This window comes from Zingiber officinale, chromosome 1B (genome assembly GCF_018446385.1).
Source record: "Zingiber officinale cultivar Zhangliang chromosome 1B, Zo_v1.1, whole genome shotgun sequence".
In the NCBI taxonomy this organism is placed as follows: domain Eukaryota; kingdom Viridiplantae; phylum Streptophyta; class Magnoliopsida; order Zingiberales; family Zingiberaceae; genus Zingiber; species Zingiber officinale.
Window position 1 is genome coordinate 97,285,738 of NC_055986.1, and position 72,089 is coordinate 97,357,826.

Consider the following 72,089-nt stretch of genomic DNA (forward strand, 5'->3'; position numbering starts at 1 on the left):
ATTAAATTCCAATATCTCTAAGTCCATATTTAAGCTTCCGAATGATTTTTCTTTTATTTTTTAAATTTTTTTAAATCTGGGACGAATCTTGGATTCATCCCAGATTTTGGGATGAATTCCTGAATTCGTCCCAGATTTTGGGGCGAATCCAGGATTCGTCCCAGATTTAAAAAAATAAAAGAAAAATTTATCGGAGGCACTAAATATGAACCTAGAGATGCTGAAATTTCATGAAACAAGTTTCTATGGATTTCTAATTTTTTTCTAATCTTAAAAATATCTTCATCTATAATTTTAACATATTATATTGAGTGTAGTGAATTTTTTATTATGAGTTAGGTCATATTCATGTTAAAAAAATCACCACACTCGTTATATTAGGTTAAAATTCAGGATTAAGATATTTTTGTGATCAGGAGAAAAATACGAATACATAGAAACTTATATCATTAAATTTTGATATCTCTAGCTCCATATTTAGACCTTTCGAATGATTTTTCTTTTCTTTTTATTTTTTAAAATCTGGGATGAATCCAAGATTCGTCTCAGATTTAAAAAAATTAAAAAATAAAAGAAAATTTAATCGGAGGCACTAAATATGGGCCTAAAGATGTCGGAATTTCATGAAACAAGTTTCTATGATTTTCTAATTTTATACCGATCATAAATATGTCCTCATTCATAATTTTAACCTAATATATTTAGTGTGGTGATTTTTTAACCCGAATTTCATTAAATTAAAGTTAAAAAATCACGACACTCAAAATATTAGAGTAAAATTATAGATGAGGACATTTTTACGATCAGGAGAAAATTAGAAACTTATAGACTCTTGTTTCATGAAATTCTGACATCTGTAGGTCTATATTTTAAGTTTTAGACACATATTCAAACATGAATTAAACACTAACATACTTAATTAATACTAAACTATCTATGTTTCACTAAATATGGACCTAAAGATGTTGGAATTTCATAAAAGAAGTTTCTATGGGTTCCTAATTTTCTCGTGATCTTAAAAATATTTTTATCCATAATTTTAACATATTATATTAAGTGTGGTGATTTTTTTTATCATGAATTAGGTAATATTCGTGTTAAAAAAAATCACCACACTTAGTATATTAAGTTAAAATTCAGGATTAGGATATTTTTATTATCAGGAGAAAAATATAAATGCATACAAACTTGTTTTATTAAATTCTGACATCTTTAGGTCCATATTTAGGTCTTCCGAATGATTTTTATTTTATTTTTTAATTTTTTTAAATCTGGGATGAATTCTTGGATTCGTCCCAGATTTTGGGACGAATCCTGGATTCGTCCCAGATTTAAAAAAATTTAAAAATAAAAGAAAAATTATTCGGAGACACTAAATATGAACCTAGAGATGTCGAAATTTCATGTAATAAGTTTCTATAGGTTCCTAATTTTCTCATGATCTTAAAAATATCTTCATCCATAATTTTAACATATTATATTGAGTGTGATGATTTTTGATCATGAATTAGGTTATATTCGTGTTAAAAAAAATCACCACACTCAATATATTAAAATTAAGGATTAGGATATTTTACATCAAATTTGGGTTAAAAAATCACCACACCAAAAATTTTAGGTCAAAATTATAGATGATGATATTTTTACGATCAGGAGAATGATACGAACACATAGAAACTTATATTATGAAATTTTGATGTCTGTAGGTCCATATTTAAGGTTGCCGATTATTTTTTTTTTTAAAGAAATTTCTATTCTGGAACGAATCCAGGATTTGTCCCAGAATTGGGGACAAATCTTGGATTCGTTCCCAAATCTGGGACGAATCCTAGATTCGTTTTAGAATCTGGGACGAATCCTGGATTCGTTCCAGAATCTGGGACGAATCCAGAATTCATCCCAGAATCTGGGACGAATTTTGCGATGAAAATAATATTCGTTGGGAATTTGCGACGAAAATATTTTGTTGCAGATTTCGTTTCTAATTTGGGTCAAATTTTGTATTTGTCGCCAAAATTATTGCGATTTTGTGCCGAAAAATTTTCGTCCCAAACTTTCGTCCCTAAATTATTATTTTTTTGTAGTGTCCAAATATAATTTACTAGCTATAACGTATACATAATACATAAATATGCATAAATTAATATGGCTCATAAATTAGACTTGATAAGAATGTGTTAGATCCATACACTAGCGTTAGAGATGTCAATTTCACCTAAACACGATAGAAGATCCGATATCCGACCCGAATATCTGATTGAATAATATATATACATATCTGAAAGAAAATTTTCTTTATTAAAAATCTACTAATTATTTTTGTTGATATTAGAAGGTTATATAGACTTAATCTATTTTTTAATTATATATATATATACTCCTTTAATAGATATGGGTATACTTATAGATATCCTATACCCAATGGGTATAGGACGGATATAGAATCCGACTCAAACCCGACCCATTACCATCTCTAAGTAATACACTTGATTTTAGTTAAAAAGTCAAGAAAGATATGCTTTCTAACATCAGCCAAGAAAGATACCCATTGTCGCTAGTAATGTTGTGCTAAGATATAAAACTAAAGAGAAATATAATAATATATATTTTTTATATAAAAAATAATTTAAAAATTACTAATAAGTGTCAAAATTATTTTTACTACGAAAACAATAAAAAGTCCATCAACCTAATTTTACTTTGAGTTCCACCCAAATTAGTTATAAATAGTAAGAGATAATTAATTTTAAACTATATTTACTGAATTTTATTGGTTCACAAGTCAGTCAACTGTACCTAACAAGCATGAGAATAATGTCGGACTTTTCTTCGGTGGAAACGAGCGAATGCTTGACTATTGAAGATGAAGAATCGATGGTTGGAATTCCATGCGTATTGTTAATTAAAATTTCCTTCTTTTTTTTTCGCGCTTATGCATCCAATTATTCACAACGCGTTTAAGACTAAAATAAGGATATGACTGAACAGTCAATAAGGAAATTAACTTGTAAAGAATTGTGTTAATTTCTTTCATTGAAATGACAGTGATTGTACCATTTTCTGAAGTCAAGTCTACTACTAATAAACTATTATTATTCCAAAATGCATAATAATTATTATTCTGTGGTCTATGTTAATTTCACAGAGCACAACACTTTGTCTATATAAAGAATTCGATGATTGTATTTTTGTTAGACAAGCCGGAAGAGAAAGAGGACGTAATCAACCAAGTGAATTGGCTACCAAGTTTGATACCTAAAATTGGCAAAGGTACTTACTCCCTATTTAAATGAACAAATGTTTCGTGAGGAAAAGTTTTTCAATATTTATTTCATTAAATAGTAGGGATTATTTCTCTTGTTGGTTGTTTATCTGTTATAAAATAATAGCTAAACAAATTTAAGAATTCATCCATTACTTTCTTTGATATTTTGTATCCACTCAAATAGGATAGAATGATTTTCCCTTATTCATTTTTCTTTCCTTGAGACTGTGGGGCCCTGCGCGACAGCCTTGTGTAGGCCATCTCGTGCGGCCTTGCTTGGGCCATCTCACGCGGCCGTCGTGGGCGGCCATGTGTGACTGCCTTACTGCTAGGGTCCTATTGGCTTTGCACGATCGCCTCACACAGCTCTATGCGACGACCACGGGCAGTCCTCCGTAGCTGTGAATGTTTATCTAATAATTCCTACTTAGCATGCTTTTCTTTTCACTTTCTTTTTTCTAGAGATTTTTTTTTTTCTACTTTAGATTTCTTTTCTTACTCGATTCACCTCAGAGTAAACATGGCATAAGGATACATTTAATATGCATAATTTGAATGGAATGAGTGTGACTCATTTCATTCCACTATTAGAATAAATAAGTTGAGGGGAGATAGTTTATTTAAAGAATAATTAAATTTATTTTACTATTTTGAATGAGAAAAGTTTATTACACCTCTATGAAATATAATATTTATTTAAAATTGTACTTGAAGTAAATATATTAATTATCTCAACTGGCAGAGCGGGGCAAAAATCAAATGGATAGTCAAGATAGGTGATTAAGTCAAGTGGGACGTTATAGTCAAGTAAACTAAGTGACATAATTGAGTCGAGTGAGCCAGTCTGCAGGCTGCATAAGTTAGGTGTATTAATTGGGTCAGATGAATCAATCTAGTCAAACAAGCTAAGTGAACTGAATAGGTTGGGAGAGCCAATCTAATCTAATAAGCAAGGCAAATTGATTGATTGCAGATGATGGGTCGAGTAAACATGTTGGACTGATCAAATGAGATTGATTAGTCACCCTTAATGATGTAAGTCAAATTAGCATAAAAAATTAGAGAAATAAAAGAGTTAAATATCAATTAGAGCATTCCATTAGTCATATCATTCTATTATTACAACTAAATAAAAAGGGAATAGCACTACACAAAAAAATGTCACATTTTGCAATAAATTTTGGGACGAATTTGTAAAATATTTTCATCACAAAAATTTTTGGGACGAATTTAGGGGCGAAAACTTTTTCGTCCCAAAATTATCGTTGTCAAATTCTGTGACAAAAAATTTCAAATTCGTTGTCAAATTTTGGGACGAATTATATTTTCATTGACAAATTCGTCGATAATTTTACAAAAAAAAATTATTCATCACAAAATTGCTTGCGACGAAATTTGGATTTCGTCCCAAATTTAGTGACAAAAACTATTTTCTTCAAATCACGAAAATCTGCAAAGAATCATTTTCATCCCAGATTTTACCCCAGATTCTGGGACAAATCGTCCCAAATTCTGGGACAAATATCTGGATTCGTCCCAGAATTTCTGGGACGAATATGTGGATTCATCCCAGAATCTGAGACGAATTTGTAGATTCGTCCTTGATTTTGGGACAAAATTTGGGATGAAAAAAATTGTCGTAAAATTTTTTATATACAGTGAATTACTATAATTTGACGACGAATTACTTTTATCGCCAAATTTGTCCCTAAATAAAAAAAAACTAAAACCAATTCATTTATGTAATTTATCATGTTAATACAATCCAATCTAATACATTTATAAATATGTTTACAACAAATTTAATTAACACATCCTATTTAACATTATCACATCTTAATTAACATTATCACATATCTTATTACACATCCTATTTAACATATATAAACATCCTATTAAGATTCGAAATCAAATCTACAATAATACAAGTCCAAAGTTATTAATATATAACCATACAAAAAGTCAAGAGAAGCTTATACAATGCATGCAAGTTACGATATGTAAAAAATATCCAACACTCCAACAAGTTAAACAAGTTAATTTAAAAGAAACTATATATACATCAACTCATTTTCTTCTTCTTAAAAAACTTTCTTCTCCATCCAATCTTCTTTCCCTCCATCAAAACAAAGAACAAAACAATTCATTTATAACAAGAAAAATAATTACTTAAACTAACAAGAAAGAATGTTGCATAATAAAGATCATTAAAAAACGTACCATATTTGCTAAAAGCTCAGAGAATGCAAGGTAAAAATTATCAAATAGTTAGGACCAAAAGATATTTAGATATCTCCACAATGACATGATATTGTCCACTTTAAGCCTAAGTCCTCATGATTTTATTTTTGGAATCTACCCAAAAGGCCTCATACCAATGGAGATATCTTTCCTTTATAAACCCATAATCTTTTCTATGTGTTTTTAATGTGGGACTTTATTTGCAACCTTACAACCGAACAATCCCCCCTCAAACGAAGGGTCACAGGCTCCCTGACATTCGATCCTCGACCCACCAGGTCCTCCTGCCCCTCGGTCCACCCGACCTACTAGGACTTTACTCTTGAAGTTCACCCAGATGTCTAGCATCCTTTGGTTCAATGAGGATGTCCCGATCACGAAGTTCTAATCACTAAGTATCTTCCTTGACTCACTTGGACTTTACTCTTGTAATCAAGTATCCGATCAACCTTGATCTACTTGACTTTTTACTCACATATTGATCAAATATCAAAATGCAAACTTGAGAACCCGAGCTTGGTCAACTTGGTCAACCTTGACTTGAGGTTAATTGCAACAACAATTGTCGGGTTGATTTTCGTTCCTCAATCAATTGTCAACTCTCATCAGTCGATTGCTCCACTATGTATTTGATCGTTGCTCTAACTTGTCGGTCCAACAACTCATTTTTTATAGCATCAATTGATTGTCAAACACCATTAATCGATTGTTACCTCAGCAATCGAACCCCGTAGTTGAGTTTCAAATCTTTTGTTCACTTGAACAATGCCATCAGTTGATTGTTAAAACCTAGCAATCAAATGATGTGCCTAACAATCAAATCCATAGTTGAGTTCCAATCGATTTCTGAACTTTCTATTTGCTACTATAGTGTTATCAGTCGATTGCTTCATGCCATCAATGAATTGTTGCCACTTCAGATGGATTGATCAGTTGAGTTGAAACTTTCCTCTTGCCAAGTCCTTGTTAGACTTCCAACTACCAAGTATTCGATCAATCATAATTAACCCACTTGGACTTCTCGTCTTGACAATGTACTGTTGGACTTTTGACCACCAAGTATTCGGTTAATCCATTTGGACTTCTTACCTTGCCAATACCCTATTGGACTTCCGACCACCAAGTATCCAGTCGCCTAGGATCCACTTGAACTTCTTGCCTTATGCGAACTCTCAATTGAACTTTCGACTACTAAGTATTCGATTAACCGTGACCTACTTAGACTTCTCTATTGTTGACGTCTCACTTGATCAACTAACTTATTGATCAAAAATTGAAACTCAACTCGAGTCAACTCATGCTTTGGCGCTGGAACTTTCACTGGAAAAGTTGACCAAATTTAATCATTAAACTGCTTTCATTGGGAATGAATTACGATGCATGCCATATACCGTTGGGAAGCCTAAGAAGTCTAGTTTCTAACAAAATTTACAGATCTCAAAAATATTATGTCTAAAGAGAGTTATGGCTGATTTAGTGAAGTGGGGCAGACTGTGACGAAACTCGAGGAGTAACCTCTTTCTTAGAAACTGTGGTTATCCGTATTTAACTATCTTTATAATTATTAGTATCAAAGTTCCTATTTTCTAGGTATTGAGATCATGCAAGCTTATTTATTTCTTTTGACTCACTTGGAGGGTTGTTCCAAGACTTGTCTATATAATGGCCTCTTTTGAAAGCTTGTGAGGACAATTTGGAAAATAAGAATTATCTTGAGCTCTTAAGCTTGTTTAGAAGTTATTATCTTCTATTTATCTTGCTCTAAACTCTTTTGGTGGATTCCTAGAGTGGTGAGTGTTGAGTAGTTCCTTGTGTTTCCTCCTACTTCTCTAATTACTCGGTGTCAAATTGGTATCAAAGCCTTTGGTTTGCAATGGCTGGTCATAGAAGAAAGGGACCAGACGATGAGGATCATCAAGCTCATCAAAGGAACCTTCGTGATATCGAGTTAGAAGATTTAAGGAGACAAGTGCAACAACTCAAGCAACGCCTTGCGCGTGGCAAACATCGTGAATATGATGTTGATGGTCATGATTCAGATGGCGGTTCTACAAATAATGATGTGGATTTTAATCCATTTCATGATGATGACTCACGTGACCGTGCTTCTCGTGGTCCACAGTTCCAAAGAGACAATGTCCGCAACAAGTCTTTTGATTTTAAAGTTGATATTCCAGATTTTGAAGGAAGAAATAATCCCAATGAATTCATTGATTGGCTCAATTCCGTTGAGAGAGTCTTTGAGTTCAAAGATGTTCAAGAAGATAGCAAGGTGAAGCTGGTGGCTATCAAGTTAAGAAAATATGCATCCATTTGGTGGGAACACCTTAAGAAGCAACGTATGCGAGATGGCAAGCAAAAGATCAGAACATGGGACAAAATGAAGAAGGAGTTAAGGAGGAAATTTTTGACGGATAATTATCGGCAAGATACTTTTCTTAAATATCACAACTTCAAACAGAAGGATCTGTCCGTGGAAGACTAAGTGGCTGAATTTGAAAACCTCATGATGCGGTGCGATATTTTGGAGCCAGAAGAACAAATCATTGCTCGTTTTCTTGGAGGGCTGAGGTATGAGATTGGGAATGTGGTCCAATTGCAGCCATATTGGACATATAATGATGTATGCCAGTTGGCTCTCAAGGTTGAAAAACAACAAAAAGAATCAAGTCGTTTTGGGGGACGTTTCTCGTCGGGTGGTGGTGCTTCTTGTTAAGATCTTCGGATGGCTAGAGAGGGGGGGAGTGAATAGCCTCCTCTAAAACTTAACTAAATTCTTCAATCAAATCGTTAGAGCAGCGGAAATATGCACATGAAAATCTAATACAAGGAAAAGAAAGACACACACCACTAACACCAGTATGTACGAGGTTCGGGGATAACTTGCCCCTACTCCTCGGCGTGTCCGTAAGGTGGACGATCCCTTGATCTTTCGGTAGATCGCACCCCGGATAGATACCGGCTAAAGATTTCTCCTTCTCGGTGGAGTAACCTCTCCACAAAGTCTCAGAAGATATGTAAATAAAGCACAAGACTTACAGATCAGTGGCTAAAGAGAATGAAGAAAAACGCTCACAGCCACGCGAAGACAACAGTTAAACAGAGCACAAGAAGGAAGCACAACCAAGAACTCAAAGCTCAGCACCCTTGCTTGATCGACCGAGAGTTCTCTTTTTGAACCTCTCTTCATCCTTCTTCTTATGCCTCTGCTTCCACTGCGTTCAGCCTGTCCCGAATTGCTGTCAACCTGCACCGAATCCCTGCTGCAAGCTACGACGTCGCCAATCACTCTTCCTCCTCCTCTGGTTCTCTGAACTCACACCAATAGAACCCATGGTCTTCACTGGGGTCTCTGAGCTCGAACCAATAAGCAAGAGTCAAGCTGATTCCCAACTGATCGCAGCCAGATCACAGCCTGATCGTAGCCAGTAACCATTGATGCTCCAATTGCACCATTTGCAGCGAAACACAGTGGAAAGAACCCTTTGTCTTATTCTTCTGATGGAGCTTAATTTGAATTTAAGCATTGGCATGATACCTGCAACCTGCAACTTAAAAAGCTAACAGCAGATGGTTAAATCAGATGGATCAGAAGTTGCAGAGAAACAGCAGAAACTTCAGACAGTATTGTGGATCGGTCAACAGATCGATCCACAGCTTGTTGGACCGATCAGGCTATGGCCTGATCGGTCCAGGAGAGCTCTGATCGGTCTGTGGACCGATCAGGCTATAGGTGGATCGGTCCACAGACCGATCCCCTATATTCTCTCCCGAACTTCATTGCCTCCTGATCGGTCTCCAGACCGATCAGTAAATCTCACAGAGTGTTACTGATTGGTTACTGATTGGTCTACAGACCGATCAATAATTCTCACAGTGAGTTACTGATTGGTTACTGATCGGTCTGGTGACCGATCAGATAACCATAGTATCACTGGATCGGTCAACAGACCGATCCAATGCCTATGTAGGTAGGTTTAGAGCTTCCCAGCCCTAAACCCTAAAGCCTTCCTGGTCTAGAGAACGAGCTACCGAGCCCTTTCTGACCTAGTCTGGAGAACGAGCTACCGAGCCCTCTCCGACTTCGTCCGGTCCAGAGAACGAGCTACCGAGCCCTCTCTGACCTAGTCCGGAGAACGAGCTACCAAGCCCTCTCCGACTTCGTCCGGTCCAGAGAACGAGCTACCGAGCCCTCTCTGACCTAGTCCGGAGAATGAGCTACCGAGCCCTCTCCGACTTCGTCCGGTCCAGAGAACGAGCTACCGAGCCCTCTCTGACCTAGTCCGGAGAACGAGCTACCAAGCCCTCTCCGACTTCGCGTGTCAAGTTTCCATACTTGGACTTTTCCCTTCCACCTGATCAACATTGATCAGTAATCAATCTTAGTTTAATTAATATCTGATACAAACTTAAATCAGTGTCAACATCAAAACAACAGCCAGGTCAGACCGTATCAACAATCTCCCCCTTTTTGTTGTTTGACAACACGATTTAAGTTTAGATCAGAAATGCTCATATTTCCCTAATTTTAGGGGAATTAAGATCCTCCTCCTAAGACGAATACAACACTAAGGAAGTCAATAATCCTCAAGGTTATCCTCTCCCCTAAAATCAAAACTTCATTCATCTCTAAACTTAGTCATCTTCTCCCCCTTTGTCAAACACCGAAAAGGTGCGAATTAGGTAATAAGACTCAAAGGACTCCCCCTTAACCCATACTGTCCCTTTCTTAATCCACACAGAATTCCCTCTAAGTGTAATATCGGACAGTAAATAAGAGACAATCAAGATATGGCATATGAAAAGCATATAAATAGTCAATAAGAACTGAAAAATAAAGAGAAGCAAGTAATAGAAAAACGAGTAGCATAAACAGCTAATATCCAGGTCAGACACAGTATCTATCAAACAGTATCTGAAACATAGGCAGTCAAAATGACCAACATAAAACAAAGTGTATCAATCAACATCCTCAATATGAGGAGCATCATCATCATCTGCTGGAGGAATGAATCCCTGAGGCGGCATGCTCGAGGGTGGATAGCCCGAGTAATACTGCAGAGATGGGTAGCTGGCCATCCATCCCAGAAGCACCTGCTGCGTCGCTAACTGCTGACTGCGTAGACCATCGTAACGCTGGTCAATCCGAACGCGCAGCCCATGGAGCTCAGCAGCCAGTAGCTCATCGTGCTGATCAATGCGGCTCTCTAGCTCAGCAATCTGCCAGCGCAGATTAGGATCTGCCTCTCCATACTCAGCAGCAGGAGGAGGAGGAGCAGCAACGGGAGCAGCATCAACCTGTCATGGAGGTGCCCATGGTAACTCACCCAGTGCTCTCCCGTCCTTCCAACGAACCGCCCCATTCTGTCCTATGATGCCAGACTTGGAAAATGCACGTTTTCCAAGTCTGCAGTCCTGCCTCACCAACTTGACTATCCTTCCCTTGGAGACATCAATCTGTAGGATCTCGAGCCAATCCGTAATTATATGCCCATAAGGCATATAAACTATGAAGTTGTTAGGCTCACTATAGGAGATGATAGAAGAGTAAATGCTCGACATGATGTCAAAATCGAGATGCCGACGCAATCCATAAAGCATCAGGCAGTGATATGGTCAGATCTCTAACAAGGGCTTGGATGTGATTGGCAGAAGGTAATTTGTGACAATCTTAAAAAGAATGTAATCTGGGGCAGATAGTCTCAGGGCTGCAAAGGTAGGAAAATCAACATCTAACTCATCCTGTCCACCCGGTCTAGGATGTCCGAAGAAATACTCATAAATGGAGTCAGATGAGACATCAAATGGAGAAGGTAAATGGTCTGGTAAATCAGGATATATGGAAAAGATATTTCCTGAACACCTCCGGCAGGCTAGATAGTCAAAGAAGGCCGAGAAAGAGAAATCAACATTTTGCTTAGCAACTCTAGTTCTATAATTAACATCATTAGTTTGATGAAGATTATTATAAAACTCGGATACTAAGTCGTAATTGATGTCCCGTTCTAAGTAGACTAGAGAATCAAGTTTGTAATAGGCAATTATTTCTGAGACAGATGGACAGAATTCATCCATGAATTTTCGATCCACAGACCTACAAGGAAGCAGTTTGAAGGTTCTTTGTTTAAAGGCTTCTTCAAAGTGATGGTTTGGAAATCGTCCAGAAACGGATGGTTGAGGTCGGGAGGGAGCCTTAGATTTGGATTTCTCAGTTGACGACTTAGAGGTTCCCTCACCAGCTTGTTTCTTCCTAAAGGTTTAAAAAAGATGTGACATGGACGGGGCAAATAGGTGAGCACGGAAAGCACCAACAACCGAGAACCAAGCCAATAACACAGATACGATGAGAAATGAAAAATGAAGTGCTAAAATGAGTAGAGCTCGGGGAGAATGGAGTTACCTTGGTGCCATATCTCTCGGAGAACGAAGAGAAGAGTTGAGGCGTAGGAAGGTGTCGGCTAGGGCTTCGGCGTGCAATGGGAAGAGAAAGGATCGGGAAGAGTTAAGAGGGATGGGATCGATCCAAGTGTTGATTGATCGAACGGCTGTCCGATCAGGATCTCCCTTGGTCTCCTGAATACCCTGATCGGTCAGTGGACCGATCAGGATCCTCGCATGGTCTCCTGAATACCCTGATTGGTCGGTGGACCGATCAGGGAATCTCCTGATCGGTCCCTGGACCGATCAGGATCCTCGCGTACCAGAGTAATCTGATCGGTCCCTGGACCGATCAGGGAGAGTATCATCAAGCAAACAGAGAGTTCTGGATCGGTCGATACACCGATCCAGCCTCTTCTGATCGGGCTGTAGACCGATCAATGTCTGACAAATTGAAAATTCAGGAATTTCAGTAATCTGAGATTCGAAGAAGTTTTAGGGTTTCTAAAAACTGAAGATTCAGAACTCAATAAGTTCAGAAACTTCCAAATTCAGAACCTAGTACCTGAAGAATCTACAAACATGAATATTTCCGAAAGATAAGCTTTTACAATTTGAAATTGCTCAGAACCCGAAAGTTCCAAACCTTTAAAAACTTAGATCAACTCCAAACGCATAGAGTTCAAACGTTTTTGAATCTAAAAGTTTCAAAACCAGAAAAACTTCTGAAACTATGATCTATAGTGGACCAAGGTATTAATCAAGACTTAGGCTCTCTATTACCTGGTTCAAAACACATCCTTGCTATGATCAGTTTCGAGTTTGTCAAAATATATCCAAATTGCTATCATTACTTCAACAACTTGTCCTATTTTCAATCAAAATCATGAAAGGTATCGATCAAAGGTATCAATCAACACATCATCCATAGTTAGATAATTTCTAGGTAAAGGTCCAACCAAGTTTCCTTGGTTGGAATATATGAGTAAGATCTAGGAACCAAATACACATGAATTATGTAATGGTCTTCCCCATACTCAATTTATGTCTCTTCAACCTAATTATTCAAGAGATGCATGATACATTTTGAATAATTTGGCTGATCCTAGCATCTCACCCCATTTCTAGCAAACAAAAATAATTTGTTAAACCTTATAGTTTGTGTGAGATGTCCCCAAGTTGTCCAAATTAATTTCCCAATTTCTCTTGTCGTTTTAATTGTCCTTATTGATCATGATGAAGTCCTAATGGCCTATTGAGCCAAACACATTCCCAATTCTCTCCTTAAATGACTAAATTCATTTTCCGGAAGGGGTTTGGTGAAAATATCAGCTAGGTTTGATTTTGACTCAACATATGTGAGCGCAATGTCTCCCCTAGCTACGTGATCTCTAATGAAGTGATGCCGCACTTCAATGTGTTTGGTCCTTGAATGATGGACTGGATTTTTCGTTAGGTTTATTGTGCTGATGTTGTCACACAACACTTGCACTCCCTTATACGAAAGCCCATAATCTTCTAGGGTGTGGATCATCCACAACAATTGTGATACACTCTCTCCCATGGCAATGTATTCAGCCTCGGTCGTGGAGAGAGCAACGCAATGTTGCTTCCGACTTGACCAACTAACCAATGATGAACCTAAAAATTGGCAACCCCCACTAGTGCTTTTCTGATCCAATTTGCACCCAGCATAATCGGAGTCGGTATAACCTATCAAGTCAAAAGACTCCGTACGAGGGTACCATAGACCTACTCTAATTGTGCCCTTAAGGTATCTCAGGATTCTCTTAACTGCAATTAAATGAGATTCCTTGGCACAGACTTGATATCTAGCGCACATGCCCACAGCAAAAAGTATGTCCGGTCGACTAGCTGTGAGATATAGAAGACTACCGATCATGCTTCTATATTGCGTTAGATCAACTGGTTTTCCATTCTCATCATTGTCAAGGCGAGTGTTTGTCGCCATTGGAGTGGATACTTCCTTAGAGTCACTCATTTTGAATTTATTGAGCATCTCTTGAGTGTATTTCGTCTGATGGACATAAATGCCATCTCGAGTTTGTTTGATTTCAAGTCCAAGGAAGAATGTCAATTCTCCCACCAGACTCATCTCAAACTCACTTTCCATGTGAGTGATAAATTCATTCAAATAGCCCTTGTTATTTGAGCCACAAATTATGTCATCGACATACACCTGGGCTACAAATATGTTTTCACCATCTCTACGTAGAAATAGTGTTGGATCTATTTGACCTCTTACAAAACTCTTTTCTAGTAAGTAAGTTGACAACCTTTCGTACCAAGCTCGAGGTGCTTGTTTAAGCCCATAAAGAGCTTTCTTGAGCTTGTACACGTGGTTTGGAGCTTCGGTATTCACAAATCCCGGTGGTTGTTCAACATAGACCTCTTCTTTAATGAAACCGTTTAAGAAGGCCGATTTAACGTCCATTTGATAGAGCTTGAAGCCTCTATGTGCAGCAAAAGCTAGCATCAAACGAATGGACTCTAATCGGGCCACGGGAGCATAAGTCTCATCATAATCGAGGCCTTCGACTTGACTATAGCCCTTAGCTACAAGTCTTGCCTTGTTTCTTACGACTTCTCCCTTTTGGTTTAACTTATTTTTGAAGACCCATTTGGTTCCAATAATGGTGGTCTTCTTAGGTCTAGGAACTAAGTCTCACACTTGGCTCCTTTCAAATTGACCTAACTCATCTTGCATAGCTATGATCCAGTCAGGATCATGCAATGCCACATCAACTATTTTTGGTTCGATTTCTGAGATCAAGGCGACCTCATTAGACTCATTTCTAAAGAATGATCTAGTCCTAACCCCTTGTTGGATGTCTCCAACAATCTGGTCTTGGGGATGACTAGAGGCTATCCTGGATTGCCTTGGCGTCGGCGGTGCCTCATGAGTGGTCTCACTAGGCACAGGCAAAGACTTAATATCAGGCAAAGGATCAGCCTGAGCCCTTTGTTGCCTTTGCTCATCGTCATCGGAGTCAACTTCGACTCTTTCTATGTTTTGATCATTCAAACTTAGCCTTCTAAGTTCAAATTGAATTTCTCCTACATCCCTCGATTGATCATTTGATTTAGGGATTTCTTCAAATGCTACATCCGAGGACTCTTCAATCAATTTAGTCCTATTGTTGTAGACTCGATAGGCTTTGCTAATGAGAGAGTATCCGACCAGTATCCCTTCATCAGCCTTAGCCGTGAACTTTCCAAGATGATCCTTGGTGTTCAAGATAAACACCTTACAACCAAACACCCTAAGATGTTTAATTGTAGGAGGTTTTCCAAACCAAAGTTCATGGGGAGTCTTTCCTAAAAACCTATGTATCAAGACTCAGTTTTGCACATAGCAAGCTGTATTTACAGCTTTAGCCCATAAGTAGCTCGGTAGTGAGTACTCATTGAGCATGCTTCGTGCAGCCTCTTGCAAGACTCGATTCTTTCTCTCCACAACCCCATTTTACTGTGGGGTCCTTGGAGTAGAGAACTCGTGCCTATATCCTTTTTCTTGACAAAATTCTAAAAATCTATGATTTTGAAATTCTCCACCATGATCACTTCTAATTGTTTTAATTGTTGTTGATTTTTCATTTTCAGTTCTTCTACAAAAGGAAACAAAAATATCTATGGTTTGATCCTTATTTTTCAAAAAGAAAGTCCATGTATATCTAGTAAAGTCATCAATGATCACTAAGCAATATCTACTTCCATTCAATGAAATGACATTACTACAATCAAATAAGTCCATATGCAATAAATCTAAAGCGCTTTTACCTTTATGAGACGCTTTTGTTTGCTTACCCTTTTGACATGCATCACATAATTTTATCTTTTGGTACTTGATGCTTGGTAGGCCTCGCACTAATCCTTTGTTGGCCAGCTTTCGAATATTCTTCATGTTTACGTGGGCCAACCTCCTATGCCAAAGCCATGATTCTTCTTCTTTTGACATGAAGCACTTAGCAGAGGCATTAGTAGCACTTTTAAAAAATACTTGATAAATGTTATCTACCCTTGTGCCTACTAGTACCGTGTCAAGTGTGTCAATGTGTTTGACCAGACATTGACTTGAATGAAACTCAATTGTGTAACCTGTATCACACAATTGGCTGACACTTAGGAGATTAAAGGTCATCCCCTTGACTAGAAGGACATCCTTGATTTGGAGACATTCGGATATATGAATGTCTCCAACTCCTATAACCTTAAGGCTACCATTATTACCAAATGACACATTACCTCTATTTTTATTTTGAAGGGTGGTAAAGAGTGACTTGTCCCCGATCATGTGCTTGGAGCATCCACTATCAACAAACCAAGTTGATAGATGCTCCCCCTTGTCCAATGCCTACAAGACACGAAAATAGATGTTTTAGGTACCCAAATCTTGGGACCTAATGCATCTACAATGAAAGACATATGAACCCATGCCTTGGTCACAACCTTCCTAGTCTCATGAACCCTAGAAGCATGTGATCTATGAAATTGGGTTCTAGACACTAGTGAAATAAAACTAGACTCCTTAGGTTGATATCCTAACCCAGCCTTGTTGTAGACCGCCCTTTGGGCATTTAGAATCATATCTAAGGTCTTAGAGCTAGTTGAGAATTTTTCAAGCATTTTCTTGAGTTTCTCAACTTCACTCTTTAAGGCTTTGTTTTCATCCTCAAGGACCTCTAGATGTAGGTCATCAACCTCATCTTCCCTAAGGGCCCTCAAGTGCTCTACTTCATCTTTTAATGATTTAATTTGAGTTTTTGATTTCTTAAGCAAAGTAGATAAATGTGCAATGGTTTTATAACATTTCTCTAAATGAGGAGAGGTTACCTCTTCATCATCCAAAGATGATGAAGCCGCGGTTGTGGTGTCACTTGTGTCACCATCACTCCCGGAATACGGTTCCTCCCTTGCCATGAACGCTAATTGACGTGTGCTTTTCTCCTTCTTCTCTTCCTCCGATGAGCTTGAGGAGGATTCATCCCAAGTAGCCTTGAGAGCTTTCTTCTTCTTGGCCCTTTCCTCCTTCTTCTTGAGTTTTGGACACTCGCTCCGATAGTGTCCTTTCTTGCTACACTCATAACAAGTAACATTAGTTTTATCAACATTTTGATCGATAGGTTTACCTTTCCCTTTGTATCTCCGACTTCTTCTCATGATTCTCCTTACAAAGTTGGCCATCTCGCTTGATGATGATCCACCTTCATCATCGGACTCGGAGGAGGATGAGGGTGAAGGAATCTCTTTTTCCTTCTTTTTTTCTTTCTTCCTTCTTCCATCTTTGCTCTTTTCTCCTGCAACTAAGGCAATACCTTTCTCTTTTTGACCCTTGTTAGCAAACTCATGGAGTTCCATTTCACAAAAAAATTCATCTACTTTAACAATTGAAAGGTCCTTGGAGACTTTGTAGGCATCTATCATAGATGACCACAGGGCATTCCTAGGAAAGGCTTTGAGAGCATACCTTACGAGATCGCGATTCTCTACGCGTTCATCTACGGAATGAAGACCATTGATAATTTCTTTGAACCTTCCGTGTAGTTCACTTACCGTCTCGTTCTCCTTCATGGTGAGGTTTTGTAGTTGGTTTAAGAATAAATCTCTCTTGGCGATCCGAGAGTCTCGAGTTCCTTCTTGGAGCTCGATGAGCTTGTTCCACAAGTCTTTTGCGCTCGTGAATGGACCTACCTTGACGAGTTGATCCTTGGCTATCCCACATTGTAGAGTGACCACTGCCTTGGCATCAGCTTGTCCTTTGCGAGTTTGCTCGGTGGACCACCTTGATGAGTCAAGTTCCTTACCTTCTTCGTCCTTCGGAGGTGTAAACCCTTCCTTGACGGAGAACCACATTGAGATGTCGGTCTTGAGATAATATTCCATGCGGCTCTTCCAGTATTGAAAGTCTGCTCCGTCGAAGTAGGGTGGATGATTGGTGCGAAACCCTTCCTTCATAGCCATCTTCTTGCTCTTTAGGGTGTTAATCCGGATGAAGAGCACCTTGCTCTGATACCACTTGTTAGGATCTTCGGATGGCTAGAGAGGGGGGGAGTGAATAACCTCCTCTAAAACTTAACTAAATTCTTCAATCAAATCGTTAGCGCAGCGGAAATATGCACATGAAAATCTAATACAAGGAAAAGAAAGACACACACCACTAACACCAGTATGTACGAGGTTCGGGGATAACTTGCCCCTACTCCTCGGCGTGTCCGTAAGGTGGACGATCCCTTGATCTTTCGGTAGATCACACCCTGGATAGATACCGGGTAAAGATTTCTCCTTCTCGGTGGAGTAACCTCTCCACAAAGTCTCAGAAGATATGTAAATAAAGCACAAGACTTACAGATCAGTGGCTAAAGAGAATGAAGAAAAACGCTCACAGCCACGCGAAGACAACAATTAAACAGAGCACAAGAAGGAAGCACAGCCAAGAACTCAAAGCTCAGCACCCTTGCTTGATCGACCGAGAGTTCTCTTTTTGAACCTTTCTTCATCCTTCTTCTTACGCCTCTGCTTCCACTGCGTTCAGCCTGTCCCGAATTGCTATCAACCTGCACCGAATCCCTGCTGCAAGCTACGATGTCGCCAATCACTCTTCCTCCTCCTCTGGTTCTCTGAACTCACACCAATAGAACCCATGGTCTTCACTGGGGTTTCTGAGCTCGAACCAATGAGCAAGAGTCAAGCTGATTCCCAACTGATCGCAGCCAGATCACAGCCTGATCGCAGCCAGTAACCGTTGATGCTCCAATTGCACCATTTACAGCGAAACACAGTAGAAAGAACCCTTTGTCTTATTCTTCTGATGGAGCTTAATTTGAATTTAAGCATTGGCATGATACCTGCAACCTGCAATTTAAAAAGCTAACAGCAGATGGTTAAATCAGATGGATCAGAAGTTGCAGAGAAACAGCAGAAACTTCAGACAGTATTGTGGATCGGTCAACAGATCGATCCACAGCTTGTTGGACCGATCAGGCTATAGCCTGATCGGTCCAGGAGAGCTCTGATCGGTCTGTGGACCGATCAGGCTATAGGTGGATCGGTCCACAGACCGATCCCCTATATTCTCTCCCGAACTTCATTGCCTCCTGATCGGTCTCCAGACCGATCAGTAAATCTCACAGAGTGTTACTGATTGGTTACTGATCGGTCTACAGACCGATCAGTAATTCTCACAGTGAGTTACCGATCAGATAACCATATTATCACTGGATCGGTCAATAGACCGATCAGATATCCATAGTATCACTGGATCGGTCAACAGACCGATCCAATGCCTATGTAGGTAGGTTTAGAGCTTCCCAGCCCTAAACCCTAAAGCCTTCCTGGTCTAGAGAACGAGCTACCGAGCCCTTTCTGACCTAGTTCGGAGAACGAGCTACCGAACCCTCTCTGACTTCGTCTGGTCCAGAGAACGAGCTACCGAGCCCTCTCTGACCTAGTCCGGAGAACGAGCTACCAAGCCCTCTCCGACTTCGTCCGGTCTAGAGAACGAGCTACCGAGCCCTCTCTGACCTAGTCCGGAGAACGAGCTACCGAGCCCTTTCCGACTTCGTCCGGTCCAGAGAACGAGCTACCGAGCCCTCTCTGACCTAGTCCGGAGAACGAGCTACCAAGCCCTCTCCGACTTCGCGTGCCAAGTTTCCATACTTGGACTTTTCCCTTCCACTTGATCAACATTGATCAGTAATCAATCTTAGTTTAATTAATATCTGATACAAACTTAAATCAGTGTCAACATCAAAACAACAGCCAGGTCAAAAAGAATCAAGTCGTTTTGGGGGACGTTTCTCGTCGGGTGGTGGTGCTTCTAATCGAGGAAGTGCTTCTGCTTCCAAGAACACTCCGACAGCCAAAGACGTAAAATAGAAATCTACCGCAAGTAAGGATGGTGGTGCTGGTTTTGTGAAATCCAGTGGTCCGACTAATCAAAAAACTTGTTTCAAGTGCAAAGGGTTCGGACATTTTGCTGCCGATTGTCCAAATCGAAGAATCATTACTTTCATTGAGGAAGAGTATGACGAGGAGAATGAGGAGACAACACCCATTTATGATGAATGTCACGAGGAGGAAGATATCACTTATGAAGATCATGGGGAAGCTTTGGTGATACGGCGTAGTCTCAACACCACCTATGTTCCAGATGATTCATGGCTTCGTAATAATATCTTCCACACCCGATGCACGTCAAATGGCAAGGTGTGTGACATCATTGTCGATGGAGGAAGTTGCGAAAATGTTGTAGCTACAACTATGGTAGAGAAGCTGCAATTAAAAACCAAAGATCATCCTCGACCTTACAAGCTATCATGGCTTCGGAAAGGTAATGAAGTAAAGGTAAATAAACGATGCCTTGTGCAATTTTCTATTGGAGACAAGTACAACGACGAAGTTTGGTGTGATGTTATTCCTATGGATGTTTGTCATTTGCTTCTTGGAAGACCTTGGCAGTTTGATAGGAAAACGCAACATGATGGATTCAAAAACACTTATGCTTTCGTAAAAGACGGCGAGAAAATAATTTTGGGGCCGTCAAGAATGAAGGACATTGTTAAGTCATCTAAGGAAGAAGGAAATAATATGCTCTCTCAAACACAACTTGAGGATGCAATGAATGAATCCTTGGCGGCATTTGCATTGGTGGTTTTGGAAGAAAATGAGGAGGGTAATATCATTCCGCTACAAGTGCGGCCTCTTTTGCAAGAGTTTACTGATGTCGTACCTGAAGAAATTCCTCCGAGCCTTCCTCCCATGTGAAACATTTAACATTGTATTGATCTAATCCCTGGTGCGTCAATCCCAAATAAAGCTGCTTATAGAATGAATCCTAAGGAACATGAAGAGTTGAAGCGACAAGTTGAAGACTTGTTGGCAAGAGGTCTTGTGCAAGAAAGTAAAAGTCCTTGTGTCGTTCCAGCACTTCTTGTGCCAAAAAAAAATGGTTCGTGGCGTATGCATGTTGATAGTAGAGCGGTAAATAAAATCACAATTAAATACTGTTTTCCTATTCCTCGCCTTGATGATCTTCTTGATCAACTTCATGGCTTCAAAATTGGTTCTAAGATTGATTTACGGAGTGGCTATCATCATATTCGAATGCGGCCTGGAGATGAGTGGAAAACCGCTTTTAAGACAAGAGATGGTCTTTACGAGTGGTTGGTTATGCCATTTGGAATTTCTAACGCACCCTCTACCTTTATGCAGCTCATGAATCACATGTTTAAACAATTCATTGGGAAGTTTGTTGTTGTCTATTTTGACGATATTCTTGTGTACAACTCCAGCCCAGAAGAGCACTTAAGTCATCTTCGACAAATTTTTGGAGTGCTAAGAGAACAGAAGTTGTATGCCAATTTGAAGAAATGTCACTTCTTCACCAATAGCCTCATCTTTTTGGGCTACAATATTTCTTCCGAGGGCATCAAGATGGATCGGGACAAGATTGAAACTATTCTAAATTGGCCAATTCCTAAGACGATTCATGATATTCGGAGTTTTCATGGCTTGGCTTCATTTACCGCAGGTTTATCAAAAATTTCAGCACCCTCATCGCTCCCATAACTGAATGTTTGAAAGGTGGCAGCTTCAAGTGGACGGAGGAAGCATTAAAAAGTTTTGAGCTTCTAAAAAAAAAAGTCACGGAGGCTCCAATTTTGCAACTTCCAGATTTCGGAAAGGTGTTCGAAGTGGATTGCGATGCTTCCAATGTGGGGATCGGAGGAGTTCTTAGCCAAGAAGGCAGACCCATCGCTTTCTTTAGTGAGATGATGAATAATTCTCGACGCAATTATTCAACATACGACAAGGAGTTCTTTGCCATTGTTCGCACGTTGGATCATTGGCAACATTATCTCCTACACAAGGAGTTTGTTCTCTTCTCGGATCATGAAGCTTTGAAGCACTTGAATTCACAACAAAAGTTAAACCCACGGCATGGCAAATGGGTCGAGTTTCTGCAAGCATTCAACTTTGTAATCAAACACAAGTCTGGCATGCTAAATCGAGTGGCGGATGCTCTTAGTCGACGACATTCTTTGTTGTCTACTTTGCAATTGCAATGCTTGGATTCGAGGTAATAAAAGATCTCTACAAGGATGACTCATACTTTGGCAGAATTTGGGAGGAATCTTCAAAAGCTCCATTCAAGTTTTTCTTGATTGATGATGGTTATCTCTTCAAAGGTACATTATTATGTATTCCGGATTGTTCATTAAGACTAACAATTGTTGATGAAGCCCATAGTGGAGGTCTTGCGGGACACTTTGGAAGAGAAAAGACTCTTGCACTCATACAAGAAAATTTCTATTGGCCACGCATGGATCGAAATGTCAAGAAGTATGTGGAGAGGTGTAGAGTGTGTCATATTGCTAAAAGTCATGGGCAAAATACGGGTTTGTACACTCCTTTGACGGTACCATTATGTCCATGGGAGGATGTGAGTATGGACTTTGTTGTTGGGCTGCCTCGCACGCAAAGGAACAAAGATTCGATTATGGTGGTCATTGATCGGTTTTCAAAAATGGCACACTTCATTCCTTGCATCAAAACGATGGATGCCACTCATGTGGCTGATCTTTATTTCAAAGAGATTGTGAGACTTCATGGCATCCCAAAGACCATAACCTCTGATCGGGATTCGAAATTCATGAGTCATTTTTGGCGAACGCTTTGGAAGAAACTTGGAACTAAACTTCAATTTAGTTCTTCTCACCATCCACAAACTGATGGACAAACCGAGGTTGTGAATCGGAGCTTGGGAAACCTTTTGAGAAGTTTGATTGGAAAAAATTATCGCCAATGGGATGAGGTTTTGATTCAAGCAGAGTTTACTTATAATCGATCACCGAGTCAAACTACGGGACTGAGTCCATTCGAGGTTGTCTATGGTAAGAAGCCCATCACTCCAATAGATTTAGCTCCAATCCCTCTTACTCATCATATCAACGGGGAAGGAGAAGATCATGCTAAATATATCAAGCAATTGCACGAGAAAGTTCATCAAGAAATTATCAAGCACAATGAGAAGTATCAAAGGGAGGCGAACAAGCATAGAAAGCGTTCTGTTTTCAAAGAAGGAGACTTGGTTTGGATTCACTTGAGAAAGGAGCGTTTTCCTCGAGGTCAATATGGAAAATTACAGCCTAGAGCTGATGGTCCTTTTCGGATTTTGAAGAAGATTGGTGATAATGCTTACAAGGTGGAGTTACCTGGAAACTATGGTGTCTCAGCCACGTTCAATGTTGCTGACCTTTCACCATACATAGATGATGAACATGTTCCAGATTCGAGGTCGAATCTTCTCCAACCAGGGGAGAATGGCGCTGGAACTTTCACTGGAAAAGTTGACCAAATTTAATCATTAAACTGCTTTCATTGGGAATGAATTACGATGCATGCCATATACCGTTGGGAAGCCTAAGAAGTCTAGTTTCTAACAAAATTTATAGATCTCAAAAATATTATGTCTAGAGAGAGTTATGGCTGATTTAGTGAAGTGGGGCAGACTGTGACAAAACTCGAGGAGTCACCTCTTTCTTAGAAACTGTGGTTATCCGTATTTAACTATCTTTATAATTATTAGTATCAAAGTTCCTATTTTCTAGGTATTGAGATCATGCAAGATTATTTATTTCTTTTGACTCACTTGGAGGGTTGTTCCAAGACTTGTCTATATAATGGCCTCTTTTGAAAGCTTGTGAGGACAATTTGGAAAATAAGAATTAACTTGAGCTCTTAAGCTTGTTTAGAAGTTATTATCTTCTATTTATCTTGCTCTAAACTCTTTTGGTGGATTCCTAGAGTGGTGAGTGTTGAGTAGTTCCTTGTGTTTCCTCCTACTTCTCTAATTACTCGGTGTCATGCTTGGTCAATTAAGCTTGATTAACTTGGTCAACTTTGACCTAAGCTCGATTGCACTAATAGAGGTGAAGGTAAGACCTTCTTTTAAGACGATATTGCCCCTCAAATGCTTATGGTTGATTAACAATCACCTTTCAAGATATAATGACCTAGGACTCAAAATAGAAACACTCTCAATTTTGATTCCTGATGAACTTTCAAAACTCTAAGGGTGCATTGATTGGGGTTATTCTTGGTAACCTTAGTTTTCCATCTAAGGTTATCAACAAAAATCCTATTTAATTTAGGTAATCGGTGATTCCCGAGTAATGATTCATGCCCGACACGTCAGCAAAAAGGAGCATGCAACCCGAAATCACAAAATCTCGAAAAAGTGAAGTTTTTCTTACATACGGGGTTAAAATAATTTTTTTTTACCAAAAGTATCCTCTGATACGAGAAAAATGAATTAATAATAATAATAATAATAATAATATGTATGGTTGACTTTGTAACTAAGGGTAATACAGTAAAATATTAAACTAGGTTATTCATTAAAACCTTCAAACAAATAAGTTTTTGTTGCATTACCTAGGTTGAACCAAGCAATATTAGGTTATGTTTTATTCCCCATAATCTTAGTTATGTGATTACCTGGTAATCTTGGTTATACATGCTAACTTGAACCAAACGCATCCTAAAGGTGATAATGCTCACCTAGACACCCCAATATCATTGACCCCGACTAAATATAGATATGTAAATCACGGAGGGTATTTTACTTTAGTATAAAGACCCTTTGTATGGGAAAGTCAAGCATCCAATGAGGTATTTTTCACCCGTTGGAAATTGACCCCAAGATCTATTGGAGCAATCATTCATATAAATACTAATTGTGTCAATTCGTGAGGGTAACTTTTGAAACTTTAAAGGAAAAAAAAGATAGATACACTACCTTAACAACCTCTTAGTGTTGGTCACATGGATATGGAGAGAGGTACATGCAAGTATATATGCGTTAGACGTATGGTGGGGTAAACTCCAAGTCATTAGTTCTTGAGAATCAACTCATGACTATTATGCTAGAGATGTCATGAGTCCACTATCTACGCTATGTCTTGGGGCAACTTTCGAAACTCTAAAAATGATAATCTCAGTTAGCCTCATTGACTATCCCTTGGGATGACCGGCCAGACCCCACGAAATTTTCTCACCGGTCACCTATAGGGTAAATCGGGAAGCGCACGGGGTGCGCAGCCCAGACGTCTAGCATCCTTTGGTTGCGCACCCCATTTGAAGAAAAAAAATCCTACAAATACATCATAGCCGGAGATCGAACTACGAGTACTTAGGTGATAACCAGGATGTCCTACCATGACACCATAGCTTCGGGACTCTAAATATGGCAACGATTTGTTCGCCCTCAGCGCCCCCGCCAACCCATCCCTAGGCTCATACAGAGAAGGTAAATCATGGATGGCTACTAGCCATTAGTGCAAGTGACTAAGACATGGGGAGGGTATGAGCCCTGGGACTCTAAAAAAGGTAGATCCGCTACCTTAGCGACCCCCGTAATGTCGGCCCCACAGATATGGAGGGAGATACATACAGGTACACAGGTCATAGACGCATAGTGGGATAAACCTCAGGTCGTTAGTTCTTGAGAATTGACTCCTGGCCATTACGTAGCCTCGGGACTCTAAAAAAAGATAAATCTGCTACCTTAGCGGCCCTATAGTGCCGACCCTACGAATATGGAGGGAGGTACATGTAGGTACACAGGCTATAGGCGCATGATGGGGTAAACCCCAAGTCTTCAATTCCTGAGAATCGACCTCTGACTATTACGCGAGAGATGTCATGCACCCACTGTCTATACTACACCTTGGGGCGACCCCGGGACTCTAAAAAAAAAGGTAGATCCGCTACCTTAGCGACCCCCTAGTGTCGGCCCCACGGATATGGAGGGAGGTACATACAGGTACACAGGTCATAGGTGCATGATGGGGAGCCCTGAGACTCTTAAAAAAGATAGATCTGCTACCTTAGCAGCCCCCTAGTGCCGGCCCCACGAATATGGAAGGAGGTAGATGTAGGTACACAGGCGTCAGGCGCATGATGGGATAAACCCCAGGTCGTCAGTTCTTGAGAATCAATCCCTAGCCATTACGCCAGAGATGTCATGCACCCATCGTCTGTGCTACGCACTGGGAGCGACACCGTACTCTAAATGGTGGTAAAAGGCGAATACGCTCACCCCCAACGCCGCCACCAACCCTTCCTAAGGTCAACACAGAGGAGGTAAATCACGGGTGACTACTAGCCTTTGGAATAATGACTAGTACATAAGGAAAACATTACTTCGATTTTATCGAAATTCGAATCTCAAATCTCATAATGATAATAGTTCATATATTAGATACTAGACTGTCCTGAAAAGACATAGCACTGTCATCTAAAACTCTTAAGAGGGATGGAGAGAGAGAAAAAATAAAAGTTGAACCTTCATAATTTGAAAAGTGAATGAAATTAATATCTATTTTATTGTGCACAGGTATTCGACAATAAAACTCCTTCAAAATACAGAGTCAATGCTTTATAATTATAATATATTTTTTTATTCTTCTTCTTCTGACATAAGTAGTCTGCAACATTTTTTAAATATAGATCAGTCGAATCTCCATGGGATCAGGGTTGCATAAATTATAACTTCTTCGGAGCGCAGAAGCTCTCTTGTATAATGTATCTATTATTTGACTAGTTTAACGTAATTAATTATATAATTAATTTGAACATAACTAAATAGGATGACCGAACTGCTCGGCCCAGTTAATTAAAGATTATTTGAATCAACCCAATCGAGTTTGCCGGCCGGATGAAATATCAATCATGAATTAGTAGGAAGATGAGATAAAATTATTTGATTTTTAAAAAGTAAAAACAATTTTTTTTTTCTAATTTCTTAAACTTTCATTGCATTTGTCAATTCTTATCATTATAATTTTTTCCTATAAAATGTATTCCAACCAAATTAATTAAATTTCCTTGATTTTCTATTGCAAGAGCAAGAATATTCTATTTTTGAAAGAAGGGAACAAATATATCACAACCTCGTGATTAGTTTGGTACAATAATGCAAACTCATTTTTGGAAGTGATACGATATTTGTTCATCAATATTTTTTTTATCTAATTGATGGCTTCAATATATATGTGTGTATATTTGGTTAACTTATCCATCTTTTGACTCTATTAATTCATTATATACTTTTTTGATGATTTGTAGGCCAATATAATGAAATTCATCAACGTATTGCTGCCACTGAATATATTGTTGATATTTGTGGAGGGTTTCATAAGTGGGACAATGGGAAATGAAAATTTTACTCTCCCTTCCAACTGTTCTACAACATGTGGTGATATAAAGATCGAGTATCCTTTTGGCATTGGCAGTGGTTGTTTTCGTACTGTTGGATTTAACCTTACTTGTGCATATGATTCTAATCCTCCAAGGCTCCTCTTGGGAGATGACACTATCCAAGTAAAGAATTTTGATATGGATAAAGGTTTGGTTTATATTGAATCACCGCATGTCATATTGAATGTAGATGCACAATCCAGAAACTCCACATTGATCAGTCTTAAAAATTTGCCTTTCTCTTTGCGCTCACGTTTGGTTTATTCTACAAGATCAATAGAAGATACGAGCTTATACAATACTTTGTATATATTCGGTTGTAGTGCTACTGCCAATATTCTTGATGTTGCTACCACTGGTACAATAGATTCTTGTTCTACAATATGCTCCGCTACCAATACTACTTCAACTACTGAGCAGAGATATACATACGGCAACGGGTTTTGTACACTTGATTTGTATAATGAAAATTTTAATCATGAATCATGGGATATTCAATTAACTCGACTCAATGAGAATGAGAATGAGCATCGTATGATCAACAATAGTACCTCCAACATCACAGCTATCATATTCGATGATGAATCCATTAGTGATGATGACTACGAAAGGCTTATAAACGATAGGAATACAACTGGAATTATGGCCTCCCTCTCTTGGTACATTAGTGAATATACTACCTGCAAAGAGGCAATGAAGAGGATTGACACTTATGCATGCCGTAGTCAGAAAAGTGAATGCTATGATGTCCTTGCTGCAGATGCACAATACTTGAATGAAACCATTGGTTATAATTGTCAATGTTCTTTGGATTATGTCGGCAATCCCTACCTACCTAATGGATGCCAATTAGGTGATGATTCTAAATCTCTTTTATATTTTCTTGTGAAAGTATGCATGCTGATTAATTAAACTAAATAAATTAATGGTGTATAATATCATAGAATGAATAGATATTAGAACTAATTGCTCATGTGTCTATGTTTACAGGTCAAAATTTTACGTCCACTCCTAGACAAGATTGTCAAACTAAATGTGGAAATGTTACAATTTTCTTTCCCTTTGGGCTAAAAAAAGGTTGTTTCAGAGATAATGGCTTTGCTCTAACATGCAATGAGACCTCCCACCCTCCAACTCTCCTATTCCAAGACTTCTATGTAGTGAGCAATATGTCATTGGAGGAAGGGCAATTGGAGTACCATTATCCTAGTGATTATATTTACTATTCATATGATAGACGACGTTCACATTTTGCTTCCACGAAAGAGGAGAACATCATTAGGTGGGTAGTAGCCTACCAATCTTGTAAGAATGCTACAAAAGACATTATCACCTTCGCATGTATGGATGAACACAGCATATGTTTGGATGTGAATGACACAAGAGATGGCCAAGTTATGGGCTACAGATGCAATTGCGCAGATGGCTATGTTGGGAATCCTTACCTCCGTGATGGATGTAAAGGTACTAATTGAAAGCATCCTTTCTCCCTCTTTCGAAGATATGCATGCTACATGAATTTTATATACGTGAGAGAAAAAATTATAGATATTAAATATCATAATAAATACTTATAGAACTATTATAAATTAGATCAAGAAGAAAGAGGCATTTACATATAACTTAGACATGAGAATTATTGATCAAGTTTTTTGTATTTTAGATATCGATGAATGCAACTCTTCTTTGCCTGCTTGCACTGGAATTTGCATAAACATAGAAGGTGGCTTCAAATGCATATGCCCTCCGGGAACATTAGGAGATCCTCTACATGGAGCATGCGTCTCTAGCGGAAAGAAAAATCTTTTATTAGGTAAGACCTCAACTAAGTAGATTGTAAGAAATTAAATAGAGAGTATTGATTTTTGACTTAGTTTATTGTCATTATGTGATAAAATAAAATAAAATAATAGAGCAAACTGAAAATGAAATGAATACTAGACATATATTATTAAACATCAATCATTACAAAAAAGAATAAGCTATTATAGTTGATAGAAATTTTGAAGCTTATATTTGTATATGATGCAGGGGTTCTCGTTGGGGTAAGCATTGGAACCAGCCTTTTGGTTTTATGCATATCATTGATCGTCCTGAGTAAAAAATGGAAGTTGAGAAATCAAAAGAAAATTAGACAAAGGAACTTTCATCAGAATCATGGTTTATTGCTGCAGCAACTAATCTCTACCAGTGCAAATGTTGAGGAGAAAACAAATATATTTTCTTTAGAAGAAATAGAAAAGGCAACAAATAACTTTGATGAAACTAGAATACTTGGAAGAGGGGGACATGGAATTGTTTACAAAGGAATTCTATCAGATCAACGAGTTGTTGCTATAAAAAAATCAAAAACTGTTAAAATGAGTGAGATCGACCAATTTATAAATGAGGTTGCAGTTCTTTCTCAGATTAATCATAGGAATGTAGTTAAGCTATTAGGATGCTGCTTGGAAACTGATGTTCCTTTGTTGATTTATGAATTTATCTCTAATGGGACTCTTTCAGATCATCTTCATGTTTCACAAGGTGAATCTAAATTATCATGGGATGATCGTCTCAGAATTGCCACAGAATCTGCAGGTGCACTTGCCTATTTACACTCGGCCGCTTCTATATCTATTTTTCATAGGGATGTCAAGTCATCAAATATTCTTTTAGATGATACTTTCAGGGCAAAGGTATCAGATTTTGGAGCATCAAGATTTATTCCTATTGATCAAACACATATAGTTACTGCAATACATGGTACCTTTGGATACTTAGATCCAGAGTACTATCATACTAGTCAGTTAACAGAAAAAAGTGATGTTTATAGCTTTGGAGTTATTCTTCTTGAGCTTTTAACGGGAAAGAAACCAATAAACTCAACAAATGATGGATCACAACAAAATCTAGCAATGAATTTCCTTCAAGCAATGAGAGAGAACATGTTATTTGATCTTATAGAAGATCGTATTTTGCATGAAGGAACAAAGCAAGAGCTTCTTGAGATAAGTAGTTTGATAAAAATATGTCTAAGCTTGAAAGGTGCAGAAAGACCTACAATGAAGGAGGTTGAGTATAAATTACAAGGTATGAGAAAGACTAGAATGAAGAAAAGAGGAGTTTGTATTCCAGAAGGCAATGAAGAAAATGAATATTTACTCAATATGTCGTCTCACTCTTCCTCAGAATTGATGGGCCAAATAGATCAAGGAAATTCAAGAAATTATAGCTTAGAAAAGGAAATCATGTGGTCACAAAATTACCCCCGATAAGTAGGTTTGTTTTAAGCATATGCAAGCATATATAATTTGCATCCATTGTTATCATCTTGAACTTGGTACAAGTAATTATACAAGTACTATACTATGTATAACTTGGTGTCTCTAAATAAAGATAAAACAAATTTCTAGTTTGTGATACTATCTTGTGTCTACAAGTAATTTCACTTTGTAGATGAAACTATATTATAGTGCTCTTTAACTTGTACTCAACTTTTTCCTTTTTTTTTAAAGTATTGGAAAATGTATTTTTGGATCTTTTTCAATATTCATTGCATAGATTAATATAAGTATTTGGAAGTATGATATGAACTAGATAAGATGTCTAAAGAGGAATACTTTTTATGATCAAGTTTTTTACATAAATTTTCTTGTTCCAATATTTTTCAAAAAATTCATTTCAATGATTGAAGTATATTATAGTGATAGAATTGTGATTCATGGTTTGCTTCAAGTGTAACTATATCTAAAGTAAAGCTATTTAAGGAGGGGTGATTTGACACTAAGTGTTGATAAGAGGATGACCAACAGTCTTGAAGATGAATATGGATGTGGATACGATTGTCTCATTAGTGATTTAGCTATTGAGGGCAACAAGATGGTCGAACTGAGGAGAATGAAATGTGGACTTTTCATAGTGCCTTAATTTTTATTCCCTTTTATCATCTTAAGTAATTAATCTTTTGTTCCTTTGTTTAATTCCCCTCTTTTTTTCCATTCCCTCCTTCACCTCTCTCCCCTTCAATCCTATACTTTCCAAGCAAAAATATTGATTCACTTAGCAATCCATATGTTTAAACCCATCCAAGGCAACACTTAGAGAGAAAATAGATCAAACAAAATGTTGTAACAACTCAATTACGACCAAAATAAATCCAAATTTTGAGAGAGGCTTGAATATCTCCAAATTTAATTGCACCTTTATGAAATTGAGAAATTTGGAAACACTAGGAATCCAATTGAATAACTTCCATATGTCTAAACCCATCCAAGGCAACCTTTATGAATCAAATTAACATTTCTCAATGAACATAAATATGAATAAATTTTAAATTAGGCTCTGCCCCTTGAGTATATCCATATATCTGGGCTAAGATTCTCCTCATCTTCTTTGATTTCTCACATACCTTATTAATGTAACCTTGAAATAAAATTGGGCATTGTATATGACACTTTGGCAACCTCCAAAGCATGTACCTTGTTCTTTTTAGTAGGAGTTGACATATCCAAATTGACGATCTTCCTAGTGGGCTAGGCATGCCTTTACCTTTTGGCGAATTATCTAGGCTTTATTTAATACCATCAAATTCCACTAGAAGGAACACTCAATGTGAAATTTACCTATATATATATATATATATATATATATATATATATATTAGGGCATGAATATAATTAAAAAAAACTAGACGAACATATAAGATCTTGTTACATATTATTTTGAGCTCTCTAGATCTATCAGTCGAAATCGACTGATGGACTTAGAGAACTAGGAATTATGTGTTTGTCTAGTTCTCTTGATTATATCTATGTTCTTAATCATTTTCATATGTCATATTGAGAGTAGTAATTTTTTAAACACGAATATGTCTAAATCAATTGATACACTATAGCAATTGATTAAAAAAAATCAGATTCATGTTCAAAAAATTACTTCACTCAATATAGAGAATGGAAATAATCTTTGAGGACATGAATATAATCATAAAAACTAGACGAGCACATAGGACTTGGTTCTATGTCATTCCGAGTTCTCTAGGTTCATAAGTCAATTTCGGCCAAAATCGACTAATGGACCTAAAAGCTTAGAATGACATGAAATCATGTCATATGTGCTCGTCTAGTTTTTCTAAAAATTCGTGCCTTAAAATATTATTTTCATATGTCATATTGAGAGAAATAAGTTTTTGAACACAAATTAAATTTTTTAAATTCATTGCTACAGTGTAGCAATCGATTCAACATTGTTCATTAGTATAGTAGTCACTACAAGGAAAATAACAATTAGCGACAGAAATTTGCTGTTGTAATTTTTTTTGTCGTTAGTGTCATTTAGCAATGGAAATGTATTTCTATCACTAATTAGCAATGAAATTTACAATACAACAATTATAAACCATTTACAATACATTCAACATTCACTATATCAACAAAACAACATTCATGTTTCCATCACAAAGTAATATTTAAAGCATCTTACATGGTTCAAAAACTTTCATCACAAAAACAAACACATATAATTCAAATCCAATACATTTGATCATGTTCAAAAACTAGTACATTCATCATCATCACATCTCATCTCATCTCATCTCATCTTGCAACAACTATAATATGATATAAAAAACAAGCACATGGTTCAAATTTCAATATATTTTCTATTTTTAAATAATCCTATCAATATATGAATCTAAAGTTAATCTAGATATACACAAAGCCAAAACTATTTATCAAAAAATTATACAAATTGAGAAATAAAAGTTTAACATATTTTTAAAAATATAACTTAATGCAAGTTTGGATATCTACTGATGGTGATAGAATATATCAAAAAATATACCTTTATCTATATTATTCCTAAAAAATATAATACAATTAGAGATGCATATAGTATCAAAATTAACATAACCATTTTGCATGGTTTAGGAGTGATAAACAAAAAAATTAAGTTGAAGGTCAATACACTATAAAAGAACTGTTGTTATTTGGGTCTTGAGTCTCTTGTGAGTCAAAATTATGTGATGTTCAAAAATTTCGACTCCATTGAAATATGAATTCTTGGATTTACTGCTCTACTAACGTCTTGACCTGATCTTCCATCGACTGCTCACTGACCCGAGACTACTCTAATACCATGACCCAATTCCTCAATTCTTGATTTTCTTTTATTAAGGCTTCTACTTGAGTAGAAGAAGAACTGGGATGCCCCTTAAGCCTACGAGTTATCACATGATCTGGGAGCCAAGGTCATAGAGGGAGTTCTTTTTTCCTTTCACTGACGACCTTATAATAAATATCATTTATGGCATCAGTGGATATAGAGTTTGTAACTCCTCTCCCTGTATAGCAAACTGAGACACATTTGAAACTTAATCATTCATATCATCCTATGTAAAAAAATATTATTAATATCTAACATATAATTAATAAAGCTAGTCATTGTTAAATATGAGTAGTAATAAATTTTATATTTTTATGTTTATGCCCTTTGAATGAGCATTGACAAAAGTGTCATACTTTTTTTTGGTGTGTATTGCGAAATACCTCCCAACAAGTGGGATGTCTTTGTAAAGTATTTGTCTACATACAATTTTTTTTTATAAATTTAAATAAAATCATTAATAATTAAAAAAACTATTATATACATTTATTATAAACTCACCAAGCCTATTGCATGCTCTATAATAGATCGTGATCCAACTGTATGCTTTGTGGATCCCGTGCTTGGGCTAGTGAGCTTAGTATTTCTATTGTTTCGAGTAGTCACTGAATTTTGTACATTTGATATTCTATGATCCTTAACCTAGAAAAGTAGTTATCATATGTCACGCCCCAAAGGAGTCCCTGTCCGAGGAAATTTCGGCAGCATCTCCCCTGTACGGTGGACAATCTGAAACTTTTCTACATCCTCACATACCTCAGCCACAGGCGGCTGGAATAAAAAAAAAATAAATGAAAAGAAAAGGAAATAAGGAATTTATAAAAGAAACAATTCCTCGCTTAAATGGGTCGCCTAAACAGGCATTTTTCCCGGCCCCGTTCTTGTCCCCGTTAACTCGTCCATACGAGCTCCGAAAAATTCCCGAAAAATTTCCAAAAGTTCTGGAAAATTCCCTTATTCATATTCGCCTATTTCCGGTATTTTACATTCTTCCCCACTAATAAAAATTTGGTCCCCAAATTTCGTTATCTACTATCAGCAAGTACTAACAACAGATATAGAGTATAAATGCTGAACGGTAAATAAATCACATACCTCAAGTAAAAAGATGGGGATATCGAGCTCGGATAGTATCCTCAAGCTCCCAAGTAGCCTCCTCGTCCGAATGATGCTGCCATCCGACTTTAACCAGCCGGATAGTCTTGTTCCGCAACTGACGCTCTTTCCGGTCGAGAATCCGTACCGGAACCTCCTCATAAGTAATGTCAGACTGAACTGGAACTGGAATATCTGCCAGCACATGCGTCGGGTCATGTACGTATCTCCTCAGCATCGATACGTGGAACACATCGTGAACGCCTAACAGGGACGGTGGTAGTGCCAGTCGGTAAGCTACTGCTCCGATCCTCTCCAAGATCTCGAAAGGGCCAATGTACCGCGGAGCTAGCTTACCTCTGAGGCCAAATCTCTTCACCCCTTTCGTGGGTGAAACTCGCAGAAATACATGGTCGCCAACAGAGAACTCTAGTGGTCTGCGTCTCCGATCAGCATAACTCTTCTGGCGATCCTGCGCCTCTTACATCCTCCGTCTGATAGTACGGACCAACTCTGCATCCTGCTGAACTCTATGAGGTCCCAACAACTTGGCCTCTCTAACCTCATCCCAGAGGACGGGTGTCCGACAAGGTCTACCATCCAACGCCTCAAACGGTGCCATCTGGATAGCCGAATGGAAGCTGTTGTTGTAAGCAAACTCTACTAACGGCAGATGGTCCTCCCAACTGCCTCCGAAATCCATAACACATGACCTCAGCAGATCCTCTAAAGTCTGAATGGTCTGCTCTGACTGTCCATCTGTCTGTGGATGGAAAGCTGTACTAAAACGGAGCTATGTGCCCAAAGCCTGCTGCAGACTCTACCAGAAATGAGACGTGAACCGTGGATCTCTATCCGAAATGATACTCAATGGAACACCATGTAATCTGATAATCTCCCGACAATACAGATCTGCCAATCGATCCAAGGGATCAGTCCTCCGGATCGCTAAGAAGTGTGCGGATTTGGTTAATCGATCAACGATTACCCAAATCGCGTCATGACCTCGTCGTGTCCTCGGCAACCCTACCACAAAGTCCATGGTAACGTGATCCCACTTCCACTCAGGAATAGGAATCCGCTGAAGTAATCCTGCAGGTCTCTGGTGCTCAGCCTTCACCTGCTGACAAACAAGACATCTAGCTACGAAATCCGCAATGTCTTTCTTCATGCCGTTCCACCAATAGGAACGTCTCAAGTCTCGATACATACGGGTCCCGCCTGGATGGATCGTAAATCGAGAACGGTGTGCCTCATGGAGTAGCTCCTATAAGACCGGATGAGACTGAGGTACGCATAACCTACCTCGGAAGTATATAATACCCTCCTCGTCTCGCGTAAACTCGGTCTGCTGCCCGGAAGCTATCTGACTGCTGATGAACTGCAAATGCTGATCACCAGCCTGTGCCTCTCGGATCTTCATCCTGATCGACGACTGAGCAACCATAGTAACAAGAATACCCTGCTCTGTAGATCCCTGCTCCTCAAGGTCTAACTCAGAAAAACTCTGAATCAAGTCTGTGACTGAAGTCCGGTGGCAAGACAAAGTCCCTCTGGACTTCCTGCTGAGTGCATCGGCAACCACATTAGCTTTCCCCGGGTGGTAGCTAATGGTACAATCATAGTCCTTCAGGAACTCCATCCATCTCCTCTGTCGGAGATTAAGCTCCTTCTGAGTGAAAATATATTTGAGACTCTTATGATCAGTGAGAATCTCAAATGTGATACCGTATAAATGATGCCGCCAAAGCTTCAGAGCAAAGATGATGGCATCTAACTCCAAGTCATGAATTGGGTAGTTCTTCTCATGCTCCTTCAGCTGACGAGAAGCATAAGAGACTACTCTGCCGTGCTGCATCAGAACAGCGCCCAAACCCTGAAGAGAAGCGTCGGTGTAGAGTACAAATCCATCCTCTCCAGAAGGTAAAACCAAAACTGGAGCCGACACTAATCTCCGCTTCAGCTCCTGAAAGCTGGTCTCACAATCCTCTGTCCACGTAAACTTCACGCCCTTCCTGGTAAGGCGTGTCAGCGGCATAGAAATACGCGAGAAACCCTCAACGAACCGTCTGTAATATCCTGCTAGTCCCAGAAAACTGCGGATCTCCTGAACTGACTTCGACTGCTCCCAACCGGTGACAGCCTCGATCTTCTGAGGATCAACTGAAATACCTCTGCTAGAGACCACGTGTTCCAGAAAACCGACTGAAGATAGCCAGAATGCACACTTGCTGAACTTCGCGAACAGCTGATGCCGTCGAAGAATCTCCATAACTGTACGAAGATGCTGTGCGTGCTCCTCCTCGGAACGCGAGTAGACCAATATGTCATCAATGAAAACGATAACAAACTGATCCAGATACTCCAGAAAGATGCGGTTCATCAAGTCCATAAACACCGCTGGAGCATTGGTAAGCCCAAATGGCATTACCAAAAACTCATAATGACCGTATCTAGTACGGAACGCTGTCTTCTGAATATCTGAGAATCTGACTCTCAGCTGATGATATCCGGATCGCAGATCAATCTTAGAATACACTGAAGTACCTCTGAGCTGATCAAACAAATCCTCAATCCGTGGTAATGGATATTTATTTCTGACGGTCACTGCATTCAGCTGTCTGTAATCAATACATAACCTCACAGTGCCGTCCTTTTTCTTGACAAACAATACCGGAGAACCCCATGGAGAAACACTAGGGTGAATGAATCCCCTGTCTAAAAGCTCCTGGAGTTGAACCTTCAGCTCGTTCAACTCTTTTGGTGCCATACGATACGGAGCTTTCGATGCCGGTGTGGTTCCCGGAATCAGCTCAATAGCGAACTCCACTGGCCTTCTGGGAGGCAAACCAGGTAGCTCCTCTGGAAATACATCTGGGTACTCCCGGACTACAGGAACGTCAGAAAGCTGCGAACTACTGCTGTCCTTAGTACTAATCAGAGATAATAGAAAACCATGACAGCCGTGAGACAGCAACTTCTGCGCCTGAATCGCCGAAATAATCGAGATGCCGTCATCTCTGATGCCAGTGAAACTCCACGAGGGTTGGTTCGGAGGCCGGAAGGTGACCACCCTCGTCTGGCAATCAACGGTAGTATGATATACTGACAGCCAATCCATGCCAAGAATGATATCAAACTCGACCATCTCCAATACTAGAAGATCTACCGTAAGTATCATGTTGCCAAAGTCTAACGGGCAACCTCTGATCTCCTGGGTGACTTCTAAAGTATCACCGGACGGTAGAGAGACGGTCAATCGCTGCAGTCTAAAAGTAGGTAATCTACCAATCTCCCGCATAAAGGTACGGGATATAAAAGAGTGCGAGCTACCAGTATCAATCAATATATCAGCAGAAAATGCATAAATGGAAATCATACCGCGGAAAATGGATCCGTCGGCTCACTGCGCATCCTCTCTGGTAACGCTGCCAGCGGCTGCTGCGGCTGGGCAGAAGCCTGCCACTGAGGCGCTGCTGGACAATGTGCCAGAAAAGACTGAGAGGATGGTGACTGATACTGTGCAGCTGGCTAGGACTGAGTTTGGTACTTCCCCTGAGTCGGATAATAAGGTCCTGGAACAAAACTCTGGGGTGCTACAGAAGCACTGGAGTACTCCTGTCCAAGCATGCCAAATGCTGCTGCTGAGGGAGCTGCTCCCTGCTGACGCTGTGAGGGTGAGAATCTCTTCCCTCCTTGTCGAGACACTGACTGACTAGACTGTCCCCTCTGCTCTGACCATCCGGAAGCCGTGTGCTGAGCCTTCAGCTGACAATCTCGGCTCTGGTGCTCAGGCAGTTTGCAATAAAAGCAAACTGACTGTTCCAAAGTGCAGGCTGAAGTGATGTGGTCTCTGGAACCACATCGGAAACACTGTATATCGCTGGTGGACTGTTTCCGATCCTGCCGAGGAGACCGGAAACGTCTTGAGGAAGACTGTCCTGACTTCTGAGGCCTACGCGATACCCCAGAAGAACTCTGACCTGACCGTCTGCGACTACTCTGATACTGTCCTGTCGCCTATGCCTGCTGGATCTGCCCTGATGTCTGACCCGCATGCTTCCTTTTCCTGTCCGGATATGCTGTCTGCTGAGCTAACTCTATCATCAAAGCTCGATCCAGTGCATCAGAGTAAGAGGTCATCCCTAAACCGGCAAACCATACATGCAGATAACCATCCAGTCCCTGAATAAACTGCATCATGCGAGTTCTGTCCTCCGCAACTAACTCTGGACAAAACTTAGCCAACCGGTGGAATTCAGTATTATACTCGGTCACTGAGCGGTTGTTCTGCCTCAGACTCATAAAATCCTGTCGGCGAGCCATCTGATAAGACAGTGGAAAGAAGCGGCTCTTAAAAGCCTCTCTGAACCTGGTCCACGTGACGTTGCGCTCACCAATAATAGAACGCTGAGTAATCCACCAGGCATTAGCTTCATCCCGTAATTGGTAGGCAGCCAGCTTTGCTTTCTCCCACTCGGAGCAAGCCATATAGAAGAAAGTCTGCTCCATAGTCTCTATCCATGACAGAGCCATACTCGGATCGAGATCCCCGCAGAAAAGAGTGAAACGAGTCTTCATCGACTCAGCCAATGCTGGAATCCTAGCTCGTGCAGCGACAATATCAGTGAGCTGTGTCGGGAGAATTGGGGAAACACTGGAGCTGATACTACAGGTGGTACAGTGGAATAAACCGGAGGAGGAACTCCCAGTGCTGCTGTATATCTGAAGCATAAGCCGTCGGTGGTACTGCCGGGGTACCGGATATGGTGCAGCTGCTGCTACTATAGGCACAGGTGCCACTGGTGTCGGGTACACTGTAGATCCAAGTGGCGGTGGTACTGAATACGCTGTAGGCTGCGCTGGAGCAGATGTCGGGTACGCCAATGGTACCCCTGATGGTACCGGAACTACTGTAGGGATATGTATGCTCGGCACAACCGAGGTAGGTACCTGTATAAAAGCCGTCAGGGTCTGAAAGCCCAACGTGCCTGCAGCATGCTGAGTCAGTCCCTGACTGACAGGCTCACTAACAGTGGGCATCTCTGGCATATCCAGAGATCCCGTGGTCCTCGCACGTGGTCGTTCAGCACCACGTCTCGCAGCAATACGAGTAGATCGTCTCATATCTGTTAAATTAAATTACAGATATTACTACAAGTATAAAAATCATAAAATAAACATCATACCTATTTGCTGTCTGGAGATGTTCCGTCGCTATCCAGTCCCCTACTTTTGACCTCAAAATTCCGAACGAGAATATCGCCGGAAATCCAAATAAATCCGAAATGGAAATTCGAAACATAACCATATCGAAAATCCGTAAAATGCCCAGTTTGACTCGCAAACCTGGCTAACCCAAATATCCAGAATACCAACAACAGGTATCCGATAAATCTCCAGAACACCAAAAGCAGGTATCATAACCTGCTCTGATACCAAATAAATTGGTATCAGATAAATCCCGAAAAATCCAGAACACAAAAATCCAACAAGTATCGCCAAACTTGGCGCTCTGATACCAAGTAAATAAATTGGTATCAGGTTATCCCAAACATCAAAAATACGAAAACAAAAGATCGTATACCTGTGCTCTGATACCACTAAATTGTCACGCCCCAAAGGAGTCCCTGTCCGAGGAAATTTCAGCAGCATCTCCCCTGTACGGTGGACAATCTGAAACTTTTCTCAATCCTCACATACCTCAGCCACAGGCGGCTGGAATAATAAAAAAAATAAAAATACAACCACACATTCCACGCAGTTTATATAACAAGTAAACAGAAAGATAATACCCTGACTCGAAATCAACCCTACTCCACTACACTCGTAAAGCTCAAATCCGATGAACTCACCTCTTCTGCCGTCCAGGCAGGCATGTAGTAGAATAAATCCAAATCCAAATCCATCGACATAATAAAATCCATACAATGTCCATAAGTAAAATAATCCAAAACATAACAAGTTCAAAACAGTCTAGAACAGAAAAGAAACCAAAAGAAAACCAATCATATCCTCGAGGTCTGCAGGGACCAGCAACTGGAACTCTCTCCTGACATCATCAACCTAAAAATATCAACAATGGAGGCGGGGTGAGTCCAACACTCAGCAGGTACAATTGATATGCAAAGTAAAGAAATAACACCTAGCACTAATCATGCGTACAGTCTCCTGATAAAAATAAAGATAAATGCAAACCGAAGTAGACAGGAGAGAATCTGTACTAACCAGGACCCGGTATAAGGACAAACAGTCCGAAAGGTATAGAAGACATGTATGCATGTCAAACATAGGTATCCAAATAATATGCAGCATATAAATGCAGCAAACATAATCACAAACAATAAATGCATCATGCATATAATACCAATGTCATGGTCACCCCTGACGCCAGTCAGCCAACTCATAACAAAAGTGGGACAGAGTGGGTAGAGCTGTGACAACCGTGCACTCTGCATCACTACCCCTGATGAGTGACCGAGTGGACGGGATGCTGTCGGAGTACACACGTACTCCTACCCCAAATCATAAATGGGGGAGCGCAATGCTCTCATCTCCCGGTACGCTATGACGGGGAGGGATCTCTAACGTGCTACACGCTGCGTCACACTACTCATGAGCGGACCAACGGAGCACCGGAAGAGCCAAACTGACGTGCTACCACGCTGTGTCACGCTACCCATGAGCGTCACAATGGAGCACCGAACAGTGATGAAACTGGCAATGTGCTCAACAATAATGAAGCAATCTATCGCACAGCATGCGATCATGCAAATGGTGAATGTCACTAAGCATGGTAATATACTAACCCAACCTCTGGATATATAACAATGGGCACCATAGTGAATAAATCATATCAAGATATATTGATCAACAAGGTATCAAACCTAGGTCCTGAACATGTGAAACATGGTTATATGACTACCCATGAGCATGAAAAATCAGGTACGAGATCAATACGAGATGCAAACAAACAACCAATCAAACAGGTAACATGTATTGGGCAGTGATTAACCGAAACAAATAAGAAACACAATTAATGCAACATGTTAATTTCATTACTAAGCATATCAAAGACAATAAGTCAAAAGTACCCATCTCCAATAGGAAAATAAGATCAGTCCGGTCCAACTCGGACGTCGAGATGCTCGTCTCGAATCAAAGCCCTGTAATAAACCGTATAGTTTAGCTAAATTTAAGTATAAGCAAATAGCTAAACTAATTTCTAATCCACTGACCAGTTAGGGTTAGTTTCATTAACCCCAATTACACCGTTATATACCTTCTAAACCTAAATCAATAATTATTGCTAACACACTAGCAATAATCTACCACAAAGATCAAAACCCTAAATCTTACCTCAATTCACAGTCAAAGCTGATTGCTACAGGATGAGGTAGCTGCTGGAAACCCTCCACTGAGGTGATCAAAAACCTAACAAAATGTATAAAATCAGATCTCAATTTCACACTAGCAGCTTACCCTTGACCGGAAATGGAAGAAACCCACCGTATAGGGGTGAACCAGGGTATCAACAATGACTTTGGGTCGAATCTGATGGCCAACGACAGTGCTAGGGCTCGGCTGTACTGGCTTCGTGTGGAAAGTAGGAACTCGGCCGGCGGCAGATTAGGGCAGAGAGGAACAGCCGGTGCTAGACTCGGTTGTCGGCACAAAGGAGGCGACCGTCGGCACTACTCCGGCAGCGTTGGCTAGGGCTGAGGAGAAGCGGCAGAAAAGTAGAAGGGCAGCATGAAACTGTCAGCTGTGAGGGTCGCTGGCAGCACAGAGGGGAGAAAGCTCGGCGCTGTACTGCAAGGTGACACCGTGGAGATGGGTGTCGCGGCTGAGGCTAGGGCACCGGCGACGACTCGAATGTCGACGAGGAGAAGAATTTGGCCGACACTGTGAGTTGCGGCCGGCGTTGAATGGCTCGCTAGGGCAAGCGAGGAAGGAGCAGAATCGGCTGAGGAACCTCCATGAGGGGCGATGGGCAGAGGAGAAGAGAAGTAGTCGAGGGATTTCAGGTTTCGGCGAGGAAGAAACCGCCGGGCCGGCGGTTAGGGCACAGTCGCGAGCGCGAGGGGAGGGAGGCGTCGGCGCGAGTAGGGTTGGGTGAGAAGGAAGTTTAGGCATGGGAAAGAAAAAAAAATAAATGAAAAGAAAAGGAAATAAGGAATTTATAAAAGAAACAATTCCTCGCTTAAATGGGTCGCCTCAACAGGCTTTTTCCCGGCCCCGTTCTTGTCCCCGTTAACTCGTCCATACGAGCTCCGAAAAATTCCCAAAAAATTTCTAAAAGTTCTGGAAAATTCCCTTATTCATATTCGCCTATTTCCGGTATTTTACATCATATAAATTATTGACTATATAATACACTTGAAGAAAATAATTTAGTCTCTAACTTACATATATTTCAAACCAGAGTGTATTTCCGTGTCTAACTTTTTCTCTACCTCACTTGCACCTATCGATGGATTGTGTAGTTGTAGTTGTTGTTCGTACAAGCTGTCAAGGAAGGCATACCTAAGAAATATGGTATAACAAACAAATATAAGGGAATAAATATTTAAATATAGAAGTTAACTCACTTTATGTAGGATTTGACCTCGTCACAGTTCAGAAATATGTATGTTTTTACTACCTGGTATTCTTTTGGATTTAACCGTCTATTAACAGATGCATCCATTGGCTTACCAAGAAACTTAAAAAATAGAAAGCATCTTTAGGTCTATAAGCTATGTATCATCAGAATTTTGAGGACACTTACGATGTCTGATTTTCACATTATCAGTAAAATAATGTGAACAGAAAGAAGATACTTTTTCAACTAGATAAACATTACATATTGACACCTCAACTCTTGCTGTGTTATGAATATTATTTTTTAATCTCCTCAAAAATTATTCAAATAGATACATACATCTATACTACAGAGGACCAATTAGTCATGACTCATAAGGTAATTGAACTAATAGATATTCCATTTAATCACAAAAGTCAAGTGAGAATATGGACTCAAGTTTACATAGTATCAGAGGTATTTCTATTTTTACCCGAAGCATTTCTACTATCGTAATAACCCTCAATGTCAAATTTTTGAAAACAGACTCAATTCTAAGTAGTTGTCAAACGTTATTAGAAAGTAGATCATGGAAAATTATTGAAATAAGCCTTTGAATAAATACGTGACGTCATGATTCTTCATTCCAAATATTTTTAATTTGTTTATATCCAAGCATTGAGCCATATTCAAGGCATACTTATTAGGGAATTTGATTATTTTCAACCATCTACATAAAGTTTTTTTTATCTTCTTTATCCAATGTATAACAAGCCTTTTTAAATTTATTGGTTATTCCATTCTGATACAACTAAGGTCTATTGACTAATTCTTTCAATTCCTTACATGATTTTATGATGTCTTTGGTTTTTTCGAGAACCTTCATTACAGTATTAAAAATATTATTGAAAAGAAGTTCCTCAACATACATCATATCTAAATGTTATCGGATAAGTAGATACTTCCAATATGACACTCCCAAAATATATTCCATTTCTTCCAACCATATTTGTACACCCATAAAATGTATTTATTTAAATCATCAAAACCTATCTGAGTTACTAGTACAAATCCATAGTTATCTATATCCTCTCCTGACTTGATTATAGGTGGAAGTTTTCTGACCACTGCATTCTTAATGAACTCTATCTTATTATGCTTGAAAGGGTGCTCCAAACGCAAAAAATTGTGATGATCATCAAATCAAGATATCTTCCACGACAAGATAATGAAAATGCATCAGACTCTGTCATGCAATGTGAACATGCTAACTTACGAGCCGTGCTTCATCATGATAATATTGAGTATGCTAGAAAATCACTAATCATCATTAGTTTCTGACCCTACGTTCTGTAATTATTTTAACTCAACACTTAGAGGTTGCAAAACAAATATCTATATTCTTTTTTTTGGCTTCTTTAGACCTAGAATAAACACGGTAAGGAACATGTATCTATCTTTCATGTACATCCATAGTGGTAAGTTATATGGTGTTAATATGACTGGCTAAGATGAATATTGTTGTCCAGATTAACCAAATAGATGAAATTTATTTACTGAAAGTCTCAATCTTACATTACATGATTTCATTGCAAAGGAAAAAAAAATATTGTATCAAGGTATTTTCATAAGAGGGAGTAAGAAGGATGACACATTATATCTCCTTCATGTAGATGCTCATGATGCCACCTCATGTGGCTTGCTGTTGCTACAAATGTATATAAGCATTGAAGTCTAGCAGTTAACAGGGAGTAATACATAACTTTCCATGGTAAAATTTTCTTCTTCATCCTAGATATGTGATGTCAATTCACAAATGGGTTTTGTCATCAAGTAATAAAAATATCAATCCACAAGGGTTGTTGATTAAATAATAGATGATTTTACACGATGAATTATCTAGACATTCGGAGGTTGGTGAAGTCTTGAGAACTAGAGGTTGTGTGTGTGTTGTTGGAATGTATACTAAAAGCCTAGCTTTTGTATAAACATTTATAAGAATCATATTGGTCAAGTGTCTACATTTATATATACCAAATGTAGATGTTCAATTAATTTATATTGTAGATAACATGGTGTGTGGTGTCACACACAGAGGATCATGTTATTAGCACCTTATAAATTATAAACAGTAGCTCACGACCAAGATGGAAAGGAACAAACCATTGGAAGGTCGTAGTGTAATTAGGTATTAGTTTATCTTAACTATATAATTACACTAGTACACTTAGAGTGTATTGAGCAGGACCATTTAGGTAAGTTCTTTTTGTACTGACTTAGTAAAAGAACTAGACCTTAGTTATTATGGAAGTGTATGCTCTTAATCCTAATATAATAACAAGCACATATATTTAATATTTATTTCTTTGACTTATCAATGGGTGAGGTTTAGCTCGATGAATCAATATGCCCGATAAGTTGGGAAATGATATTACTTATAGTGTGTGTTGTTGATTATAGAAGGAATCTGTGTCCTAGTTATCTAGGTTGAGAATGCCCCCAAGAGGAGTTCATAAGTATTGCCATGTTAAACCCTGCAGGTGGACCTAGTCCGACATGACAATAAAGTTGAGTGGTACTACTCTTGGAGCTAGATATTAATTAAGTGAGTTGTCAGTAACTTACTTAATTGGTGGACATTCGTAATCTTAAACACAGGGAGACTAACACACTCATGATAAGAAGGAGCCCATAATGTAATTTGGGATTGGTGCGGTAGTGCGGTAATAACTCTCTAGTGGAATGAGTTATTATCGATGAACTTGAGTTGTGTGTTCGGGGCGAGCACGGGATATTCAAGCTCATCGGAAGGCCAAAACCAATTTCTCCTCTAGGTCCCTGTCGTAGCCTCATTATAGCCTCAAGTCCATCCAAATGTAAGACTTTTCTTGGTGTCCAAGAAGGGGGCCGGACCATTACTTGGTGACCAAGCAATGGCCGGCCACATCCTCTTGTAGGGGCCGGCCTTATAGCTTGGTGACCAAGCTTGTAGGGGCCGACCATAATAATTCAAAAAGGGATGGTTGTTTTGAATTTTTAAAATATTCTCTTTGTAGAAAACTATAAGTTTTAAAAGAGAGATTTTAATTTTTAAAACTTTCCTTATTTGAATTAGGCCACATGTTTAAATAGAGAGTTTAAAAGATTTTAAAACTTTCCTTTTTTAACCATCCTTATGGTTTAAGAAAAAAAAAGGAAAAGAAGTTTTAAAATTTAAATTTTCTATCACCATGTTAAAAAAAAGGAAATTTTATAAGAGAGTTTTTAAAATTTAAAACATGGTTTTAATTTTTAGAAACTTTCCTTTTTTAACTCATACTTTAGGAAAGAGAGCTTGTAAATTTTATAAGAGGATTTCTTCTTGTAAAATTTTTTAAAAATTATTTTTCCTTTCCTTTTAATTGTGGCCGACCACCTTGCTTGGTGCCCAAGCAAGGGCCGGCCAATAGGATTAAACCAAATTCAATCCTAAACCAAATAGGATTGATCATAACCATTGATTGGTGATTGATTCAATCAAGAGGAAAGAAAAGGAAAAATAAAAAGGAAAAAGGAAAAACTCTTGGATGATTTTATTTTTTGTAAAAGGTTTTCCTTATTTGCCTTGGGCAAGTAATATAAAAGAAGGGGTGAGGGGGCTTCATGAGACACAACTCTTATTCTTTTGCTTGGGTGATCTCTTGGTGTGGCCGGCCCTCTCCCTTTGCTCTCTTCTCCTTGGTGGTGGTGGTGGCCGGATTTTAGAAGAAGAAGGAGGAAGCTTTTAGGTGGTGTTCATCTTGGAGGATCGTCGCCCACACGACGTCCAAGGCGAGGCGAGGAATACGGCAGAAGATCTCGAGGTCATTAGCATACAAAGAGAATGTATAATTAGCAATTGTTTTTCGCATCATGCTAGTTTTTCTTTTTGTAAGAATTCTAAATACAAGAGGCAATTAGATCTAGTTTTTCGAAATAGTTTTTCGAGTTTGTGTTTTCTTCTTTTTCGAACTTGTGATTCGATTGTTCCTTTTGGTTAACCTAGAGTTATTTAAGGAAATAAATATTAGCTTTGCTTAAAAGGCTTTGCCTAGGCGGTGGTGGTTGCTCCCATATCCAAGAAGGCCACGTGCCTCGCTATGCAGTCCTGGAAGCCAATTTTAGAAATTAATATTTATTGAATTAATAATCTAGGTAGATTTGAATCAATAGTGTTAAGTTCCGCTTGCAATTCAAATCTAAACCATTAAGAACAGATAAGTTAAATTTGGAATCAATGATGTTAAGTTCCGTCTGCGACTCCTAATTTAACTTCTAAAGAACACAATAGGTTATTTAAGGAAAGGTTCGACACTTGTACAAAAATTTTGTACAGTGGAATCGGTACGTTTTCCTAGGATTAACCAACAATTGGTATCAGAGCTAGGGTTTGCCTCTGTGTATTTTTAGAATTCAAATAGGTTATGCACATGTCATACATAATTTAGGCAGGAAAATAGTAGGATGTGCTAACTTTGTGGTTGCAGGCTCCAACTATTATGACATATTTTTATTGTGTGTGATTGGACCCTTGGACATGTCAAGGGCATTTAATTGTGTGTGCATGATTGTAAAATTAAATACAGCAGGAGCTGTATTAGTTATTAGGATTTTGCATTTTTTTGTTCGATCTAGAATACATGTACATTCCATTTATGGAATATAGGATCGATATATGTAAAATTCTATATTTGTCGCGGATCGGATTCTTGAGAGGCGTGGTACTTATGGAGCACCAGAGGCGCAGCGGAATAAGAAGCAAGATGGATGCGACAACTTGACCCAATGGCGGTGGCTAAAGAAGGCAGCAGCTAGGGTTGGAGCACACGGAGGACAGTGATGAAAATGCCATAATAGTTGGAAAATAATTTCCATATTTATTGCTATATTTACTATGATGTGTGTGTATGCATGTGATGTATGCTAGGATAGTTTAAAATTCCTCACTTTAAATAACTAAGTGGGAGAGGGATTAGTATATTAATCCCACGGTCTCCATTACTGGTTTGTAAGTGATGTAACAAGCTTGCGTGTTGGCTCTGAGTGCCTTCCTCCATAACGGATGAGTTTGTTTGCGGATCACTAGATCAAACTTCCTTAATGGATGGTTATAGGAAGTTATTTAGGATGTGTGTGATCTTCTCCAACTGAAGGGGCACAATTCTATTTAATGGACTTAGTATCAAGTAATGGTATACACTTAGACACATTTAATAGTATTCTCCCCAACGGAGTCACTGCTATCACTTGTGTGACCAAAGGGAAACCAACTATTAATTTGTCATAAAACTAGGATGACAAGATAATAAAATTAATGGGTTAAAACCCCTCTTACAAATGATTGATTTTGTATACGTCCACACTAACGTGGCATATAAAATTAACGGTGTTTGAGATAATTTTATTTGTCATACAGTTAGGTTGACAAGATAGTTAATGGGTAAAATCCTCCTCTTACAAATGATGATTTTGTATACGTCCACACTAACGTGGCATGCAAAATTCACGGTATTTTGAGGTGTTGGTAAATTTAAATAGTATTGTTAGAGGAATCAATATTATTTTAAATTTAGAGTCTTGACCAAATATTTAATCAAAGACAGACCAACTATTAATTTTATTTGTCATAGGTTGACGAGATAATAAAATTAATGAATGAAATCTCCTTTTAGAATTTGTATACATCCACACTAACGTGGCATACAAAATTCACAGGGATTTTGAGATGTTGATCTTGACCAAATATTTTTGTGATTCTTAGGATTTCAAATGTTAGTCAATCCCCTAGTTGTTATACTATAGAATAGACTTAGTAGTCCCAATTGTAATGATTGGAAAACTTGGACATTAAGGTAGACTGTCCTCTCAAAACTGAGAACAATAACGGTGTATTTTATTAGTTGTTGAAACATATTTAGTGGTGTTATCTACCGGTACCTGGTGTGTAGATACATGAACCACTGATTATGTCTGCAATTCATTGCAGGGGTTCCAGAAAATCTGACAACTATATAAATCACCGTCCACATGGGCACTGCTGTAAAAGTAGCAGCTGTTGCAGTGGGAGATGTTTATCATTTGATAGGAATAGAACATGGATTTTAGGAAATTGTTTTTAAGTACCAAGTTTAGAAAGAAATTTATTTCAGTTTCTAAACTATTTAAAGAATAAATATTGTGTCTATTTTGATAACAAAGTTGTTATCGAGAAAATAGGAAAGATATTTGTTCTGGTACGTTGGTTGGCAATTTATAAATCCAATAACTCCCACAATGCAATAAATGGAAATTAATGACACATCTTCTTACTTTAAGAGAAAGCAATCTTCGGAAATGAACCAATCATATTTTTGGCATCTAAAGCTAGGTTATATTAACTTGAGTAGGATTCAAAGGATCTTAACCAATGAACTCTTGGGTTCTTTGGTAGTGGAAATCTTTTCAACCTGCGAGTCTTACTTGGAAGAAAAAATAACCATGAAGCTTTTAAGTCTAAGGGGTTTAGAGCCAAAGATATGTTGAAATTGGTTCATTCTGATATGTGTAGACCTTTGACTATCCAGGCAAGAGGTTGTTTTGAATATTTCGTCTCTTATATATAGACGACTATTCGAGATAAGGATACATTTACTTGACACACCGCAAGTCTAAGTGCTTTGATTAGTTCAAAGAGTACTAGGCTGATGTGGAGTAACGTCAAGGTAAAAGTATCAAGACACTACGGTTCAATCGTAGTAACAAGTACCTCTTAGGAGAGTTTAGGAGTCACTTATAAGAAGTCGGGATTTAATCCCAATTAACTGCACCTGGTACACCCCAACAGAATGGTGTAGAAAAAGAAGGTATAGGACTCTTATGGAAATAAGTAGATAGATGATGAGTTATTCAGAAAATTACCAAATTCGTTTTAAGAATATACTCTGAAAATGAAAGTGAACATAGTACCTTTCAAGTCAGAACTCTCTACTCATAAAGAATTGCTGAATAGGTGTAAGCCTATTTTGAAGCATATTCAGATTCGGGTAGTCTAGCACATATGTTGAAGAGAGACAATGATAAGTTGGACAGGAGTTCACTTGTTTGTGGGTTATCATAGATAAACGAAAGTAGGTTTATAGTCTTAAAAATCAGAAGGTCATTGTTAGCATCAATGACCAATTTTTAGAAGAGGACTATATAATGAACCACAAGCCCATAAGTAAATTTGTTCTTAAGAAAGTAACAAAGGACATGTCTAATCTAGTACCAACTGTACAAGATGAAATATCACAAGAAACTGCAACACGTATCACAAATGATACACAATTATAGACAGTGCCTCGTCGTAGTGAGAGGGTTGTTATGCAACCTAAAAGAGTCATGTTTTGGGAGAGCCTTTGGACTTTATCCCTTGTCAACATGAACCCAATCCCCAGACATATGACGAAGCACTCCAAGATTAAGATGCAGCATCTTGGCAAAGAGCGATGAATATAGAAATAGAATTTAGTATTCTAATAAAATCTGGGAGCTTATAGAATTACCAAATAGTGTAAAAGCCATTGGGTGAAAATAAGTCTACAATAGGAAAAGGGATAGATGGGAAAGTAGAAACTTTCAAAGCAAAGCTTGTTGAAAAAGGGAAACCTTTTATCGGTAGTCATGCTTAAGTCTATCCGGATTCTTTTATCTATTGCTGCTCATATAGACTATGAGATTAGGCAAATGGATGTCAAGATAGCTTTTCTTTATGGAAGTCTTGAAAAATGCATCCATATAAAGCAACCAGAGAGGTTCATTGCAAAGGGAAAAAAGCATCTAGTATGTAAGCTCAATCGGTCGATAGACTGAAGTAAAGCTTCAAAGTCTTGTTTTATCCGGTTTAATGAAATAATCCAATCTTATGGATTTAGTTACCAGATAAGTCTGGTGTATACAAGAAGTGTGATGGAAACGTGGTGGTATTTCTTGTACTATACGTAGATTACATTTTTGATAGTTGGAAACAATATCAAGGTGTTATCGGAAGTAAGGGTATGGTTGTCCAAGCAATTTGTTATGAAGGACTTAGGAGAGTGAACACATATTCTTGGGATCAAGGATCGCAAGGAAAAGAATGTTGTGCTTATCCCAAGCTTCATACAATGAGCTCGTTTTAGCATGCAAAACTCCAAGAAAGGTTTTTCTACCTTTTAGACATGGAGTGGTTTTATCTAAAGAGATATCTCCGAAGATATCAAAGAAGATAAAGGGCATGAAGGTAGTTCCTTATGTTTCGACTGTAGGAAGCCTAATGTATGCTATGCACTAGACCGGATATCTGTTTTGCCATGAGAATGGTTAGCAGATATCAAAGTAACCAAGGACAAGGACATTGGACTGCTGTGAAAACATATTTTGAAGTACCTTAGAAGGACTAAAGATTATATGCTAAGTTTACCAATCAGATGATTTGCTCCCTGTGAGTTACATGGATCCGGATTTCCAATAAGATAGGGATAATAGTAAGTCAACCTCAGGGTTTTGTGTTTACTTTAGGAGGTAAAGCCATAACTATGGAGGAGTGATAAGCATAGGTGCTTTTCAGACTCCACTATGGAAGTTGAGTATGTGGCAGCCTCAGAGGCAGCCATAGAAGCTGAATGACTCAGTAACCTCAAGATGGACTTAGATATGATTTCTGGTTTGTCCAAAGATTATTACAATTTATTGTAATAATATTGGTGCAGTAACAAACTAGAAGAAACACCATAAGTCCATAAGGCAAGTAAACACAATAGAGCGCAAGTACCACCCAATACGAGAAATCATATAAACGAGGAGAAGTTGTTGCTACCTAGATTGCATCAGGTGATGTCCTATAGATCCTTTCACTAAGGTCCTTAAGGCAAGAGCTTTTCATGGGCATGTTGAAGGACTGGGAATCAGATGAATGGTAGCATTTATGGCAGCATAGTCTTTTAGTATAAGTGGGAGATTGTTGGAATGTATACTAAAAGCCTAGCTTTTGTATAAACATTTATAAGAATCACATTGGTCAAGTGTCTACATTTATATATACCAAATGTAGATGTTCAATTAATTTATATTGTAGATAACATGGTGTGTGGTGTCACACACAGAGGATCATGTTATTAGCACCTTATAAATTATAAACAGTAGCTCACGACCAAGATGGAAAGGAACAAACCATTGGAAGGTCGTAGTGTAATTAGGTATTAGTTTATCTTAACTATATAATTACACTAGTACACTTAGAGTGTATTGAGCAGGACCATTTAGGTAAATTCTTTTTGTAATAACTTAGTAAAAGAACTAGACCTTAGTTATTATGGAAGTGTATGCTCTTAATCCTAATATAATAACAAGCACATATATTTAATATTTATTTCTTTGACTTATCAATGGGTGAGGTTTAGCTCGATGAATCAATATGCCCGATAAGTTGGGAAATGATATTACTTATAGTGTGTGTTGTTGATTATAGAAGGAATTTGTGTCCTAGTTATCTAGGTTGAGAATGTCCCCAAGAGGAGCTCATAAGTATTGCCATGTTAAACCCTGCAGGTGGACCTAGTCTGACATGACAATAAAGTTGAGTGATACTACTCTTGGAGCTAGATATTAATTAAGTGAGTTGTCAGTAACTTACTTAATTAGTGGACATTCGTAATCTTAAACACAGGGAGACTAACACACTCATGATAAGAAGGAGCCCATAATGTAATTTGGGATTGGTGCGGTGGTGCGGTAATAACTCTCTAGTGGAATGAGTTATTATCGATGAACTTGAGTTGTGTGTTCGGGGCGAGCACGGGATACTCAAGCTCATCGGAAGGCCAAAACCAATTTCTCCTCTAGGTCCCTGTCGTAGCCTCATTATAGCCTCAAGTCCATCCAAATGTAAGGCTCTTATTGGTGTCCAAGAAGGGGGCCGGACCATTACTTGGTGACCAAGCAATGGCCGGCCACATCCTCTTGTAGGGGCCGGCCTTATAGCTTGGTGACCAAGCTTGTAGGGGCCGGCCATAATAATTCAAAAAGGGAGGGTTGTTTTGAATTTTTAAAATATTCTCTTTGTAGAAAACTATAAGTTTTAAAAGAGAGATTTTAATTTTTAAAACTTTCCTTATTTGAATTAGGCCACATGTTTAAATAGAGAGTTTAAAAGATTTTAAAACTTTCCTTTTTTAACCATCCTTATGATTTAAGAAAAAAAAAGGAAAAGAAGTTTTAAAATTTAAATTTTCTATCACCATGTTAAAAAAAAAGGAAATTTTATAAGAGAGTTTTTAAATTTTAAAACATGGTTTTAATTTTTAGAAACTTTCCTTTTTTAACTCATACTTTAGGAAAGAGAGCTTGTAAATTTTATAAGAGGATTTCTTCTTGTAAAATTTTTAAAAATTATTTTTCCTTTCCTTTTAATTGTGGTCGGCCACCTTGCTTGGTGCCCAAGCAAGGGCCGGCCAATAGGATTAAACCAAATTCAATCCTAAACCAAATAGGATTGATCATAACCATTGATTGGTGATTGATTCAATCAAGAGAAAAGAAAAGGAAAAATAAAAAGGGAAAAGGAAAAACTCTTGGATGATTTTATTTTTTGTAAAAGGTTTTCCTTATTTGCCTTGGGCAAGTAATATAAAAGAAGGGGTGAGGGGGCTTCATGAGACACAACTCTTATTCTTTTGCTTGGGTGATCTCTTGGTGTGGCCGGCCCTCTCCCTTCTTCCTCTCCCTTTGCTCTCTTCTCCTTGGTGGTGGTGGTGGCCGGATTTTAGAAGAAGAAGGAGGAAGCTTTTGGGTGGTGTTCATCTTGGAGGATCGTCGCCCACACGACGTCCAAGGCGAGGCGAGGAATACGGCAAAAGATCTCGAGGTCATTAGCATACAAAGAGAAGGTATAATTAGCAATTGTTTTCCGCATCATGCTAGTTTTTCTTTTTGTAAGAATTCTAAATACAAGAGGCAATTAGATCTAATTTTTCGAAATAGTTTTTCGAGTTTGTGTTTTCTTCTTTTTCGAACTTGTGATTCGATTGTTCCTTTTGGTTAACCTAGAGTTATTTAAGGAAATAAATATTAGCTTTCCTTAAAAGGCTTTGCCTAGGCGGTGGTGGTTGCTCCCATATCCAAGAAGGCCATGTGCCTCGCTATGCAGTCCTGGAAGCCAATTTTGGAAATTAATATTTATGGAATTAATAATCTAGGTAGATTTGAATCAATAGTGTTAAGTTCCGCTTGCAATTCAAATCTAAACCATTAAGAACAGATAAGTTAAATTTGGAATCAATGATGTTAAGTTCCGTCTGCGACTCCTAATTTAACTTCTAAGGAACACAATAGGTTATTTAAGGAAAGGTTCGACACTTGTACAAAAATTTTGTACAGTGGAATCGATACGTTTTCCTAGGATTAACCAACATGTGTGTGTGTGTGAGAGAGAGAGAGAGAGAAAGATGATCTTGAGAGGGGATGAGTTTAGGGGGCTGATTCTAGAATTTCAGTTTCACTATGATGCTAGTTAATGTTCCTATGTATTATTCACTTCCTTACCCTCCGTGTTTATGATCATGTAGGAATTCTAACCTAATTACCAGTAAGATATAATAATTTTAACTTCATTAAGTAAAGAAGTAACTCTAGAAAGTCTGGTTAAAGGGATACCCGCTGTCACTGTCCCTCCCGGTCATACAATGGCTAGAGTTATCTCAGTTACTTCCTAACAAGGATTAAAGGTTACACCAGAGTGTTTACACCATTCTTATTCAATGCTACTAAGTAGAAGTGGCAATATAGAAAGTTCGGTTAAAAGGATACCTTTTGTCACTAAGGGCCCCCCGGTTATATAATCACTATATTACACAAGTCACTTCCTAATATTAAATTAGTATAAACTTGTTAAGCTCTTAGTTAATTAACTAATCCCTTTATAGAGAAATGATCTCCTTCCAAGAGGATCGTTCTAGAATGTGTGGTTAATATACTCTAGCACTTCTCTTTTACAAGGTGACAAATCCACCATAATTCATATGCATACACCATACACACATTTTATCAAACATGTACAATGCATAATGCACATAGAACAAGTCATAAACACATCCTTGAACAAATAAATAAGCAAATACATAATTCATATATCAATATTATATCATAATTACTCCCTACTCTTAGAATCTAAAGGATCTACTCCATAGCAAAGGGAGACACAACCAATACACAAAGAAATATCATTCTACAACTCAATACTTGAAATTAAGAGAAAAGAAATGCTTATTAGTAGATTTCGACATTATTGGAGGTGCTCCCTTACTCCGGAAGAGGATGAATCTCAAAGATGAAGCCTCTAGGGTTTCCCCTAGAGGGGAAAACCTTTCCCCAAAGAGAGGGGTGGATCCCCAAACTAAAGATAGGTTAAAAGGGGAGCAAAATCTCCTTTTATAGGTAGGGAGCACAACCCCTGCCCTTATGTCACTACAAGAAAATTAAGATTTTACAACACTTAAAAGACAATTTTTTTTTTTTTAAAAGCGTTGTGTTTATTTTTTTAACAACGCTTTTAGTGAAAAATGTTATCTATCTCTTTATTTTATGACTAATAGACAACGTTTTCTTAAAAATCGTTGTCTATTAGTGATTTTTGTGGGTCAAAGACAATACTTTTTGAAAAGCGTTGTCTATTATCAATTGTTTAGTGTCTATGACAACGATTTTTAAAAAGTGTTGTCTATTGTCAAGTTATCATCTCAATTTGGGATGTTATGAACCGTTGGATCAAGTAAGGAGTAATAAAACCCTTGGTTTCACTCGACACCTACCTATAATCTGGATCGTTGATCCAGATCTAAAATAATCTGGACTGTTGATCCAGATCTGAAATAATCTTGACCTTTACTTCATCAATAATGAGATCAAGCCACCCATCCTTCTCATCATTAAATCTGACCCCACATCTCCTCTCCTCACAAACGGACGACCTAGATGAAAGGGAAAACCTTCCCTTTATCTTCTCTCATGCGGAAGCACAGTAGTCGGCTCGGGCTTTACTCATCCTCGCGTTTTCCTTTCTCCCCAGATGCCCCTTTCTCTCTTCCCTGATTTCTCCAGCGGTGACGGATGACGACGAGTGTCGGTGACTGTGAGCGACGACAAAGACATCTCATATCGTGCTCAACTCATTGGAGGGGTTCTCCAACGTTTTTCCTCCTTCTGTGGCTACCGTGTTGCTCTCGCTAATGCGGGTTGCAAGGGCTAGGGTTCCACAGTAAGCGGCGGCAGGGCGAGCTTCGATCTTCATTTCATCGAAGTTGGTTCTTCGGTGTGTTCTTCACCTCCAAGCGTTTCTCTGACTTCTTTGTCTTTCTGGGGTTCAGACGGGCAGAGGAAGAAGAAGGCGGCAGTGAGGTTCATCTCCCTTTTCTTCGGCAGCCACTTCCACCCGTCGGAGAGAGATCCACTGTGCTGTCCCTGCTTCTGGCTACATCCAGTCTAGTCAAGCTCACTGTGGTACGTGTGGGCAGAGGCTTAGGACAACGAAGACGGGTAGTGATAGAACCTTGAGTATGGCTAGAGGGGGGGGTGAATAGCCTTTCTTGATTTTTCACCTACAATTTGTTAGCGGAAGCACAAAAAGAAATGAAAATGAAAAACAATAAGAGAACACGGCTAACTCTTCGATTTACTTTGTCTCCACCTCCTTGAGGTGACTAATCCAAGGCACACACACACCCAAGCAAGCTCCACTAAGATCTTCTCCTTTTCAATCCAAGAGTGATGGTGGAGACACCTTTACAAGATGATCTCCTCCTTTTACAAGGTTTTGATGAGCTTAGCGAGGAGAGAATAAGAGTAGTAAGACTAGAAGATCACTTGGAAAGCTTAAACAATAATTTCAAACAGTTAAGTTTTTCTTTCCAAGCTCTCAACTTTATATACAGTATGCTGGAATTCGCGACATCAGTCGACTGCTAAAACATGCAGTCGACTGGTATCACACAACGGCTACTGTTTCAATCAAATCTGCGGAGATCCTGTGCGTCATCATCCCAACGGCATTATACTAGTCGACTGCTGAAACATGCAGTCGACTGCACTTGTCGACTGCATGTTTCATCAGTCGACTGGTGACTGTGGACCGAGCGAACAGAATGTCTCTATTCGCTCTCAGTCGACTGGTGTCCGGAGTTACTCTTGAAGTCTTTCTCCTTAGCCTTTGTCCCTTAGATGCACTCAAGCCTGCAGCTAATCTTCGTGTCATCCTTCACATTGCCTAGAGATTCACTTCCCTTCACTCCGTTTGCTTTTTGTCCGTAGTCCATCGGATGAACATGAGCCATGAAACTTTCCAAGATTGTGCAGTCTACCAAGTCCTGCACAACTTAAGTACATATTAGAAGCAATGTAAAGTCTAACTTAAACCCTTTGACACACACATCAAAAACAAAGATCACCTATTTAATCCTAGGTCGATTGTATCAACAATCTCCCCCTTTTTTAATGTGTGGCAATATGTTTAAGTTAGACATAAAACCAACTTTGAAAGTTACAATCATAATATAGACATGAAACATAACTTTGATATTTGTTATCATGAAACATAAACTTATATAAAAAAAATATAAACTCATATCTTTGAAGATTGTAATCATGATTTAACTCATGAACCATAAGGTATAACGAGATCCACACACACTCCCCCTTAACACATACTATATTAAAAACATTATAATCTAAAACTCCCCCTTAACATATGCTCTATCAAAAGTATTTTTAACTTAAACTTGTTGTATCCTCCCCCTTTGACATACATCAAAAAAATAAGAAGAAACAACAACTTCATCGAACCATGACAATAGTAAACCGAAGCATATGTGTACATGAATAGTTACAAAATAGAAACACATAATCATAAATTAACAATAATACCAGAAACATAACTAGCATGCATAGATAGAAAGATAAAAGGTCTCAAACAACATAGGAAAAGAGTGAATAATATCCAACAACATCAGCATCAATAGTGTTCGAGGTGAGAAAAGATAGGCACTACAAAGCCAAAAAGTCACCCGACACCATAGCAACACAACAAACTCCTATGCTGACGCATCATCATGGGAAGATGGAGGAGGAGGGGGGCCCTGGTAGGCAAGATCCCAGCGCCGCATCATATCAAACATCTCTGTCTGCTACTGGCGAACGGTCCGAAACTCCTCCCGAACAAACTCCTCCAAGTGGTAGACACGCTCCCGCAGTGAGGCACGTGCTGGCTCTGCAGCAGGAACAGGAACATCCTCTGCATCCTCATCAGAATCAGAATCATCCGGGCCAGGGCGGCGACGCCACACCATAACACCGTCACGTGGATCAATCTGGGCTAAAGACATCTGGTGAGGTCCTAACTGATCAAAGTCCTTAGACAACTGATGCAAGGCACCCCTAGTGACATCTATGCCTTTATGCACGAAAAATGATGTTAAGACATGGCAGAAGGGCATTTATAGCTTCCCCTGGACTGGTCTAGAGAAGTGGATGATAGACTCATAGACCTGAAGAGTAATATCAATATCAAGACGCTGCTCTAGGGCATACATCAGAACTAGATGAGGAAGACGGATTTTAGCTTGCCCTTTGGTCACGATGGGCAGGAGACATGCAATGACAACCTTATAGAGAACGTAACTGGGGGCTGACATGCGGGTGGCATCAAAAATACATTTAAGTGGAGGCCTAGGAACATGGAAATAATGCTGATGAATCAGATCAACAGAGACATGAGAGAGTGTATCAGATAGAGGCTCCTCAACCTGAGGAAAGCATGTAAAGGTACTAGTAGACCGCTTACACCCTAAGAATGACCTCAATATTTCAGGGGTGAAGCTAATGGATGTCCCGCCAACCATAGTGACATATGCATGACCCTCAGTACTCGATGGACACAGATTATTATAGAATTCCTTACATAGGTCTAAATTGACAGTAGTTGTGCAATGAAATAACTTATCTAAACCATAATGCACATTGATGTCAATGATTTCGGGGGAAATTCTAGTGAAATATGGACGATTGAGATAGCGACAACTCATCATTTTGAAGTCGGTGTTCTCAAACCGAGTTCGGCAAGCCGCAGAGGGAAACCGCCCTCCAGAAGGCGCCGGAGGGGTCTGCCGAGTGGGCTGCCGAGAGGTTCCCGCTTCACTCGGACGCTTTTGCCTAACTCTAAACCATGCATATGCAATAACCATGCCAAGTACCAGTCAATCATGAAGGAAAACAACAAGGAAACAACACATAGAAGACTTTAGGCAAGAATCAACCACAAAATAATAGAACAAACAAGGAAGAAGGTATTACCGACGCTCCATTGTGCCGGGGAATCGTCAAACGACAGAGAAATGGCAGGAACCGCAACCCAAACCTTGAGGAGGTGGCTAAACCTTGTTCCAGGCGGCAAATGAGAGAAGGAACGGGAGGGAGAGCGGATCCGAAAGCTTGGAAGAGTATTTGGAGCCCCAAAACGGTGGAAGATGTCGGGAAGAAGGGGTAGGAGGCAAGAAATAGCGGGCGGCGGCGAAAAACTAGGGTTTCTGCCGCCGCCCCAATCTGGCGGCTTATATAAAATCGAGGGCATCAGTCGACTGCTAAAACATGCAGTCGACTGATGCAGTCGACTGCATGTTTTAGCAGTCGACTGCGCCCCAGAGTAAAAACATACATAACCATTCTGTTGTTAGAGTGTATACTAAAAGCCTAGCTTTTGGTATAAACATTTATCTAGAAATAAGAATCACATTGGTCAAATGTCTACATTTATGATAAATGTAGTTGTTCAATTAATTTATATTGTAGATAACATGGTGTGTGGTGTCACACACATAGGATCATGTTATCAGTACCTTATAAATTATAAACAGTAGCTCACGACCATAATGGAAAGGAACAAACCATTGGAAGGTCGTAGTGTAATTAGGTATTAGTTTATCTTAATTATATAATTACACTAGTACACTTAGAGTGTATTGAGTAGGACCATTAGAGGTCATTTCTTTTATACTGACTTTATAAAGAAACAAAGATCTCAGTTATTAGGGAAGTGTGTGCTCTTAATCCTAATATAATAACAAGCACATATATTTGATATTTATTTCTTTAATTTATCAATGGGTGAGATTTAGTTCGATGAATCAATAAGCCCGATAAGTTGGGAAATGATATCACTTATAGTGTGTGTTGTTGATTATAGAAGGAAACTGTGTCCTAGTGATCTAGGTTGAGAATGTCCCCAAGAGGAGCTCATAAGGATTGTCATGTTAAACCCTGCAGGTGGACTTAGTCCGACATGACGATGAAGTTGAGTGGTACTACTCTTGGAGCTAGATATTAATTAAGTGAGTTGTCAGTAACTTACTTAATTAGTGGACATTTGTTATCTTAAACACAGGGAGACTAACACACTCATAATAAGAAGGAGCCTAAAATGTAATTTGGGATTGGTGCGGTAGTTCAAGAATAGTTCTTTAGTGGAATGAATTATTATTGATGAAATTAAGTTGTGTGTTCGGGGCGAACACGGGATGCTTAATTTCATCGGGAGACCAAAACCAATTCCTCCTCTCGGTCCCTATCGTAGCCTCTAGTATATAGAGATTTATACCCACCGCATACCCACCTTCTTACCCATCCAATGGGGCCAGCCAAGCTAGCTTGGAACCCAAGCTAGGGCCGACCAAGACCAAGTGCATGAGCCATGTAGGTGGCCGGCCAAAGCTTGGGTCCCAAGCTTAGGTGGCCGGCCACTAGAATATTAAAAGGGATTTTTATTAAAATTATTTCTTATGTGGATATCATGATTTAAAAAGAGAGTTTAAAAATTAAAAGTTTCTTTTATAGCTTTCTACAAAAGATTAAGAGAAGAGATTAATCTCTTTCCTTATTTGTAGATTAAAAGGATGGTTTTAATTTTTGGTAAAAACTTTCCTTATTTGTAAATCATCTTCATGTTTAAAAGAGAGTTTAAAATTTGAAATCTTTCCTTATTTGTTGATTAAAGGTGGATTTTAAATTTTAAGAAAACTTTCCTTTTTAACCATGTTCATGATTTAAAAGAGAGTTTAAAATTAAATATTCTCTTTTATAAGTTTCTACAAAAGATTAAGAAAAGATTTGATATCTTTCCTTATTTGTAGATTAAAAGAGATTTTAATTTTTAGAGATAACTTTCTTTTATCCACATGTTTAAAAGAAAGATTTTAATTTATTAAATTTCTTTTTTATAAACCAATCATGAAGGGATAAAAATTATTGGAGAAATTTTTATAAATTTCTAGAGACAAATTAGGAAGTTTTAATTAATTAAAACACTCTTTGTTTGTAGCTTTTATATGGCCGGCCAAATAAAATTGAGAAAGAAAATTATTTTTAATTAAATAAATTTTCCTTTTCAATGGAAAAAGAATTAAGGAAGTTTTTATTAAATTTTCCTTATTTGCCAAGACCAAGGATTATAAAAGAGGGGGTAGAGGAGGCTTCAAGACTAACGACTCTATTCTATTTTTCTTTCTCTTTTCCTTGGTGTTGTGGCCGGCCAACCTCTCTTCCTCTCTTCTTCTTGGTGGTGGCCGAACCTTCTCTATTGGCTTGGAGCTCTTGTGGTGGCCGGATACTACTTGGAGAAGAAGAAGAAGAAGGAGAGAAAGCTTGTATCCCTTGGAGCTTGGTTGGTGTTTTGTTCTTCGTCCTTGGTGAAGCTTCTTTGTGTTGGCCGAACCTAGCTAGGAGGAGAAGAAGGTGCTTGGTGGTTTCTCATCTCGGAAGATCGTTGCCCACACAACGTCCGAAGTTAGAAGAGGAATACGGTAGAAGATCAAGAGGTCTTTCTAGAAGGTATAACTAGTAATTTTTCTTTCCGCATCATGCTAGTTATTTATGGAAATAGTACCAAATACAAGAGGCTTACGATTCTAGTATTTCGAATATGTTTTTCGAAGTTGTGTTCTTTTGTTTTATTTTTTCTTTGTGATTTGATTGCTCTTTTCGGTTAACCTAAAGTTATTTTAGGAAATTAAATATTAGATTTCTATAAAAGGTTTTGTCTAGTCGGTGGTGGTTGCTCCCATATCCAAGAAGGTCATGTGCCTCGCCATGTCAGTACTGGGAACCAATTATGGAAATTAATATTTAATGGAATTAATAACTTAAGGTGATTTGGGTCGAACGTGTTAAGTTCCGCAGGAGATCCAAGTCAAAACCTAAAAGAACAAATAGATTAAGTTTTGGATCAAACGTGTTAAGTTCCGCAGGCGATCCAAAATTTAATTTAAAAGAACACATGGTAGCTAGGAAAAGGTTCAGACCTTTGTATAAAATTTTTGTACAGTGGAACCTCTAGGCTTTCCGAGTAGCAACCAACATCTGTATGGTCGAATAGTGCTACCAGTCGACTGCATCAGTCGACTGACCCAGTCGACTGATGTAGTGACAGGGGACTGGCACGCAGATGGAAGAATCAGGAACCGAGTTTTGAAAAATCACTAGATATTCTCTAGACCTTTAAAAATGCCCAAAATTCATGGAGTGATATGTTATGTGAATATTTACTTGGGAAAAATAGGTATCCAATTGGATACAAGCCAACCTATAAAATAGATACAAACTTGATAACCATTAAGATTACAAAGATAGAACCTTAAGCCAAAGTACTAGTTTGAGTTTTTCCTTAGAATGATTTACCTAGCCAAATCTGAGTACATTTCAAGGAGTCATTTATATGATAATTTTGTAACGAATTTATAAATTAATGTCCTCATGGCCATATTTGTTTCAAAAATTTCCAATCATATTCTAGGAGCAAAGAGCACATTGATTATGCACAAGCCTTCCCAATGATTGGCCCAATGAAGGATTGATATCTCTAGATGTCATTTTGGCTCACAATAATGCATCATAACTAACATGATGAGCCAAATGCATCTTCCTAATATCTCACATCATGTTTAAATACATTCAAGTCATCCTAGGTCGTTGTGAGATGCATTCAAGTATGTATTTAGCTTTTGAATTTATGTGATCATGAAAAGCTAAATCTATTATTCTACAAGGCACAAACCAAGCTCTCTTCTAATAGAGATAAACTCCGCTTCGGGTAATGGTTTGGTAAAAATATCGGCAAGATTAGATTTGGATTCAACATAAAGTAGTTCAATGTCTCCTCTTGCCACATGATCTCTAATGAAGTGGTGTTTTACCTCAATGTGCTTTGTTCTAGAGTGATGTACCGGATTTTTGGTTAAATTAATGGTGCTCACATTATCACATAAGACCTTGACTTTGGAATAATGTAGCTCATAATCCTCTAAGGTATGCATCATCCAAAGCAATTGGGCTACACAACCACCCATTGCCACATACTCGGCCTCAGTTGTGGACAATGCCACACAAGGTTGTTTTCGACTACTCCAACTTACAAGAGAAGGTCCAAGAAATTGACATCCACCACTAGTACTCTTTCTATCCAATTTGCAACCCGCATAATCGGAATCGATATACCCAATTAAGTCAAAATTTCTAGTTCTAGGGTACCAAAGCCCCACATTAAGAGTGTTCTTGATGTATCTCAAAATTCTTTTTACCGCTACTAAATGTGACTCTTTAGCTCATGATTGGTATCTTGCACACATTCCTACTGCGAATAATATATCCGGTCTACTAGAGGTTAGATATAGCAAACTACCAATCATGCTCCTATATTGCTTTGGATCCACTAACTTTCCTTCTTGATCACTATCTATCTTGGTGTTTGTCCCCATAGGGGTAGTTGCTCCTTTAGCATTTTCCAATCCAAATTTCTTGATAAGTTCTTTAGCAAACTTGGATTGGTACACATAGGTTCCCTCATTAGTTTGTTTTACTTGTAACCCCAAAAAGAAACTTAATTCTCCAACTAGACTCATTTCAAACTCGCTTTCCATGTGTTGAATAAAATCATGAAGAAGGTCATTATTTGTTGAGCCAAAGATTATGTCATCAACATAGACTTGGGCAATGAAAATGTCTCCATCTTTAGACTTTAAAAACAATGTTGGATCAATTGTTCCCCTCCCAAAGCCCTTAGAGATTAAAAAAGATGAAAGTCTCTCATACCAAGCCCGGGGAGCTTGTTTTAAACCATATAATGCCTTTTTAAGTTTATAAACATGGTTCGGATAATCCATATTCTCAAATCCGGGTGGTTGCTCTACATAAACTTCTTCCTTAATGAACCCATTTAGAAAAGCCGATTTTACATCCATTTGGTGAAGTTTGAACCTCATATAGGCGGCATATCCTAATAGTATCCGAATGGACTCTAATTGTGCTACCGGAGCATATGTTTCATCATAATCAAGTCCTTCCACTTGATTGAAACCCCTAGCTACCAACCTAGCCTTATTCCTAGTGACTCTCGCTTGATCATCTAACTTGTTTCTAAAGATCCATTTAGTTGTGACAATTGTACTATCATTTGGTCTTGAAACCAACTCCCATACATCACTTCTTTCAAATTGATTCAACTCTTCTTGCATTGCTAGAATCCAATTCGTATCAAGCAAAGCATCATCAATTGTTTTTGGTTCAAGTTGTGATATTAGAGCAATTTGACTAGTGTGATCCCTAAAGTATGACCTAGTCCTTACCCCTTGTGCAACATCTCCAACTACTTGATTAATAGGATGATCTTGATGATGCCTTAAGATCCTTAAGGTTATAGAATCATCATCTTTGGAAGGATCATTGTTTACATTGTTTCTTTCTTCATCCGAACCATCTCTTCCTCCCCCTTGATTAATACCCCCTAAATGTAGATTTTGTAATCCTTGAGTAACGTCTTGATTTGGTTCACTTATATCCTTATCAATAGGGGATTTCCTAGGGTAAGTACTAGTGGATTCATCAAACTCAACATTGGATGATTCCTCAATTGTTTGAGTCCTTTTGTTGTATACTCTATATCCTCGACTAGTAGATGAGTATCCAACTAAAATTCCCTCATTGGACTTGGCCTCAAATTTTCCTAAGTCATCTTTAGTATTAAGAATATAAACCTTACAACCAAGGACTTTAAAATAGTGAATTGTAGGGATTTTTCCATTCCATAATTCAAAAGGTGTTTTACCTAAAAACTTATGAATCAAGACACGATTTTGAATATAACATGCGGTATTAACCGCTTCGGCCCACAAGTAACTAGGTAAAGAGTATGCATTAAGTATGGTCCTAGCCGCCTCTTGTAAGACCCTATTTTTCCTCTCCACTACACCATTTTGTTGAGGTGTTCTTGGACAATAAAATTCATGCTTATAGCCATTTTCCAAGTAAAATTTAGAAAAGTTCAAGTTTTCAAATTCTCCACCATGATCACTTCGAATTCTATCAATCTTGAGATTCTTTTCATTTTCTACCCTCTTGGTAAACCCGATAATTATTTCTAAAGTTTCCCCCTTTTGTTTTAAGAAATAAACTCAAGTATATCTAGAATAATCATCTACTATCACCAAATGCAATAACTCTAATGGCAATGAAGTGCTAGTTAAAGTTTTACCTTTGTGTGATGACCTTGATTGCTTACCCTCTTGACATGCATCACACAATTTGTCCTTGATGTACTTGATCTTTGGTAGTCCCTTTACTAGCTCCATCTTGGCTACCTTAGCTATGTTTCTCATGTTGATGTGTCCAAGTCTTCTATGCCATAACCATCCTTCCTCTTCTTTTGATATTAAACACTTAATAGGAGGATTAGAAGCATATGAAAGATCAATATAATAAAGATTTACTTTTCTAAATCTGTTTAGCACAACATTCTCAAAATTTTTGTGCTTAACTAAACATTTATCGGGATGAAACTCAACATTATATCCGGCATCACATAATTGGCTAACACTAAGCAAATTAAACCCCATACTTTTAACCAATGGGACTTTATGAATAGTAATTTTAGATGATACCTCAATTGTACCTTTACCTATAATCTTGAGCTTTCCACTATTCCCAAATGATACCGTTCCCTTCTTTATATAATTTATTGTGGAGAACTTGCTCACATCACCGGTCATATGTCTTGAGTAACCGCTATCCACAATCCACATACTTGCATCTTTCTTCTCTACCTAAGAAACATAAAACACACAACTCTTTGGTACCCATGCACTAGATTCGGAAATATCATTCAAATATTTCTTAGGCACCCAAGCTTGTTTTACCTTCCCTTTAAGATTTTTCGTAACTTTGTTCCTAAGTGCATCATTCCTAGTACCATTGATTAGAGACATATAAGCAACTTCCTTTTCCTTAGGTCTATATCCTATTCCGGCTTTGTTGTAAACGACTCTTTGATCTCTAATGATCATATCTAGATACTTGGATCCATTTGTGAATTTTTCTAAACATGCTCTTAATTCAATCACATCATTCTTCAATTTCTCATTTTCTTCCTTGAGCATATTTGACTCACTAGACATGCATGCATCAACTTTAATGGTCCTAAGCTTTCCCTTCAAGGTTTTTACCTTAGATTGTGATTTGACAAAAACATTTTTGAGATGAGCAATGGTTTTATAGAGAAATTCTACTTTGGGAGATTCTTTACCTCATCATCATCACTTGATGATGATTCCTCACTTGATGACTCTCCATTTGATGCATTCTCTTCACTTGACACTTCTTCTTGACTTGACTCTTCTTTGTCATCTTCAAAAGCCATAAATGCCATATGTCGAGTAACATGGCATAGCTCATCTTCATCCGATGAGTCAATGCTTGGTGTATCCCATGTAGCTTGAGCCACCATGACTTCCTTCTTCTTTTTCTCCTTTTTCTTCTTCTCCTTTTCTTCTTTCTTCTTTAGTTCCGGGCAATTTGGCTTAATGTGTCCTTTCTTGTTACATCCATAACAAGTCACATTAGTGTTAAAACTTGAACTTTGACTACTTTTACCTTTTGAGGGTTGAAACATTTTCTTCACATCCTTTCTTGTGAATTTTCTTGATCTTCCCATCATCTTTTTGACATAGTGAGCCATTTCACTCGCCGACATTTCATCATCACTATCCGATGACTCTTGTTCGGATTCGGATGATGAGGATTCTATCTTCTTTTCTTTCTTCTTTTTCTTTTCCTTCTTTTCTACAATAAGAGCCATACCTTTCTCTTTTGAAACCATATTATCTTGTTCATGAAGTTCAAATTCACAAAATAATTCATCAAGCTTAACTAAGGAAAGATCTCTAGAAACCTTATACGCATCAACCATTGATGCCCATAAGGTAGTTCTAGGAAAGGATTGTAAAACATACCTTACTAAGTCTCGATTGTCAATTTTCTCACCTATTACATGAAGACCATTCACTATCTCCTTGAATCTACCATGCATTTGACTCACGGTCTCATTTGTCTTCATAGTGAAAGTTTGAAGTTGCCCCAACAAGAGATCTCTCTTGGCTCTCCTTGATTCACTTGATCCTTCATTCAACTCAATGAGTTTTTCCCAAAGCTCTTTGGCAGAGTTGAATGGTCCTACTTTGCTTAGTTGCTCCTTTGAGAGTCCACATTGTAGGGTTGTTGTAGCCTTTGCATTTGCTTGAGCCTTCTTTGCCATCTCTTTTGTCCAATCCTTGGTTGAAAGAGGAGCTCCCGACCCATCCTTTGGCATCTCGAATCCATCTACAACACTAAACCAATTTTCAATGTCATTCATTAAATAATACTCCATCCTACCTTTCCAATATGCAAAGTCATTCCCATCGAAGAAGGGTGGCCTTGCGGTGCTATAGCCATCTTGAAATGCCATTTTGATGCTTCGGTTGACGGTGAGGTCTTCCGATGCGAACCTTGCTCTGATACTAATTGATAGAACCTTGAGTATGGCTAGAGGGGGGGGGGGGGGGGAATAGCCTTTCTTGATTTTTCACCTACAATTTGTTAGCGGAAGCACAAAAAGAAATGAAAATGAAAAATAATAAGAGAACACGGCTAACTCTTCGATTTACTTGGTCTCCACCTCCTTGAGGTGACTAATCCAAGGCACACACACACCCAAGCAAGCTCCACTAAGATCTTCTCCTTTTCAATCCAAGAGTGATGGTGGAGAAACCTTTACAAGATGATCTCCTCCTTTTACAAGGTTTTGATGAGCTTAGGGAGGAGAGAATAAGAGTAGTAAGACTAAAAGATCACTTGGAAAGCTTAAACAGTAATTTCAAACAGTTAAGTGTTTCTTTCCAAGCTCTCAACTTTATATATAGTATGCTGGAATTCGCGACATCAGTCGACTGCTAAAACATGCAGTCGAATGGTATCACACAACGGCTACTGTTTCAATCAAATCTGTGGAGATCCTGTGTGTCATCATCCCAACGGCATTATACCAGTCGACTGCTGAAACATGCAGTCGACTGCATGTTTCATCAGTCGACTGGTGACTGTGGACCGAGCGAACAGAATGTCTCTGTTCGCTCCCAGTCGACTGCATCAGTCGACTGGTGTCCGGAGTTACTCTTGAAGTCTTTCTCCTCAGCCTTTGTCCCTCAGATGCACTCAAGCCTGCAGCTAATCTTTGTGTCATCCTTCACATTGCCTAGAGATTCACTTCCCTTCACTCCGTTTGCTTTTTGCCCGTAGTCCATCGGATGAACATGAGCCATGAAACTTTCCAAGCTTGTGCAGACTACCAAGTCCTGCACAACTTAAGTACATATTAGAACCAATGTAAAGTCTAACTTAAACCCTTTGACACACACATCAAAAATAAAGATCACCTATTTAATCCTAGGTCGATTGTATCAACAGGTAGTACATCATCATTTCTGGTCAACTTCCATTGGAGGGGTTCTTCGGTGGAAGATTCGTGTCATCGTTATTGTCAAAGCAAGCTTTCCACCAGTTCTTCACTGTTGTCCACCGGCTTTGGGGGTTCCGGAGCCGGGCCTTTCGTGTGACGGCGAAGGGTAGTTGATTGGAGTTGATTGTGGAAGAGGTCTTGGTTAACTTAGTTTAATTTTTCATTGTTGATGTTTATTAATTTAGTTTATTTCATGTTCATTGCTTATGTTTACTTGTGTTGATGTTTGGTGGTTGAATGCTTGTATTATCTTGATTTTTCATGTTTAAAATTCACTTACTATGCTTAATTAGTTACACGCCTACAATGTGTTCAATGAAATGCTTCAACCAATAGTTAGGTTCAAATTGAATGCATTTTAGTTTGTTTAATTCTTGCTTTGTCTTGTTCTTTCAATTTCGTTATGTTCTAGTCTTCATTTGAATGCAATTAGATTAGGTTAGATTAGATTTCTTTAATGCTTTAGGGTTCGTTAAATGCTTTGCTTTGCTTTACTTTATTTCATGTTGCCTTTCATGTTCTGTGAATGTAATTTAGGTTAGGCTAGCTTTCCTTTATATATGTTTTAGTTGATACAATTTCTTTAGTTTAATTCCATGTAATGCTTGTTAGTTTAGTGATTTATGTTCCAATGATGTTTGTTCTTTATTTGAATGCAATTAGTTTAGGTTTTGTTACAAGCTCTAGTTTTTGTTTCACTAGATGTTTACTTGATGTGTTTTTACTTTCCATGCTCTAGGTTAGATTGGATCAAAAATCCAGACTACGAACAAGTGAGTTTCCTACTTTCCCTTGTAAATTGTTGTCATGCATATACAGTTTGTCATTGGATGATTATCTCATCTGTAATACTTCTTTTAAGAATTCAGTCTGCTCAAATTCTTGTTATCTTGAATCTGTTAGTTCTTTTATTTTTCTAGAAGTTGTGTAAGCATACTGAATTGGTTTATATTTTGAATCTTATTTTTTCTCCTTTTTCATATTTCATGTCTATTATCTGATACTTGAATATCTTTGTTCATATATTCTTTTTTTCCCCCACAGAATGGATTTGCATCATTGCTAGAGTTAGTTTTGGGTGACAGAACTTTGACTGAGTCTGTATCTCAACATTATGAATCTATAAACAACTACATAGAATAGATACTAGTTATCCCAGTCAGACCTTGCCATGTGGACTACAGAAACAGTCTTACATGTCATCTGTAAGGTATTTACTTTCCCTATGTTTGCCTTTATGTTTAGTTGATAGTTTTATTCCAGTTGGCTCTGTTCTGATGCATCAATTTCTTAACTTTTTTGAAATAAGGTTTTGACTTCTTGGATGATAGAAGTTGAGATTGTGAAAATTTCACATGTCGTTTGCTTATTCATGTTGACTTTCATTAAATATTGAGATTTTGGAAATTTTACATGCAGTGTCTTTTCAAATATTTTGAATGGTGAATGGAGGTATTCAAAAACTCTAGCTAAATAGCTCGGATATGGATGATTATAGGAGCAGCAACTACATGCTATGTGGCACTGCATCCAAACATCAAGGGTGTGACTGGAAAGTACTTCGACGAAGAACTATTAAGAGGACTTTGGGATTTAAATGAGAAGATGGTTAAAGCCAATGAATAAAGAACATTCAAGTTAAGAGGATAAGTAGCATCTATCAAGATTCTTTAAGTTCATGCAATAAGATGTAGTCATAGAGGTAGTTTTGAGTAGGGTTGTAAATGAACCAAACGTTCATGAACAAGCTTGGTGTTCGGCTTGGTAAGAGCTTGTTTATGTTCGTTCAATATACATAAGATTATTTAAACAAACAAGCTTGAACAACTTGTTAAGGTAAACAAACAAGCTTGAACACGTATGTGTTCAGCTTGTTAACGTTCGTGAACAACGTTCATGAACAATGTTCGTGAACAATGTTCACGAACCATATTTATAAATAAAACTCTTTTCAATATCCTAAATAAACAATAAAATAAATAAATAAATTTAAATTATCAATCTTAATAATCAATCAAACAATTAAAAGTTTCAAACAATCAAACAAGCTTGAATTAAGAGCTTGATAACATCTACACGAACCAAGCTCGAACCAAGATCAAGCCAAGCTCGAACCAAGCTCAAGCCAAGCTTGAATTGAGAGCTTGATAACATCTAAATGAACCAAGCTCAAGCCAATCTTCAAACAAGCTCAAGCTCATAAAAAATAAACCAAGCCAAGCTCGAACACTCATTTCAAAAGCTTGGTTCATTTTAAGCTCGGCTTGGCTCGGCTCGGTTATCTTATTAAACAAGCTTGAACATCCCAAAGCTCAGCTCGGTTTGGCTCGTTTACAGCCCTAGTTTTGAGTATTTCCTAATTAAAATTTCTTTATATGCAAGTAATTATGTTTGTTATAGAAGTGTAAGGATGATAATTTCTATATTGATCTTAGTTGTTTATTTAATAATATGTTGTTGATTGAAATAAATTTATTTTTATTTATCTTTTATTTGTCTTTGGTACTAAAAGACAATAGTTTAAAACTTCTTATCCTTTACTAAAAAAACAACGCTTTTTTATACATTGTGAAACTGTTATCTTTGCTAAAAAAAACAACGCTTTTTATGCATTTGTTAAAAGCGTTGTCTTTAACAAAGACAACACTTTTTATGTATTGTCTTTAACAAAGACAACGTTTTTTACGCGTTGTCTTTGTAAAAAATGACAAGGCTTTTAAAGCGTTGCAAACGCATTGTCTTTACTACAAACGACAATGCTTTTAAAGCGTTGTCTTTGAGCAGACTTTTAACAACAGTGCTTTTAACAACGCTTTTTCAGCCACATAGACAACACTTTTAAAGCGTTGTCTATTAGCTTTTTTCTTGTAGTCGTACACATGGTCATACCTCAAGGCACGACCGGGGTGTGCAACAGGTAGAAAAAGGAGTCACGGTCGTGCCTGATGGCACAACCTGCTCATGTGCCTCTTTGTGATGGGGAGGCATAACTTGTTGTGGGGGGTGGCTGAAATGGGGCATGGTCGTGTTAGTAATTAGCCCTAAGAGCCAATCATGAGATGATTAGGCTTTTTGGATTAATCATTGAGTTAGACTCGAATGCACCCACTCATTGGATTAAGTGTAATCTGAATTAAACTCATTGAGTTAGACTCAAATAGATTCAATTGTTGGATTGAGTCGAATTGCATGAGAATCAATGGGTTAGACTCATTGGGTGAACTTGAGTTCACCAAGGAAGTTGAATG

The 72,089-nt window shown here is 38.4% G+C and overlaps 1 protein-coding gene across 1 annotated transcript; it reads left to right on the forward strand.

Annotated features, from left to right (window-relative positions):
• Positions 1-3,200: 3,200 nt before the first annotated feature.
• Positions 3,201-30,464, forward strand: LOC121969996 (wall-associated receptor kinase 5-like). Its single transcript, XM_042520385.1, has 5 exons — positions 3,201-3,270; positions 27,035-28,019; positions 28,157-28,630; positions 28,830-28,979; positions 29,198-30,464. The coding sequence occupies exons 2-5, from the start codon at positions 27,044-27,046 to the stop codon at positions 30,421-30,423; spliced, it is 2,826 nt and encodes a 941-aa protein (XP_042376319.1). The 5' UTR covers positions 3,201-3,270; positions 27,035-27,043; the 3' UTR covers positions 30,424-30,464.
• Positions 30,465-72,089: the final 41,625 nt, after the last annotated feature.

Excerpts from the sequence above, each read along its gene's own strand:
- LOC121969996 (XM_042520385.1), top strand. The coding sequence starts at position 27,044 with ATGAAATTCATCAACGTATTGCTGCCACTGAATATATTGTTGATATTT. Across the intron at positions 28,631-28,829 it reads CCTCCGTGATGGATGTAAAG|ATATCGATGAATGCAACTCT; the intron begins GTACTAATTGAA and ends TTTGTATTTTAG. Across the intron at positions 28,980-29,197 it reads AAAGAAAAATCTTTTATTAG|GGGTTCTCGTTGGGGTAAGC; the intron begins GTAAGACCTCAA and ends TATATGATGCAG.